We start from the raw sequence: 72,089 nt of genomic DNA on the forward strand, positions 1-72,089 counted from the left end.
AGGTGCATCAATATTATTTCTCTGAGAATCTTGCTCAATTCTCTTAGGGTGGCCTTCAGGATACAAAGGTTCCTGAGTCATTCTACCAGTTCTAGTAGCCACTTTAACAGCATAATCATTTTTCTTACTATTCATCTCATTGAGCAATTCCTTTTGAGCTTTAAGTACTTGTTCTACTTGAGTGGTAACCATAGAAGCATGTTTGCTAACAAGTTTAAGTTCACCTCTAATATTAGCCATATAATCACCCAAGTATTTAATCATATCAGCATCTTGTTTTAATTGTCTACCAAAATAAGCATTGAAGTCTTCTTGCTTAAACATAAAATTATCAAACTCATCCAAGCACTGACTAGCAATTTTAGTAGGAGGGATTTCAGCTCTATCATATCGATAGAGAGAATTTACCTTTATTACCTGTGTCGAGTTATCGGGGTCTGGAGGTTCTTCAATAAATAAAGGATTAAGATCATATGTTTCTTCAATAGGCGGTAAATTAAGACCATGTATTTCTTCAATAGGAGGTAAATTCTTAACATCTTCAGCTTTAATACTTTTTTCTTTCATAGATTTCTTTGCCTCTTTCATATCTTTGGGATTGAGAAATAGAACACCTCTCTTCTTCGGAGTTGGTTTAGGAATAGGATCATTAATTGGAGCAGGAGCTGGCTCAGGAGGTGCCCAATTATTTTCATTTGTCAACATATTATTCAATAAGATTTCAGCTTCATCCCGTGTTCTTTCCCTGAAAAGAGAACCAGCACAACTATCCAGGTAATCTCTGGAAGCATCGGTTAGTCCATTATAAAAGATATCAAGTATTTCATTTTTCTTAAGAGGATGATCAGGCAAAGCATTAAGTAACTTGAGAAGCCTCCCCCAAGCTTATGGGAGACTCTCTTCTTTAATTTGCACAAAGTTGTATATTTCCTTTAAAGCAGCTTGTTTCTTATGAGCAGGGAAATATTTAGCAGAGAAGTAGTAAATCATATCCTGGGGACTACGCACACAACCAGGATCAAGAGAATTAAACCATATCTTAGCATCACCCTTTAATGAGAACGGAAATATTTTAAGGATATAAAAGTAGCGAGATCTCTCATCATTAGTGAACAGGGTGGCTATATCATTTAATTTAGTAAGATGTGCCACAACAGTTTCAGATTCATAGCCATGAAAAGGATCAGATTCAACCAAAGTAATTATATCAGGATCAACAGAGAATTCATAATCCTTATCAGTAACACAGATAGGTGAAGTAGCAAAAGCAGGGTCAGGTCTCATCCTAGCATTTAGAGATTGCTTATTCCATTTAGCTAATAACCTTTTGAGTTCATATCTATCTTTGCAAGCTAAAATAGCTAAAGAAGCTTCTTGATCAAATAAATAACCCTCAGGAATAACAAGTGATTCTTCATCATCACTTTCATCATCATAATCAGATTCAATATTTTCAATCTCTCTAGCCCTAGCAAGTCGTTCCTCGAGAAAATCACCAAGTGGCATAGTAGTATCAGGCATAGAAGTAGTTTCATCATAAGTATCATGTATAGCAGAAGTAGCATCATCAATAACATGCGACATATCAGAACGAATAGCAGAAGCAGGTTTAGGTGTCGCAAGCTTACTCATAACAGAAGGTGAATCAAGTGCAGAGCTAGATGGCAGTTCCTTACCTCCCCTCGTAGTTGAGGGATAAATTGTTGTCTTAGCGTCTTTCAAATTCTTCATAGTGTCCAGCAGATATAAATCCCAAGTGACTCAAAGAATAGAGCTATGCTCCCCGGCAACGGCGCCAGAAATTAGTCTTGATAACCCACAAGTATAGGGGATCGCAACAGCTTTCGAGGGTAGAGTATTCAACCCAAATTTATTGATTCGACACAAGGGGAGCCAAAGAATATTCTCAAGTATTAGCAGCTGAGTTGTCAATTCAACCACACCTGGAAACTTAGTATCTGCAGCAAAGTGTTTAGTAGCAAAGTAATATGATAGTGATGGTAACGGTAACAAAAGAGTAACGAAAGCAAAGTAATGTTTTTGGTATTTTGTAGTGATTGTAACAATAGCAACGGGAAAGTAAATAAGCGTAAACCAGTATATGGAAAGCTCGTAGGCATCGGATCAATGATGGATAATTATGCCGGATGCGGTTCATCATGTAACAGTCATAACATAGGGTGACACAGAACTAGCTCCAATTCGTCAATGTAATGTAGGCATGTATTCCGAATATAGTCATACGTGCTTATGGAAAAGAACTTGCATGACATCTTTTGTCCTACCCTCCCGTGGCAGCGGGGTCCTAATGGAAACTAAGGGATATTAAGGCCTCCTTTTAATAGAGAACCGGAACAAAGCATTAGCACATAGTGAATACATGAACTCCTCAAACTACGGTCATCACCGGTAAGTATCCCGATTATTGTCACTTCGGGGTTAACGGATCATAACACATAATAGGTGACTATAGACTTGCAAGATAGGATCAAGAACTCTCATATATTGATGAAAACATAATAGGTTCAGATCTGAAATCATGGCACTCGGGCCCTAGTGACAAGCATTAAGCATAGCAAAGTCATAGCAACATCAATCTCAGAACATAGTGGATACTAGGGATCAAACCCTAACAAAACTAACTCGATTACATGATAAATCTCATCCAACCCATCACCGTCCAGCAAGCCTACGATGGAATTACTCACGCACGGTGGTGAGCATCATGAAATTGGAGATGGAGGATGATTGATGATGACGACGACGACGAATCCCCCTCTCCGGAGCCCCGAACAGACTCCAGATCAGCCCTCCCGAAAGGTTTTAGGGCTTGGCGGCGGCTCCGTATCGTAAAACGCGATGATTCTTCTCTCCTATTTTTTTCTCCCCGAAAGCAGTTATATAGAGTTGGAGTTGGAGTCGGGAGGTCTCCAGGGGGCCCACGAGGTAGGGGGGCGCGCCCTAGGGGGGGCTCCCCCACCCTCGTGGCAAGGGTGTGGGCCCTCTGATCTTCATCTTTGGCGAGGATTTTTTTATTATTTATTGTAAGATATTCCGTGGAGTTTCAGGTCATTCCAAGAACTTTTGTTTTCTGCACATAAAACAAAATCATGGCAATTCTGCTGAAAACAGCGTCAGTCCGGGTTAGTTCCATTCAAATCATACAAGTTAGAGTCCAAAACAAGGGCAAAAGTGTTTGAAAAAGTAGATACGACGGAGACCTATCATTTGCGAAAGCGAAACATCTGTGATGGACATGGAGATCAGACACGTTTCTGGGATCCACTACGTGTGCGATCGATCTCCAGTGCACACACAATCACACACGACATCCTATTGAAAACGGTTTACGTTAGACCACCTTGCGCAAACGTTTACCACATAAAAACTGTGTGTGATGGACAACCTTTGTCACACAGTTTTTTCTATGCACCATGTGTGATACATTCAATAACACAAACGATAAAATTATTAATATCGTATGCAATGGCAACGCTATCACAAACGATTTAACGGGGAAAATTGTGTGTGATGTACCTGCGAACGAAAACGTTTTCCTTGGAGCGACTGTGTGGGATGTACATACGAACGGAAATATTTAGCGGGGACTGACTGCGTGGGATGTACTTATGACCGGAAACGATTTCGCATGTATAATTGTATTTTCTAGTACTACTGTACGTATAACTGTATTTGAGCGCTCCCGGTCGCACATGACCTCATTTTTCCGAGCGTGTGTGCATTTTCCGAGCGTGTGTGCCAGGAGGGCATATCCCCGACGGTTTCTGGATCGTGTGGGGAGGACCACCCTTATCGCAGTCACTCACTTGGCGACGGTTCCGAACGCCGTCGTGGAAAGAGATAAAAAACCGTTTGTATAGCACCGATGCGTACCAGTGCCACAAGACACAAAAATCTAAAGAAAAAAAAATTGTCGGTAATCCGTTGAAGCAAAAAGATTTGTCGGTTCTAGCTAAACTTAATAATGGTTTCAACAAAAATCTCAGCAGAAGCAGGAATAATCTTAGTAGCAGCAACAACACACCGCAGCTCGTGTTCCCCAAGAGGCAACCGACAGTAGCACTGGGGCTCCTTGGTTCAAGCACGCCACGCGGCCGATAGCAGCACAGGATCTTGCCGGTTCCAGCATCCTGACGCTGCCTCATCACAGCTTTGGTTGACGTTGCAGCTCGTCACAGCACGGCTGCCGGAGTCAACCAACTCCCGATGCGTGTCGCAGCATGGGCGCCCCAGCACTCCCAGCACCTCCAACCACCCCGAGGTGTCTGTGGCGCTGCTAGAGAGGTCCGCAAAGGCCCATCACGCTCACTGTGTGTCACGGGGATGGCCGGAGTAGGGATGGGAGGTGGCTCGCTTGCCATGACAGGGGAGGAGGTAGGCCGAGCGCAGCAAAAAAATCGATGGCAGCCATGGAGAATTAGTGGGCTAGTTTGTGGATGTGGGGAATTGTTGAGAGAGAGAGAGATGATTCGAGAGGAGATGAAGAGATAAGGTGGGGAGAGAACCCGTGTGGAGGCCATGCACACGTGTCGTGTTTTATGGCTTCTTTCTACTCCCTCTGTTCCAAAATAGATGACTCAACTTTGTACTAACTTTAGTACAAAATTAGTACAAAGTTAGATCATCTATTTTGGAACGGAGGGAGTATAGGACATGAATTGGTGGCGACCGGCGCAACGTTCGGCCGGCTGGGTGATTACAAGCATTACCCACTCGATAAACACTTTGAAGTGTGTGTTAACGATGGCATCGATTGTCTAATGTTAGGTCCACACAAGCTTGTCTTATTTGTCTGTCTGTTGTAATTGAGTATGTACCGTCTGCATCTTCCTTCTGCCCCATCACCATCACCGGCAGGTGATCGTGCAAGAAGCCGGGAAGGGAGGATATTTGGTCGACAAGACTCCGTAGGCCGTTGCATGTGTTTCTTGAAGTTGGTCGTCCATGGATACAGTTAATAACTTGTTGTGGCATTGATCAGCTAATGAAGTCGCACATATCCTAACTAAGGAGAGTTGTACTAAGTCATTGTGTAAAACCCTGGCTTCATGTATCTCCTGAGTATGTTAGCTTGGAGATCGTTTCGGATAGGGCTCTGAACTTTGAATAAAGCAACCACATCCCCTTAAAAAAACTTGTTGTCGCATCTTGTATCGCTAGTCAGCACCTTGAACCCGTCGTGCATAGAGATGAAGTCGCGATCAAATTTGTACATGAAGTGCCCATCAAAAGCGGTTCTGTCGAGCCTGTCACCGGTTTTTTCTATAAAAAAATGTGTTGAATGTGTGCATGCATGCAAATGTCGTTTGTTGTAAAGCTGCAATCCTGTTCGTTAGTTAGGGCATCATCGACGCAACCAGCAAATTTCCTCCCGTGTACATCGAGGCTGTCATCCAATGCTGCCCCCATTACATTTTAAACAAACTTTTTTCATAAAACAGATGAAATTCATGCAAACACAACGAATTTCATACTAAACTGGACGAAAACGTTTACATTTTGAACATATTTTAAATAAAAAGATAAAATTATGTTTACGTACGGTCACGCGGAGCTCCACTCCCCGACATGGATACACTACACTAGTCTACGGCCAGCCGCGGCAGATACCTTTTGTCTTCCCCATGTTCGGCAGCCCGCTTACCGAACTGCCGGGAGCCTCGAAGGTATATTCTTCCCTGTATCTTCCTTATGTCTGACTGAACCGCTCATCGGAGTGGCAAAGAGGGTGCTTCAGGTGGAGGGAAAGGGCGCGCCTCCACGTCCGTGGAGCCCAGGCGGGGGTCGACAATAGTCTAAGATAAAGAACTGGCCAAGTCACGGGTTGTACAAGCCGGCGACGCGCCGACGGTGGCATTCCTGGGACCCAAGCAGTGTCAGCCTCCCGTGTTCTATTTCCCTCGATGTTGCTGGCGAACGCGGACACACTGGATTCCACCTCGTCGATGTCCGCGCGGCCGGCGTTTTCCCTGCTGGCAGGGCACAGCTACGCGCGCGTTGACGGCGGATGGCGCGGCCACGGGCACAGGAGGCGCGGTACGACGCTGCGTCGTCCACGGTAGCGACGATACCCGTGCCGCTGTGCTCCACCTTGTGCCGGCCTGGAGCGGCGAGTTGCTGAGGCATGCGCCAGCTTGGGCGACGACTTGTTCCGTCGGGCTAGGCGAGGGAGGTGGAGCAGCAAGCTGCCTTGCTCATATCCGGCGGGCTTGGCGGGCCACCCGACCGGCTTTTATGCCGAAGAACTACTCTTCCTGCTCATCGGATGTCGTATCCCGCACCTCCCTTGATTGCGTCTGAAATCCATCCTTAAAAGCACGAGTTGGATCGGCGTAAAGTACAAGACGAATGTGGTATTATCTCTATTAGGACGGTTATGAGGCGCTGCTCATTTTTTTCTTTATTCAATACCTATTCTTTTTCATCGAAAGAGGTGAAGAAAATGGTGGAAGGAGGAGATGGGGAGCGACGGAGGGGTACGATTCTTGCCCGGTGTCTGCCCTCCTTTAAATAGCGGGAAGACGGGAGAAGCTTGCCCGACGTTGTGTTTAATGTCGGTCCGCTCATGAACGAACGTGTAGTGGAATAGATTTCTCGGCTTCCACGTGGGTTTAATAAAGGCGTTTGAATGCGCGAGGAGGCGTATTCAGCCGGGCATGCAGCGGGCGACATCGTCGACCGACACGCTGCTTCAGTGGCGAAGACAATGAGAGGTCACAGCCGCCCCGAGCCGTCTTCAATGTGCAGCGTTACACTCCACAACGGCATGAATGTGGATAGCTAGGGCCGAGCGGGAACACGCGCAGACGAGGAAAGATGAGCTATGGGTGTGCCAGGGTAGTCAAAAGCAGACGTGGGTATTGTCCGAACGCCCGTAAAGCCCCTTACGTTTGTCTTCTATTTGCAGAAGAAATTACACCCAAACCGTCCTGCAGATCAATATAGAGCCATGCTCGATGACTTTTGTGGTTCGAACAGTACAATCTGAATGCGGACGGTTTGAGGATCGGGAGGTGCCTAAACATTGCTGAAGTACATCCAGACCGTCATCCAGACCGTCATGCAGATTGAGCCGTGCTGCATATGTATTCCTCACTCACTGCTGAAGTACTACCTCCATCTTGATGCATAGGACAGGCGCATAGTTCTAGGTTGTGAATTTGATTAACTAAAAATGTGTTGTATGTTATCAAAAGTATATCATTGGATACATATGAGAATGTGTGTGTATAGAGTGAGACTATTCTACTAACATTAATTAAGACCTTATTCTATTAACAAAAAGCTTATTCTACTAACACCCCCCACCTGAACCGACAACTCCAACAAAAAATTCCCATCCACCAACGTCCCACCTTCTTCCCATGCCCCAATCTCCTTGAACCTTATTCTATCTTTATGAAGCCATCATCGCCTCGTCTTCATGAACAAGACATAAATCCTAAATAACTCAACAACAAAAGAACATTTAAAAACGAATCAAGAGCCTTCCAACTGGCTAAGTCTAAAATCCATCACGCCTTCACGGCCCTAAGTCCATAGAAGACGAGACAGGTCGACAGAAGGTGGGGGAGCCCTAGTATTCCCTACGTATATACAAGCTTAAAGAGTAAGGACATCTCCAACAGCGACCCTCAAACCCACCTGCATACGGCCATATCATGCTATCTGAACCGTGGAAGCCATCCAACGCATGCATGTATCCGTCTGCAGGACAGTCCGGATGTGTTTTCTTCCGCAAACAGAAGACAAATGTGAGGGTGGGTGGGGGGGGGGCTTTGTGAGCGTCCGGACAACACCCACGCTCGCTTCTGACCACCCTGGCCCACCCGACCCCCCCACCCGCCCCTCACGTGCTTTCCGTCCCATGCATCGAGCCGCTTACTGCGCCGCATTCATGCCGGCCCAGAGCATGCAACGGCCGACATTGATGCCCGCGATTTGACCGGACGGGAGGGCGGCGCAGACGAACGCGGCATCTCACTGACAGCATTGAAGCGGTGCGCCTGCTGAGAGAGGACGTCTGCTGCTCGCCTGGCTGAACAGCCCCCTTGCGGCATTCAAACGGCCACAGACTGCCCGCCTTCCTCCATTAAAACCCACGAGTGCGCCGAAAAACCTACTCCGTTCACACGTCCGTTCGCGAGCCGCCCATCATTAAATACAACGCCAATTGGCTCAGGCCATCCTCCCACTATTTAAACGATGCCAGACGTCGGGCAAAAATCACACCGTCTCCTGCTTGCACACCATTTTCTCCACAAACTCCACAACGCCAATTGGCTCAGGTCATCCTCCTCCTATTTAAACGATGCCAAACGTCGGGCAAAAATCACATCGTCTCCTGCGTGCACACCATTTTCTCCACAAACTCCATGGCATCCGCAAGCAGGAAGCCAAGTTCTCCGGTATATAAGCTGGCTGGGTGGCCCGTCGAGCCCGCCAGATACAAGCCAGACAACTCTCTGGTCCGCCTCCGTCTACGGTCCAGACGGCTGCAGGCCAGCTCGCGGAGGCAGAAGCTCCAAGCCGGCGAGTGGTTCAGCAACTCACCACTCCAAGCCAGCTCGCCAATTAGTGGCGTGTTGCTCCAGGCCGGTACGTGGTGGACCACGACGACACAAGCATCGTGACTGCCGTGGACGACGCCGTGTTGCCCCGCTCCTCTCGTGCTGCTGCTGCTGCTGCTGCTCGCGCCATTCGCCGTCAACATGTCCTTGACCATGCCCTGCCGGTGGAGGTCAGCTGTGCGGCGTCCAGCACGTCCGCGCCCGCCGAGATCATCGAGGAGAAGTAGAACACGAGAGGCCGCCCGCTGCTTGGGTCCGATGAAGGCCATCGCCGAGGCAACACCCGCATACAGTCGGTGTCTTGCCCTGTTCAACGCAGACCATTGTCGACCCTGCCTCGGCTTCATGGATGCGGAACCCCCAATCGCCTCCAACCCAAGCATGAGCGACGCATCCGGACATAGGGCAGATACAAGGAAAGAATATAGAGCTCACGACAATCTGACGAGCGAGTTGCCAGACATGGGAAAGACAAAGGGATCCGCCGCGGCCGGCCTTAGACTAATGTATTATATCCATATCGTGGGAATGAAGCTCCACACGGCCAGACGTGCAAAGAGTTTTAGATATTTTAGTTAAAAAATTTCCAAAATGTAATGAATTTCGTCCCGTTTATATAAAATCCGCTGTGTTTACATGAATTTTAATCCAATTTATTAAAAAAGTGTTTTGTTTACATGAATTTTAATCCAATTTATTAAAAAAGTGTTTGAAATATATGCGGGCAGCATTAGATAGCGGTCTGGAGATACCATAAGGGCCTCTTCAGAGTCTACCATAAGGGCCTCTTCAGAGTCCCTCCGCTCCACCACTCCACTCCCGGAGCAGGTGGAGCTGCAATTCAAAATCGTGGAGTGAGCAAATAGGTACTCCACAGATCCTTAATTCTGGGGAGCCGGTGGATTGCCAAACAACTCCCAAGTTTCAGATAGCAATCCCTCAAAAAAGTCAGTTAGCAACAATGGTCGAACCAAACTATAAATTGGACGCTTAAAATATTAGAAATTGGAGCATTTTTCTCTTGAAACATGATTTGGCCTCACAAAGGACATCGGTAGCTACTCCAAATTAGCTCATAAACTGGATAAATACAGTTGTGCAAATCGCTTTGTTATTCTCCGTGTAATGCAAATTAGTTCATTATGTTATATTGGCAACATATACTGCAGTTGCACCAGGTACCACAAACTGGCGACGAACCTCCCAGGGAGCAGAGCGGAAGATAAGTACCAAAAAGAAAGAAGAGGAAAACTGGCCAGTAATTGTAATATTATTGGCTTATTTGATAAATAGTGAAATGTATGCTTGGTCACTATTGGAAAAAATACCATGCTATAATGTACTGCAACTTTGCAGAATGTAATTAAAACACTTTGAGGGCAAATATGTGTACCTGAAAAGACAACTAAAGAAAGCAAATCTATGTGGAAAAAAAATTCCTGTTGAGAGTCAGGCATCTTAAGACAGGTTCATCACTGATCCCAGTATTTTAGACCCATCACAAATCTCATTTCAAGTTCTCTTGGTCATTTGGGTTACTGAGTAGTCACCGTAAATCCTGCGGATAGTAGACATGTGGGTTTATGTAACCTTGTGGAGGCTGGACACGAGACGGGGTGAGATGTAAGGATTGGCTATATCTGACTTGCTGCCTTTGAGCACCAAACATTGGGAAAACAGGCATCGATCCAGCAAAATTCTCCCTTGGCAAAATTTGCATCGGGGGTGGATGGCAGTAAAATGGCCTGGGCCCAAAATTGTTTGGGACGGAGATTGATGTTGGATAGGTTCCAGTGGGAGGATGCATACTGACTTGTGGCTCACTTCTGCATTCAGGAGGATCATCATTAATCATGATAACCTCTTTCATCATGTAGGTAGGGTGATGCATGACTGGAGCAGGGTTCCTGTATGGTTTCTGCAGAGAATGATGATTAGATTGCACCATGAAACCACCATGCATTGGAGGCCCAACAAAGTTGCCAGCTTGAACACTTGGAAGAGGAATCTGGTGACTCCTTGCTGATGGAGTTCTGTCGATGAATGCAGAATGACTATGTTGGTAGTCTGGAGGCACAAAACTAGCAGGTGGCATGTAATTCCCTCCCAGCATGTAGTCTGGCTTTGGAGCTTGAGGACGCCCACTCTCCTGGCTGTTCATCACCATCAAGTTCTTGCCCATCAGTCTCAACATAGGACTAGGCGGCGAAGGAAGCTGAGTTTGCAATAATGGTCTGATACAATCTGTCGCATAAGACAGGGAGCTCATGGAAGATTCAGTTAAAACTTTGCCAGTTAATAGCTGACCATGTGAATCTAAGTAAGGGTTTGAATTTGTGTCTGTTCTTTGGTATGTGCTGAAAGATGATGATGTCCGTAAACCCATGTGCAATTGTGGAACTTGTTTTCTAGCAAAAGTGTCAGATCTGGCTGTTGAACTTTCATGGTCTAAGTGAGGCTCCCTGGAGATGCTCTCACGACAAGAGCAGCAATACAACTTCTCCTTAGCCAACTGTTCACCTTCTCTAGCTGGAGGCATCGACTTCGTCTCCTGATTTGAGCTCCCAGACATGCTCTTTTCAAGTGTCCTAACCTTTACGGTCGATTGGCCTGGTCCTGACTCTTCATTTCTTGAACCATTCAAAGCAACTGGAGAAGACATAGTTGAGGCAACCGAAATAGGAGAGTCTGATGAGTCCCGACCAAATGCCAAAAAAACATGATCTTGGTTAGAGTCTTCTCTGTTCGACGTTATTGACGAGTTATCCCGAGGAGTTGCAAGACCCATTTCCCTGTTATTAGTTAAGCAGGTGCTAGATTCCTTAGTTGAAGCTGGGTCTACCTGACATTCCTCCATCTCATTATTGGTAACAATGTTTGACACATGAGTATGATGTGTGGATTGCTTAGTGGAGCATTGATCCTGCATTGATGAACTTCCTTTGGGCACAGTTTTGCTATTTTCAAGACTCAAAGAACCACTACTTATTGCACTGCAACAGTCCTCATGAGTATTTCTGGAGACCGAGGTACATTGCATTTGAGTTGCATGTTCTTCACCTTCAGAATCCATATGCATACTTGTTGTTTGTTGTGTCACATCATGCTGATGATCCCCTTGCCCCAATGCCAGCATGTCAGTTCCATAAGAGATATCATTATCTGTGGTATCTTCTTGGGTATGCTTTACAACCTTATCGGATGTGCCATTATTAGTAACGCTGAAGGTATTGTTTACATGTCTGTGATCAAGTTCATGCTCTTGACCAAAATCATTGACTAGCCCACTAATAGAAGGTGAAAAGTCACGCTTGCGAGTCCTCGATACAGATCTGTGTTTTCTTAACACCTTAGAAGTAGACACTGTCCTCTTTGAGTCATCATTACTCAGACCTCTAATGGAAACAGAAAGACAAGGTTCAGAGCATTTTGTTGAGGTGGAATTCCTCACTGTATCATACTTATCAGACCTAGAAGCTTCTCTTCTTCCAATTTCCTTAATTTTTCTCTTCGCAAGAGTAGCAGCTGATCTAGGTACTTTTGGGAAGGCACTGCTGGATGAAGGATTTTCTGATGACCATCTGGGAATTGATCTGAACAATCTTGAAGAAACCCTTTCCTGATCATCATTTTCATTGACTTCCAAAGTGGTGGCTGTCTCTTCTGTTGACCGTGAAGAAAATGCCTCAGTATAACTTTCTGTAATTTGAGGATCATCAAAGCCACCAATCATGCGGCTCCTAGCCAATTTCTTTGTTCCGGGTTTCATGCTATCTGACGATATATTATTTGACTTTCTGCTCAAATTGTTAGTGATACCCGAACGCTTGGAGCACACCCATTGCCTTATAGTTCCCGAACGACCACAACTGCTGCTTTCAGTAGGTTTCTGTGTATGCATGATCGGCTCCTCCTCAGAGGTGTCAACATGGATATCCCCATCTGGGTATAATTCAACCTGGACATGTATCAAAGGAATAAATGAACAGAAATATTATTGAATGAAATAGACTGGAGAGGAAGCTAACATCATATGCGATTTGGTAGATAAATTCAGTAACATAAATAAAAATTCCACCAACCAACATGGCATCTGTAAAATCAAAATGATTCATGAACTAAATTAACCCACAGAGAATGCATTTTGAATACTACTGTGACTTTTCAAGCTTCTCACAGAAGCAAAGAGCTCAAATAAAATTAGCAAGCATGTCAATCAACATAATCTGAACCATAATCTAAGAGGTTTAAGTAATTATGAGTCATGTGCGTGAACTCCAAGGAACCAAAATGGTTTAGGTCCAAGGATAAGGCTATGTAAGCTAAACACAAAACCTACTTAAATTACAGTAAAATATACGCATGAAACTAACTAAATTGTATACCTGAGATTTCAAATGGTTTAGTCGGTTGCACTTCTTTCCATGTACCTTGAACTTTTTATTCCTAAATGATTTAGATTCCAAGGATGTCTTTTTCATCAATGTACTCTTTCCAGTCTGGTGCTTTTCAACTTGCTTTAAACCATCATTGCCCAAGACCAAAGGTGCACCAATAGGCTTGGATAAAATTCTGATTTTTATGCCATTTGAATCAACATAGACATCACTATCTCTTTCACTATCTTTTGCTTCAGATGGTACCACTCGTGGGCTACGGTTCTTAGTGCAAACCACCTTGTTCACAGATGGCACAGACAAATCGATAGCCCAGTTAGTCCCGTTCCTCCGATCAAGGTCATCAAGAGTGTATGGAAGGGCTGTCTTGTAAATGTCCACCATCAGTTGCATCTTCCTCTGCTTCACTTTTGGCTTCACAATAACCGTCTCTACTACTGGCTCGGCATTAGACACAGCATAAAGGCACTGATCTATGTGTGCATTCAAAGTGGTATTTGATGGAGACGAGAAGACTTTGCAAACAGGACAGGTATTTGAAGCCTTTGGATTCGAAACCGAGCTAGAGTTGTATGATAAATCTTTTCTCTGACGGATATCTGTCATAGAGCCTGACTTGACTAGCAACTTGCCCTTCTTTTCTGAAGTCTCACGTGATGAGCCAAGACTTTTCAAATAGGGTCGAGCAACCTCTGTCTGCGAACTTGCTTTGGTGCAAATATTATCTTCCTGATATGCTTGTATAGCCTCACTAGTATGGCCTAATTCATTTATATTTCCACCTTGGTCAGTAGCAGTCTTCCCACCCTCTGTAGGAGTGTATTGAGATGGACCAAGTGACTCATCTGCTGATTGACATGACTGGAGGTTGATACCAGTTGTATTCACATTTGTCAAACCAGCTTCTCTAGCCTTTACCAAATCAACAAAAGCATCGGCTTCTAGGCATGCAGCAGACTGCTCAGAGTCTACGCAAGTATAGAAAGACCTTGACCGGAGCAAATCGGGAGGCTCGAATGGAGGCAGTAGATCTTTAACTCCACGCTTCAAGCAAAGTTCCAGCGACTGCGGGTGGAAAGGCCAACTTCTCTTGATGCCTTTGCTCCTCGAATCAAAAACATAATCTCTGGTAAGATAAAAACAGACGCATTAGCATAAAAAATACTGAAAACATTTCCTTTGAATGATTTGGATGAAAAACAAATTTAAATAAATTTTGTTCAAATGATTCGGATTTAAATTGAATTTATGTTTAACATAAATTCATGCCCAAGTAAGCCAACCTGAACTAGAATACAAATTTCAAAGTGTCACCGCCACAAGGGGATTTATCTTTCTTTAACAACACAGCCACACCTTCCTCTTTAGAAAACCGTAAACACTGAAGCTCTTGGAATGAGATGGTGGGTGTTTAGACACAGCAATTCCGGAAGAAAAAAGATAAAACTATACGGAGCCTGACAGAAGAGCCAAGTCCAATAGTCCCCACCCATTGCTCACATGGACGCTATCCCTTGATGATCACAAGAATCCCACAACTGCTATCAGCTCACTCTAAAAAAAGCCGGCTGTGTTCCTTTGTGGCATGTTTGTCATTGGCACTACTTGCCCATAGCCGCATGCGAGGAGACTGCAACCTTCCGCCACACCGCACATGCAAATGGGCAACATACCAGAAAGTGGCACGCAGTCTCCAAGGTGTTTTTGCAGAACCAGCACTACTTGTCATTGGGGATGCCCAGTGGCGGAACCAGCTTGTCGAGCCGGGGCAAGGTCTGATAGTTGCACTCTCGGTGAGCAAATGGCCATAAGAACTGACGTTGAAACCCTGAAGCAGTGATTACACTAGTGGAGGCTTCTCCAGTGGAGCAGCTGCCCAAGCTGGCCGGGCTGTGGCTCCGTCACTCGGGATGTCTTTTCGCATGTCCGCCGTTGGGATATGCTCCTGCATGAACAACCAGCTGAAGAACCAGCAATTCTACAGCACCCACACTTTCCAAACAAGCTTCAAGAAGGGGTGTCTTATTACGCTCTCAAAATATGCCCGATAAATTACTTTGGCATCACATATAATAGAATCCGCTACACCGCATCCAATAGGGTAACCCGGTTCTTGCTTTTACCCCCACGCCACTAACCAGAAGCATTGACACTTCTTCTCCAGTAAACCATATATGCCACGTATATATAGTATTCAAATGGCTTAAGTAATGGTCAACTGGACTATGTCAAAAGGAAGAAAAGGGAGAGGAAAACATCAATAAGGAAATAAAATCACCATATCTATTTACAGCATAACATCACTAAGTAGGGAAAAAGATAGGAAAAAAGAAATAAAAGGAAATGTTAGCTGTAAACAGCTGTCAAATTAGATTCATGGAACAAGGAATCCCTTTTGCATGTTTCAGTTTCTTGGATCCTTTCCCCCCACACCCACAGCCAGACAGCCTCATCCCATAGCCAGTCAGACACCCACCACAACAACACAGATTAACCCCATGAAAGCAACAGTGCACACCCAATAATTAATCCGTGCGGTGCGTATGGATCAGAAAGACGCAAATCCACCATTTTAAGAAGATAATAAACCCCAAGCTGCTAAACCGTATCACAAGGTACTAAACCAATAATCAGAAAGGTCCCTCTTATTTCTCACCTTATGGAGAAGGTGGGACACGGTTGGACAAGATCCGCAGGATCTTGGTGTGCCAACTCCGGAGAGTCGGCGGCGTGGAACGTCGCTGGATCAGCACCCACACCCCGAACCACAGACTGGGAGGAGCACGAGGGGCCTGAAGGGTGGTCACTGGATAGCATCGATCTGGTGAATGTAACGAGGTAGTAAGTTCACCCGGTGGAAAGCAAGAACCTTTGCTTCCTTGACTGCCCCCAACTACCTCATCAGGCACCTGCAATTGCAAACAGAAACCAAGACCCATGTTATTTCATGTCCACCCATCAGACGAGCTCTTCTCGGGGAATCTATCGTGTCATTTTATGTGGAGGGGAGATGGAGGAGTGATTGGAGTGGAGAGGGGGAGAGAAGAAGAGGGGTGGAAGACAAGTTACTCTTAGATTAGTCGAAGACAAAACCCACATGAAATATCAGTAGAGTCTAAAGCACAAGTGGGTTGGTGGTCAAATCAAGAAGTGGATTAGTGGGAAGCTTACACAGGTCACACAGCTCTTGCAAGGATTTGCAGAAAGGCAGTATGAGGTAACAAGAGATGAACAGTTGCTAAGCACATGAGGTTAGCTTATCTGGTACTGCTTTGTTGATGGGAAAATAAATAGACAAAAAAATGGAGAAAGGGGGGAGGGAGGGGTAGTTTAACCAGGGAACATATGTGGTGAGAAATCAACACAAGGATTTTGCTGCATAATCTCGGCCTCTCTCTGGCCCAAAAGGGGATTTTTTTTTTCTTCGGCCTGGGGAAATAAAGGAGCACTAGCCTAGCTAGCGAAGCACAAAATTAGAAAGAAAGGGCATAATCCGCACCAAATCTACGAAAGGCGAGCAGGAACCAGACCAAGAACCTTCTCCGTGTGGTTAATTAAGACCATCACAAGCATCAAAGGAAAAATAGCTTAAGATCCAGCATGAACAGCCCGAGAAGAAGAAAAACATCCAAAAGGAGATCCACGCACAGCACAGCCACGCCCCACTCGTCGCAAGAGAAGAAGAAAGAGGGGAGCTAGCGTAGGGGGGGGGGAGAGGCAGGAAAAGGAGCTCACGGGTCGATCCAAGCGGAGAAATCTCAAGAACAGGCTAACAAATCACAGCAAGATAGAGGAAAGTCCTCACCTTTGCTCCTCAAGCCGCGCACGCGCGCCCGCGTCCCGGTAGATCCACCCGGCGACGGGATGCCGGGGCGAGCTGGGGGAGGAGCGTGGAGCTCACTGGCTCAGTATGGGTGGGGGATTTCGATTTGGGGGGGGGAGAGGGAGAGGGAGAGGAGAGGAGAGAGGGGGAGGGGAGAAGCGTGCGGAGTCAGACTACCACCTAATCTATCTCGCCTTCTCTCTCCTGGTTAGTAGTTCCACTCAGCGATAGTATATGCTTTTCTCTTTGACATTTCCACCCAGCAATGGTGGAGTGAGTAAAATTAGCGGTGATGTGAAACAAAAAGGAAGAGAAGGAAACACCAACCACTCGCACCCCGGAGGCATCTGGTTCTCAGCCAACCTAAGCGAGGGGTCTGCCACTAATAACTGCAGCTCCAGAGAGAGATATAGGCCGGCCCGCTAACTTTGACTGGGCTGGCTTTTTAAGTAAAGAACCACGGTTGTGCCGTCTCACGTGCCATTGTTTAATTGGCGTGTATCATCTGTTGAATGGTGACACATGTTGCAACGCAGAGCTGACATGTGGTCTTTGGGAATAAGAAATTGACACGTGGAAAATCATCATAGGCCGGGGCTGTTAACAGGTATCGGATATAAAACCCGCATCCGATAACTTAACGGCGACCCGTTACGGTGGGTGTCATGTGTCGGTTACTCTTGACGAAAACACTTCCATGACACGTCATTTATCATCACGGGTGTCACGGAAGTGGATACTTTCGTGTTGATAAATGGATTATTGTCATGAAGCACTTCCGCGATAGCACAGATATGACTATCTTCATAAAATCGAAACAGATGTACATGCAGAAAACATGACCTACTGTGACAAACGTGTATTATCACGTATGTTTTTTATTGGTAAGCGTGATTTTATAACCAAAGAATATCTTAAGAGGAGCCTCATGGACACCACAGAGAACAGGTGGCGCGCCATAGGGCCTAAGCACACCACCAGGGAGTGTGGGTCCATGGTGGATTGATTAGTCCCTTTAGTGATCTGGTAAAGAAGTAGAAATGATTCTCGCCTTTTTTCCATCGATGACACTGAGCTATCGAAAGATTTTGCGAGAGAATTAATTCCAGCTTTTGACCGATCAAAATCAAGTTGACACTAAGAACACTTATAATAAAAATAGGCATGGGTAAGAGGACTTATTCTTAAAACCATATATTTGTGACGGGACCATTATGATCTTAATTTGTGCCCTGGAAGTCATCCATCGAGATGTGCTTGCTACGTATCGAAGTGAGGGATGTGTCCAAATTAAGTCTTGACCGGCACGCGTTCTGCATTAAGAGTCAGTTATGGTACCGATGTCCCCGTTTGGGACGACGATGTTTAGTTTTGCCACGACGGTGGCGGCCACAAAGGTGGCGGATGTCACGAGTTGACATAGGGGCCACCCATGACATAGCCCAAAGGGGAGTTTGTCATAGTGGCCGGGAGAGTGTATGAAGGAAATATGCCCTGGAGGCAATAATAAAGTTGTTATTTTATATTTCCTTATATCATGATAAATGTTTATTATTCATGCTAGAATTGTATTAACCGGAAACTTGATACATGTGTGGATACATAGACAAAACACCATGTCCCTAGTAAGCCCCTACTAGACTAGCTCGTCAATCAAAGATGGTTAAGTTCCCTAACCATAGACATGTGTTGTCATTTGATGAACGGGGTCACATCATTAGAAGAATGATGTGATGGACAAGACCCATTCGTTAGCTTGGCATATTGGTCATTCAGTTTTACTGTTATTGCTTTCTTCATGTCATATACATATTCCTTTGACTATGAGATTATGCAACTCCCAGATACCGGAGGAATATCTTGTGTGCTATCAAAAGTCACAACATAACTAGGTGATTATAAAGATGCTCTACAGGTATCTCCGAAGGTGTTTGTTGGGTTGGCATATATCGATATTAGGATTTGTCGCTCGGAGTATCGGAGAGGTATCTCTGGGCCCTCTCAGTAATGCACATCATAAGAAGCCTTGCAAGCAATGTGACTAATGAGTTAGTTGCGGGATGATGTATTACGAAACGAGTAAAGAGACTTGCCGGTAACGAGATTGTACTAGGTATGAAGATACCAACGATCGAATCTCGGTCAAGTAACATACCGATGACAAATGGAATAACGTATGTTTTCATTACGGTACGACCGATAAATATCTTCATAGAATATGTGGGAACCAATATGAGCATCCAGGTTTCGATCTTGGTTATTGACCGAAGAGGTGTATCGGTCATGTCTGCATAGTTCTTGAACCCGTAGGGTCCGCACGCTTAACGTTCGATGACGATTTTGTATTATATGAGTTATGTGATTTGGTGATTGAATGTTGTTCGGAGTCCTGGATGAGATGATGGACATGACGAGGAGTCTTGAAATGGTCGAGAGGTAAAGATTGATATATAGGACGACGGTATTCGGACACCGAAAGAGTTTCGGGGTTACCGGGTGCATATCCGGTCACCGGAAGGGGTTCCGGGCATCCCCCCGGCAACTACATGGACCTTAATGGGCCAAGAGGGGGACAAACCAGCCCCCTAAGGGGCTGGTTGAAAGGATAGAGAAGAGGTGTCTAGAGGGGGGTGATTAGACCCTCAACAAAGAAAAGTAGCAGTTTTTAAATTCTTTAAGTTAAGGTGGAGTTTTAGCACAAGTTTAAACATTCACAATACATTTCAAGCAAGCATGGCAAGAGTATATGAGCAGCGAAAAGTAAAGCATGCAACTTGCAAGAAAGTAAAGGGATGGGATTGGAGTGTGCAAACACAATTGGAGACACGGAGATTTTTGGCATGGTTCCGATAGGTGGTGCTATCGTACATCCATATTGATGGAGACTTCAACCCACGAAGGGTAACGGTTGCGCGAGTCCACGGAGGGCTCCACCCACGAAGGGTCCACAAAGAAGCAACCTTGTCTATCCCACCATGGCCATCGCCCACGAAGGACTTGCCTCACTTGGGTAGATCTTCATGAAGTAGGCGATCTCCTTGCCCTTACAAACTCCTTGGTTCAACTCCACAATCTTGACGGAGGCTCCCAAGTGACACCAAACCAATATAGGAGACACCACTCTCCAAAAGGTAATAGACTGTGTGTTGATGATAAACTCCTTGCTCTTATGCTTCAAATGATAGTCTCCCCAACACTCAACTCTCTCTCTCACGGATTTGGATTTGGTGGAAAGATGATTTGAGTGGAAAGCAACTTTGGAAAGGCTAGATATCAAGATTCTTGTGGTTGGATTGGAATATCTTGATCTCAACACATGAGTAGGTGGTTCTCTCTCAGAAAATGAATGCTGGAAGTGTAGGCACGTTCTGATGGCTCTCTCATGACTGGAGGATGGGTGGAGGGGTATATATAGCCTCCACACAAAATATAGTCGTTACACACATTTCACCAAACTCGGTGGGACCGAATCAAAAAACTCGGTCAGACCGGTTTAGTTCAAAATGTGAACATTATGATTTTCATTGGGACCGATATGATCAACTCGGTGGGACCGATGTGCTAGGTTAGGGTAAAACCTCAACTCATTTTGACCGATTACACAAACTTGGTGGGACCGATTTTGGTAATAAGCAAAACATAGAGTTGGTCAAGCAAAATTGGTGGGACCGATTGCATATCTCAGTGAGTCCGAAATAATTGCAACGGGCAAAAGAGAGTTTTCAAGCCCATCTTGGTGAGACCGAGATCCCATCAGTGAGACCGAACTGATTAGGGTTTCTGGCAGTGGCTATGTCAAGTGAACTCAGTGGCACCAGATAGATCAAATCGATGGGGCCGAGTTTGACTTTTGGTTTGGGACATATATGGATATGGGAAAGTGGTTGAGGGCTTTTGGAGCATATCACTAAGCATTTTGAGCAAGCAAGTCATTAAGCAACACCTCATCCCCTTTTAATAGTATTGACTTTTCCTATGGACTCAATGTGATCTTGGATCACTAAAATGAAAATGTAGAGTCTTGAGCTTTTGCCAACGTTTGTCCTTAGCATCTTGAAGGGGTTCCACATCCTCTTGTCCATGCCACGCCTTTGTTGAACTCTCTGAAATATACTAGATAAAAGTATTAGTCCAATAAGAGATATGTTGACATTAATTACCAAAATCACCCAAGGAGCACTTGTGCTTTCAATCTCCCCCTTTTTGGTAATTGATGACAACATACATCAATGCTTTGGATAAAGATATGAAGAATAATAAGTAAATCTTTGGAAAGACATGCAACATGCATAGGCTCCCCCTACATGTATGCAATCATGTAAATATGGAGTGTAAGATCATGTGACTGCATAAGCATGACAGAGCAAGCAATCAGTTACATGTATCTTGGTTATATGCATCAGAGCGAATGATATAGATATAGGAAATGTACCTTCATGTTCACGAGTCCTTCTTGCAAACAATATGTACAGTAGCAAGAAATCATCATGCACATGGATGTGATGCATATACTTACCTGGTGGTCTTGAGCTAGCTTTGGAGAAGGTGAACTTGAGAAAACAGGGTTAGATAACACAAGAACACCTGCTAAGCAATGCAAGAACCGAAAACCACAAGAGTACCAAGATTGGGATGACATGTAGAGAGTGAGTACTAGGTACTCTATTGGATATATATAAACATGTCCCCAAAGGGTAAAGGTAGTAATGAATTCAAAGATTTCCTTCCCTTAGATGTCTTTCTCCCCCTGAATCTTATATTTGATAATGGGAGAACACATACTAACATGTCTTTCCCCTCTTGAAGACATGTATCTTCTCTCCTCTTTGAATACCAAATACCAAGAATCTGGGAAGATTAAGAAAACTTTCCTTCCCGTAGGGTCTCTCTCTCCCTTTGATGTGACTAACCTTTGATGTGATCTCTCTCTCCCCATTTGACATCAACTTCCAAGAAGGGATCTTCTGGAGTGTGAGTCGAATAGGTCTTGTCCTTGAGTCACATGAAAAAGCAACATGTAATGTAAGATGCTGGTAGAGGTCAAGAATCATCGAGTGGAGCTGGAACAAATATGCAGGATGCAAATGGCAAAGTGTTTTCTTAGTATTGAAATCGGTAACACTGAGTTATTTGCTTCGGTGGCACCGAGTTGTTTCAATGAAGCCGAGAAGAACAAATCGGTGAGGCCGAATTCAACATGGAGAGAAAACAATTGTCATCTCAGCTCACTAGGCAAATAGGATATCACAAAGATTTGCAAGGAATTAACTGAAAGATTTGCAATGAATTCGATGCAGGGAATGCAGAACATAACAGAGAAAAATAAAAGAAATCTAGATGAAGTTTTTTTAATTAAAGAAGGGAACAGACATGCAAGAGACAAATGCAAGAACACAGAGAAACACTAGAGAACTTCATCTAGAATTGGTCGGCGACAAAGTCACCTATGTTAGAGTATATTGACCGAGGAGTCAAGTGAGAACACTTGATCATAGGTCATACTCATCGTTTAAGCTCAAAATGGGGTTAGCATTTTTCGTTAAGCATTTTGATGTATTCGCATCTTGTTGAGCTGCTTTGACCCATGACATGGGGTAAAACTTCTCTAAGATGGAATAACATACCTTGGGTGGTGGTGTTGATCTTGATCATGTAGTTGAACTTGTGTGGGATGCTCAAGGTTGATGTAGCTCATCAATGAGTTGGGAGCACCACCTGTAGTTTGAGTTCATCTACCTACATGGGTTAGTCTTGCAAGGAAGAGCACTTGTGTATCCAAAATGACAATCATGAATTTGATACCAAATGAGATTTGATATAAAGAAATTGTCAAAGGATATGTTGAAAGTTTTCAAGCTTCCTTGTCTTCAACCACCATATTGTAGAGACTTGGTGATGTAGAGATTGCTCAAGATGTGAGTGATTTGCAATCTCATAGATTTAGATTTATCCAAGTACCTACAAGTGTTAGATAGCACGCAAGGGTGCAAATATATCCAAGACATATGACCATCATCATAAGAGAAATATCAAGGATTGGTCAAAGGCTCATGCCTTGCATGTATCCAAATGGAGTTTCTACTCCAAGTTTGAAGCATCAATGATGTTCAATTCACCTCTCAAATGGCAAAATACTTTCTCATTAAGCGGTTTGGTGAATATATCTGCCAATTGCTTATCGCTACTAACATGCTTAAGATCAATGTCCCCTTTAGCAACATGATGTCGAATGAAATGATGAAGAACTTCAATATGCTTAGTTCGAGAATGTTGCATGGGATTGTGAGCAATCTTAATAGCACTTTCATTATCACAAAGCAATGGAACATGTTTCACATATATGCCATAATCTTTAAGAGTTTGGGTCATCCAAAGTAATTGAGCACAACATGATCCGGCGGCAATGTACTCCACTTCAGCGGTGGATAAGGATGCCGAGTTTTGTTTCTTGGAGGACCAAGACACAAGAGATCTACCAAGAAATTGACAAGTACCCGAAGTGGACTTCCTATCAACCTTGTCACCAGCATAGTCCGAATCGAAGTAGCCAACAAGATCAAAAGAAGACCTCTTAGGATACCAAATGCCTAAATTTGGTGTATGGATTAAGTATCTCACTATCCTTTTCATACCTTAAGATGACATTCTTTGGGGGCCGCTTGATATTGTGCACACATGCACACACTTAGCATAATATCGGGGCGGGAGGCACATAGATATAACAATGAACCAATCATAGAGCGGTAAACCTTTTGGTCAACCGATTTGCCATCCTTAGTCAAGTCAAGATGTCCACTAGTAGGCATGGGTGTTCTCATACCTTTGCTTTCTTGCATGTTGAACTTCTTGAATAAGTCATTGGTATATTTGTTTGAGAAACAAAGGTACCCTCCTTAGTTTGCTTGATTTGCAGCCCAAGAAAGAACTCGAGTTCGCTCATCATAGACATCTCAAACTTCTCTGACATTAGCTTTCCAAACTTTTCACTAAAATGAGGCTTAGTTGAACCAAATATGATATCATCAACATAAATTTGGCACACAAATAGTTCACCATTAACCCTTTTAGTAAAAAGAGTAGAATCATTTTTTCCAATCTCAAAGCCTTTTTCAATAAGGAACTTGGTCAAGCATTTATACCACGCTCTAGGAGCTTGTTTAAGACCATAAAGAGCTTTGTGAAGTTTGTAAACATGGTCGGGTTTCTTAGGATTAACAAAGTCGGGAGGTTGTTTAACATAAAATTCCTCCTCAATTTCACCATTTAGAAAAGCACTTTTAATGTCCATTTGGTACAAGGTGATTAGCATAGGCAAGTAAGATGCGGATGGACTCAAGTCTAGCAACGGGGGCATATGTCTCACCATAGTCCATACCTTCGACTTGAGTGTAGCCTTGGGCGACGAGACGTGCTTTGTTGCGAAAAACTTATCCATCTTCGTCTTGCTTGTTGCAAAACACCCATTTGGTACCGATGATGTTGTGGTTGTTGTCGGGATTCTCAACCAATGTCCACACTTGGTTCCTCTCAAAGTTGTGTAGCTCTTCATGCATGGTATTTATCCAATCGGGATCATTCAATGATTCTTCAACCTTCATAGGTTCAGTGCTAGAGATGAATGAATAATGTTTGAAAAAATTTGCCAAATGAGTTTTAGAGCGAGTGATTCTCCCGGTGTGGATATCATTGAAGATTTGTTCGACGGGATGGTCTCTTGAGACTCTTGCTCGAACTCGTGAGAGCTTTTGTTTGGGTCGGGGTGAAACATCTTCTTCATCATCTTGTTCTTCTTCTTGGCCTTCTTCATTGTTGACGCTGTCATTCTCTTGTCAAGGTGGAGAAGGGGGTTGATGAGGTTCATCTTGGTGTACTTCCTCGTTTTCTTCATCTTGGTGTGTCCCACTTGTGGATGCCTGCGTGTCAACTCTTGGTTCACCTTGTCGTGAGGTAGAAGCTTCCACTTGGATGGATGAGGTACTCCCCTTCACCTCCGCTGGATGAATCTTGCCAATAGACAAGTCTTGGATTGCTTCCGAAGGGTCTTTGTCTCCTACATCAATTGGCAATTGCTCTACTTGCGGGCCATTAGATTCATCAAACTTTACATCTACCGTCTCTTCAACCTTTCGGGTGAAATTGTCATATACACGATAAGTGTGAGAGTTTGAGCCATAACCAAGTAGGAAACCCTCGTGAGATTTAGGAGAAGATTTAGAACGATGATGCTTATCAAGAATATAGCACTTTGAGCCGAATACTCGAAAGTATCCAACTTGGGGTTTGTTACCAGTGAGAAGCTCGTATGCCTTCTTGTCGAGTAGCTTGTGAACATACAAGCAGTTTGTTGCATGACAAGCTGTCTCAACCGCTTCCGCCCAAAAGTGTTTTGGCGTCGTGTACTCATCAAGCATCATTCTCGCCATCTCAATAAGAGTCCCGTTCTTCCTCTCAACAACTCCATTTTGTTGAGGCGTGTACGTAGCCGAGAACTCATGTGAAATCCCTTCTTCGTCAAGAAAGGTATCCACATTTGCGTTCTTGAACTTCGTTCCGTTGTCGCTGCGAACCTTCTTGATCTTCACTTCAAATTGATTTTGGGCCTTACTAGCGAAGTTCTTGAAGATCTTTTGGACCTGAGATTTATCATCAAGAAAGAACACCCACGTAAATCTTGAAAAATCATCGACTATGACTAGACCAAATGAGTTTCCACCGAGACTTTTATAGGCATTAGGACCAAAGAGATCCATATGAAGTAGCTCAAGCGGTCTTCTCGTGGTCATGATGTTCTTCACGGGGTGGCTTCCTCCACCTTGTTTTCCTGCTTGACAAGCACTGCACAATATATCCTTGTCAAATATAACATCTTTCACTCCAAGGATATGATCACCTTTAATAAGCTTATCAAGATTTCGCATGCCCGCATGACCTAACCTTCTATGCCACAACCAGCCTTTAGAGGATTTAGCAATTAAGCAAGTTCTAGGTTGAGCCTTTTTAATGAAGTCAACAATGTAAAGATCACCTCTAGGAATACCGTAAAGACCATTTTATGATTATCTCTATGAAACACTTGGCAATCTACTTCAGTAAATATGACATTGAAACCAAAGTCAGCAAGTCTAGATATGGAAAGTAGATTATAGCCAAGAGATTCAACGAGCATAACGTTTTGTATGGAGCTATCATGTGAGATGGCCACCTTACCAAGGCCAACCACCTTACCCTTTGAGTTATCACCAAAGGTGACATACTTTCGAGGGCCGTCGTTTTCATCTAGCTCACGAAACATATCCTTGTCTCTGGTCATGTGATCGGTACATCCACTATCAACAACCCATTCCTTTCCTCCAGCCATGTAGCCATGAAGATTAGACATAAGACCAAAGTGTCTCACAGACTCATCAAGATCAAAGCCACTATCAACATCCTTATCATAGTATCCATATTCAACATCGTCTTGTGCTTGATCAATTCCTAGAGAGAGTGATTCATTAGATAAATGATCATCACAATGTTCATCTTTATGAAATCTAATGGCTTCGGAGATGATATTGCTAATGATTCTAACATCTCCTTTGGCACGCATAAGGTTATTAAGCTCAAATAGACAATCACCAAACTTAGGATCATTGGAATTCATCTTACTCAAAGCAATAGATTTCTGAGGAATTTCATCTAAGTTTTGCAAGGAATTGTTTGGAAGTCATTCCTCAAGAAATCTCCATATAGTGTAGGCACAATCAAGAGTATGCAAGCAACCAAACAAATTTCTAGGCAAACCTCTAGTAATAAGATTGATAGTTCTAAGGTTGCGAATCATGTCAATAGACTCATCAAGGGTAGGATGCAAAAGATCAACATGGGGTGCACAAGGGCTAGTAATGTACGTGCTCAAGTGATATTCATTGAAAATCTCAAGCATCTCATTTTCCACTCATGAAAGAACTCTCCATCAAGTATAGGCACTCTACGTCTAAGACTCCCCAACGTAGACTCAACCATCTTCCTCCAATGGTGATTAAACCAAAGTAATGGAGACCAATGCTCTGATACCAATTGAAAGGATCGAGAAGAGGTGTCTAGAGGGGGGTGATTAGACCCTCAACAACGAAAGTAGCAGTTTTTAAATTGTTTAAGTTAAGGTGGAGTTTTAGCACAAGTTTAAACATACACAATACATTTCAAGCAAGCATGGCAAGAGTATATGAGCAGCGGAAAGTAAAGCATGCAACTTGCAAGAAAGTAAAGGTATGGGATTGGAGTGTGCAAACGCAATTGGAGACACGGAGATTTTTGGCGTGGTTCCGATAGGTGGTGCTATCATACATCCACGTTGATGGAGACTTCAACCCACGAAGGGTAACGGTTGCACGAGTCCACGGAGGGCTCCAACCATGAAGGGTCCATGAAGAAGCAACCTTGTCTATCCCACCATGGCCATCGCCCATGAAGGACTTGCCTCACTTGGGTAGATCTTCATGAAGTAGGCGATCTCCTTGCCCTTACAAACTCCTTGGTTTAACTCCACAATCTTGACGGAGGCTCCCAAGTGACACCTAACCAATCTATGAGACACCACTCTCCAAAAGGTAATAGATGGTGTGTTGATGATGAAATCCTTGCTCTTGTGCTTCAAATGATAGTCTCCCCAACACTCAACTCTCTCTCACAGATTTGGATTTGGTGGAAATATGATTTGAGTGGAAAGCAACTTGGGAAAGGCTAGAGATCAAGATTCTTGTGGTTGGATTGGAATATCTTGATCTCAACACAAGAGTAGGTGGTTCTCTCTCAGAAAATGAATGCTGGAAGTGTAGGCACGTTCTGATGTCTCTCTCACGAATGGAGGATGGGTGGAGGGGTATATATAGATTCCACACAAAATCTAGCCATTACACATAGTTCACCAAACTTGGTGGGACCGAATCAAAAACTCGGTCAGACCGGTTTAGTTCAAAATGTGAACGTTAGGATTTTTGGTGGGATCGATATGATCAACTCGGTGGGACCGATGTGCTAGGGTTAGGGTAAAACCTCAACTCGGTTTGACCGATTACACAAACTGTCGGGTGGTAGGTGCGACATATGCCAATGGGTGGCTTATCATTGTGGGAGCCAATAAGACGTTGCCGGTGCCTGGAAACGGGATGAGGCGAAGACATGCACGCCGGCGAATCTTACCTAGCTTCGGGGCTCTCCATGGAGATAACACCCCTACTGCTACTCTGCGGGGTCTCCGCATGATCACTAGATGAATAAGTAGCTACACGATGCTCCTTGAGCTGTTTGGCGAGAGGAGGAAGAAGGGCAAGGCTTGCTCTCTTCTCCTCCCTATGTGGAATCTAAAACTAGCAGGGATCGATCTCTCTCTTGCATGGGTGTCCCGGGGGGTTTATATAGGCCTACCCCCCGGGGGTACAATGGTAATCCGGCTGGGCGTGGGGCCCAGCCATCTGTGTCTACGCTCACCGGCTTCTGCGCCGACTGCTGGGGCCCGTCGGCTGGTGGGTCCCGCCGGCTGCCGGCTCCTGGGTCGACAGGCAGGCCCCCCTGTACAGGGCCTTGTCTGGGGCTGGTTACTGTTGCTCAATCTTGGTGACGAGGGCTTCGCCGAAGTGGGCGTGGCTACAGTGCCACCGTCCGGTGGGTGATCGCTGTAGCCTCACCACGTCTTGTCTCCTTAATGGGGCGTCTTCTTCGAGGGAGGTGGCAAGCCGGCTGGGGGGAGCCGGCTCTATCTTGGGCCGACTGGGGGAGGCCTGGCCGCCTTCGGGTGTCTCTCTTCCCGAAGGGGCCCACCGCCCGTGGGCCACGCTGGCAGCCCGTCGTGGATGACATCAGGGTCAACGTGGCAACAGTGCCGCGCCGGACGGGTCATGGCCACCCGTACGGCGCACTGTGCCAGGCATGCTCCGGGATTCGGGGGTGGCAGGCTTCACTGTAGCCACGCCCCATCACATCACCGTGATGTGGATGCAGACTTTGAGGGTACGATATTGACCGCTTTGGGGGAGCCGGCTTCCTGGAGTCGGCCTTCTCGCGGCCGGCTTCTCGGAGCCGGCCCTCCAGTGGCTTTCCTTCATGAGGGCTAGAGTCGGGCCACCTTCCGATAGCTGGCCTGGGAGACAGCCGGCAAGGGGAAGGCGGCCCCGTGTCTTGGATTCTTGAGGGCCGAATTGGCTCGTAATTTTTTCAGAAGGGCCAGGGGGAGCCGACTAGGCTACCCATGGTTATTTACTCCGACAGTAGTCCCCGAAGCTGATCGAGCTTCGAGGCTGACAAAAGGACGAGAAGCTAGGTCAGCTTCCTATCCCGAGGGGCCGGCTTTGCTTGTGCACGCCGTCTTCGGAAAGCTCCGTTTCTTGTAGGCTGGAACGCGGGTCGCCCTGCGAGCTGACCGCGCGCCTTTCCGCGGGCCACGTGGCAAGGAAGTCCTGCCAACGCACGCACGCGACGGGATGCCGCCGCAGGCCCGGGCCCGCCACTCATAGGCCTCGGCCCGAGCGCGGATCTTCTGCGGCCCACTTGGACCGCTTGCCTTCCCGCGGCGGTTTTATTATGCCATCAGGGCATAATAATCGCGGGTCGTGGGGGAGTGGGCGCAGTTGATCCCCACGTTCCCCCACGCCGCGCCTCCTCGGCTCTGCCGCGCGGGTCTATAAGTAGGAGGAGGAGGGGGAGCGGCGGAGGCTCGCGCGCTCTCCCTCACTCCGCCCCTTCTTGCCCTCCTTCTTCTTTTCTTCGCCGCAGCAACTCTTTGCCGCGCCATTCTGTCGTCGCTTCGTCTTGCGTATATATTTTTTGTTATCTTTTTCGACCGAAGCTTTTCTTAGCCTTTCTTTGCTTGCCGGACAGGGTGCTGCTTTCTCTTGAGCGAGGTCCTGGCGGCTCCATAGTCGGGCCGACTGGAGGGTCCTCAAGCTCCCGCCGCGTGGATCCCCGCGCCGACCTTAGGGAGGCCACAGAGCGGAACGCGCGGGAGGAGCGGGAGGCGGCAGAGCGAAGGACCGCCCAAGCGACGAAGGAGCAGGCTGACGCGGTGGCCAAGGACCGGGCGAAGGCGGCAGCCGCGGAGACGGAGGCGGAGGCCTCACACAATCGTCCTCCGCTGCTCATCGTTCCCCTCCGCGCCGTGGCCCCCGACATTCCCGTGCCCCCATCGGAGGAGGTCGACCAAGGCCCGCCGGTGATGAAGAGGAGGGAGGACCATGCGATCTTCGTGGAGAGGGCACCGCAGACGGCGCCGACTGGAGCAGGCCAAAGCGGCCAATTAGCTGCGGCGCCAGAGCAGCCGTCCGGGGGTGAGCCGGAGGCAGGGGCCGGCCTCGAGGCGCAGCCGGCATTGCGCCAGCACGCAGGGGGTTGCGCCTCTGCGCCGGAACCGCACCGAGCAGCGGGCACCAGCCAGACGGTGGAGGCCCTGGAGGCGGCCAGCGCCAGCATGTACGATTGGACTCCTAGCGGGGGGACGGGCGAGCTGAACGCGGCGGCCTAGGAGGTCCGGAACCGGCTTCAAGCTCAGGCCGCCTCGCTGCAAGATACACCCAGGAGTTTCTCTCGACGCGGGCCGTCATCCGGGTGAGTCTTCTGGCCTTGGTTATTTTGCTCTTTTTGATTTCTTCCGTGGGGGCGCGTCAGCGCACCCACTGGGTGTAGTCCCCGAGTTCTGAGCCGGCTGCTACGCAGGCGGCTTGGAACTTACTAGGTTCTGACAACTTAACTTATCCTGGCCTCCTGTATAATCTTCCAGGAGTATCATAACCTCCGTGCAGCCGCCTTCAACTCCCAGGCTCAGGAGATGGGCCGGAGGACCGAGGACCTGACCAGCAGCCGAAGTGCGTGTTTGTCTCATTCATCTCCTGTGGGGGCGCGTCAGCGCACCCACTGGGTGTAGTCCCCGAGATTCGGGCCGACTGCTGAGCAGCCGGGTCGGATCTTCCTTGACGACTTCCCCTTATTAATTTTTCCTTTGTCTTCATGCTTGCAGGAGCCAATGCTGACTTCAGGGAGCAGCTCAGCGGGGCCCAAGCCGCCCTTCGCGCCAAGGAGGTCGAGTACAGCGCCTTGGTCCTGGAGCGTGACCGCCTGGCCAAGAAGTTGGCCGACCAGGAGGAGAGCCACAAGGCGGCCCTGAAGAAGGCGCAGGACAACGAGGACACCCTAAAGGCCGAGTTCGAGACCGAAGCGGCGGGCTGGGCTGAAGCGAAGCAGGCGCTGAGTGAGGGCTTCAGTCGTATCGAAGATTTGATCGACGGTAAGCCGCCTTCTTCACTCCCTGCTTGCCCCTTGATCCCTGATTTGTGTTCTGACTTGTGCTGCTTTTTGTTCTCTGTGCAGACTACTTTCCCGGGTACTCCGTCTTCGCCGCCCAATCCATCGAGGCCCATCGCGAGGCACGCCGGCAGGCGGGGGCTAAAATCGCGTCGGACGCGAGCCGGACGCTTGAGGAGCAGCTCTTGGCGGTCCAAGCCCGGCTGCAGCCGGCTCACCATATGCTCCGCCGCCTCCAGCGCGTCGGGGCGCAGGTGTTGGCCGCCCTCTGGCCAAGCGAGACGATTCTCCGCACCCCGAGTCAGACTGCCGACTGGTTGGAGGTGGCGGTTGGCTGCTTCGAGGCCTGGAAGGCGTCGGCAGCCCGGCTTGGAGCTGGGCAGGCGCTGGAGTTCCTCCAAGCCTGGTATCCGGGGCTGAACCTGGACCAACTGTGCACCTGGTGGCTGGAGGCCGACGAAGAGTTGGAGGAGGTGCGGCCGGCTATCGCTCAGCGCGCTTCGACAATCGCCGTGTGTACTGACATCAGCATCTTCGCTCCTAAGATCAATGACGACGACGTTGCCCCGCCGGAGGAGTGGTTCGGGCTGGACCCGGTAGCGGGTGAAGACTCGGCAGAGGAGATCGCCTCCAGTGATGAAGGCGAAGACGACGAAGGAGAGGAAGGCGAAGACGTTGAGCCAACTGGTGAAGCAGGCAGCCAACCTCAGCCTGATCGTGCCTCCGGCAACAAGGCGCGTGCTAGCGCGCCCTCTGCGGGAGGCGGTGATCATGCCGAGGTTCGCCAGCCGGCCACTCCTCCAGCCGGCACTGCTGTCTCCACCGACCTGCCCGACTCGCCAGTCGCTCCCTTGGCTTAGCCTGCCGTCCTTGTTTTTTCCTGCTTGTTGCCTTTTGAACAACTTTATTAAACTTGCACAGTTCCACCCACTGGGGGTGTATTCGAACTATGTTGAATGCTGGCCTTTTGAAGGTCTTTTATGTAAATATTATTGTGTGTTTGGTTTCCATTCATGTATGCTTTTTATCCTTAGGCTGTTTCCTTTGCCGCCTTCCCCTTCTAGGAAGGCAAGTACTCGAGCTTTCTTAGATTGGAGCGAGGTGAATGGAAGCCGGCCGGCCGGCTACTCTGGTAGTCGGTCGGTGGTTGGAGAAAAACCGGCTTTTGTTATATTAGTCCGTTAGTCCCTAGCCGTTTTTCGTGTGGGCGCCCTTTCGTGCCTTTAACTCTTGCCAGCCGGACAGCCGGTTCTTCGAACTGCGACTTTTGGCAAGATAAGGCTTGGGAGCCGGCACACTACTTGTCTGACTGCGGGTAGGACTTCTAATATAACTCCAGGCGGCCAGTCCCCGGGCCGACTAGTCGAACCCGGTGCCGGACGGAAAAAGTGAATGTAATGACAAGGTCATAAGCATGATACTTTTCATTCATAGATAAAAGATGGCAGTCCCCGAGCTCTCCTCGGGGGGCCTATTGTCTCGTACTTAGTACAAAAGTTAGCGTGATACATACTGCATTTCAACTGTAAAACCTTCGGAGGAGGTTGGCGTTCCATGGTCATTCCGACTCCTTGCCGGAGTCGTCTCTCTTTCGTGCCTTCGGCTTCTGCGCGTCGATTAGGTAGTAGGAGTCGTTGCCTAAGGCTCTGCTGATGACGAAGGGGCCCTCCCAAGGGGCCGAGAGCTTGTGTTGGTCGGCTGTTCGCTGGATCAGCCGGAGCACAAGATTGCCCTCTTGGAAGGATCTTGGCTTGACCTTCCGGTTGTGGTAGCGGCGCAGGCCCTGCTGATAGATGGCGGACCGACTGAGGGCTAACAGTCGGCCTTCTTCCAGTAGGTCGACGCCGTCTTCTCGTGCTTCCTTGGCCTCGGCTTCCGTGTACATGGTTACCCGAGGCGAGTCGAACTCGATGTCAATTGGGATGACCGCCTCGGCACCATACACGAGGAAGAAAGGAGTGAAGCCAGTTGACTTGTTTGGTGTAGTGCGCAGACTCCAGAGGACGGCCGACAGCTCATCGAGCCAACAGCCGACTGAATGCTCCAGTGGTACAATCAGTCGGGGCTTGATGCCGGAAAGGATGAGGCCGTTGGCTCGCTCGACCTGGCCATTTGACTGCGGGTGGGCAACAGACGCTAGGTCCAATCGGATGCCTTGCGTCGCGCAGAAACGTGCCAAGGCTCCCTTGGCAAAATTCGTGCCATTGTCGGTGATGATGCTGTGTGGCACGCCGTACCGAGTTGATTGCTGGACCACCAAGTCCGAGTCGCCATAACATAGGATCCGGCGAATGCCGAGCTCTTTGGCCAGCCGGAGCCCGTGTATGAGCGCCTCGTACTCGGCCATGTTGTTGGAGGCGGCAAAGTGAATTTGCAGCGTGTATCTGAGCTTGTCTCCTTTGGGAGAGGTGAGGATGACGCCGGCTCCCAAGCCAGTGCGCATGTTGGACCCATCGAATTGCATGCGCCAATGAGTGGAGTCGGGAGCCGGCGGTAGGTACTGGGTCTCGGCCCAGTCGACGAGGAAGTCGGCCAATGCTTGGGACTTGATGGCAGTGCGAGGCTGGTAGAAGATCGTATAGGGGGCCAGCTCGATGGCCCATTTTGCCACCCAGCCGGATGCATCCCGGCTGCCTATGATTTCGGCCAGCGGGGCGGTGCATACAACCGTGATGGGATGCTCTTGGAAGTAGGGCTTCAGCTTCTTGGCGGCGAAGTACACGCCGTAGCACATCTTCTGGTAGTGCGGGTAGTTCTGCTTCGAGGTAGATAGCACCTTGCTCAAATAGTACACTGGCCTCTGGACCGGCTGGGCTCGGCCTTCTTCTGGGCGCTGGACTACGATGACGGTGCTGACCACCCGGCTGGTTGCGGCGATGTAGAGGAGCATGGGCTCTTTCTCAGTCGGCGTCGTTAGGACAGGCGGCGTGGCCAGCATCTTTTTCAGCTCGTGAAAAGCTTGGTCGGCTTGGTCATTCCACTCGAAGTGGTTGGTCTTCTTCATGAGGCGGTAGAGGGGAAGAGCTTTCTCTCTGAGCCGGCTGATTAAGCGGTTCAGGGAGGCCAAGCATCCGGTAAACTTCTGGATGTCTCGAAGTTTGGTGGGAATCACCATTCTCTCAATGGCCTTGATCTTTACTGGGTTGCATTCGATGCCGCATTCGGAGACCAGGAAGCCTAGGAGCTGGCCGGCTGGCACTCTTAACACGCATTTCTCGGGGTTAAGCTTGATTTGGAACCGGCGTAGGTTCTCAAATGTTTCCTTGAGGTCTTCCAGCAAGGTGCCGCGCTTCTCCGTCTTCACCATAATGTCGTCTACGTAGACGTGGGCATTTCTGTCGAGTTGCTTGAGGAGGCACTTCTGCATGCAACGCTGAAAAGTGGCACCGGCATTTCTCAAGCCGAATGTCATAGTCAGGTAGCAGAAGGCTCCGAATGGCGTGATGAAGGCGGTCTTCAGGCGGTCTGCCGGATCTAACTTTATCTGGTGATACCCTGAGTAAGCATCCAAGAAACTCAATAGCTCGCATCCGGTCGTGGAGTCTATCACTTGGTCAATCCTTGGCAGGGCAAAGGGATCTTTGGGGCAGGCCTTGTTGAGGCTCGTGTAGTCTATGCACATGCACCACTTGTTGTTCTTCTTTAGCACGAGGACCGGGTTGGCGAGCCACTCTGGAAAGAAAACTTCCATAATGAAGCTGGCTGCCAGAAGCCGGGCTATCTCCTCTCCCACAATCCTTTTCTTCTCCTCCGACAGTCGGCGGAGGGGTTGTTTGACTGGCTTTGCGTCTTCTCGGACATGTAGTTTGTGCTCGGCGAATTCCTTCGGAACACCCGGCATGTCCTTGGGGGACCATGCAAAGATGTCCCGATTCTCACGGAGGAAATCAGCGAGCTCGCCTTCCTATTTGCTGTTCAGGCTTGCCCCAATGACGGCGAACCTCTCTGGGTGCTCGGGGTCAAGAGGTATCTTCTTCATCTCCTTGGCCGGCTGGAAAGACCCCTGAGCATCATGCTCCTTGGGATCGGGGGACAAGGCCGACTGCTTGCCGGCTATGGCCACGACTCGGTCCAACATCTTCTTTTCTTCGGCAATCACAAGGGACTCGGCCAGCCGGCTGCTGGCTGCTGCGTACTCAGAGGACTTCTTGTAATCGCCGGCTACGGTGATGACGCCTTTGGTGCTCGGTATCTTCATCTTGAGGTATGAATAGTGGGGAACTGCCATGAACCTGGCCAAGGCAGGTCGGCCAAGCAATGCATGGTAGGGGTTCTCCAGGTCCACCACTTCAAACCAGATCGCTTTCCGGCGGAAATGCTCCTTCTCCCCAAAAAGTACATCAATCTTGATCTTGCCAATGGGGGCACAGGACAGGCCGGGTACGATGCCATGGAACACAGTCCGAGTAGGCATGAGTTGCTTCGTCTTGACATTCAGCTTCTCCATGGTGTCTCGGTACAGGATGTTGATGCTGCTCCCGCCGTCTATGAGCACGCGGGAGAAACGGGCAGCGCATCTATCCGTTGCAAGGGTGGCATCCAAAACCAACACATAGGAGCCAGGAGACGGCATCACCTCTGGGTGGTCGGTCCGGCTCCAGCTGATAGGTTTTTCTGACCAGTGCATGTGCTCGGCGGGGTTGGCAGCGACCATGCTGACTTCTTGGTTCTCTCGGCGTCTGCTGCGCCGGTCTTCGGGATGGCTTGTAAAGATGACATACACGGCATGCTCGTCGGGGAACTCATCGTGCACAGCTCCGACTGCGGGCCGAGCGGCCGGCGGCTGCGGAGCCGGGGGCAGCGGACCGGCAGGCGGAGGTGGCGCAAGCCCTTCGCCTTTGGAAATTCGGGTGAGCCAATGGCACTTCCGAGTCGTATGGTTGGACGGCTTCGCGCCGCTGTGGAACTTGCACGGGGCGTCGAGAGTCTGCTCGTAGGAGAAGGCCGGCTGCCAAGCTGGCTTGCCGCCCCTCTGCTCCTTGGGTGTGGGCCGCGCTTCAGGCTGCTCGTCTTCGACTATGGCCACCTGCCGACTGGTGGAGGGCGGCACGGGGCCCTTGCGCTTGTGGTCGTTCTGGTGTGGGCGTCGGCTGGAGTCCCCAGCCGGCGTCTTGGGCGCCGGGTTGAGTACCTTTCCGGACGCGTCTACCCGGAGTTCGGTCTTCATCGAGGAGTCGGCGGTGGCGTACTTGTCCACTATGACCAGAAGCTCGTCGAGGGTAGTCGGCTCGTCACAGAGGAGCTTGTGCTTGAGGAGGGTGCCTTCTCGGCACCCGACAGTGAAGTATTCTATGGCTTGCACCTCGTGCACCCCTTCGCAAGAGTTGCGGAGCTCGGCCCAACGCGTGAGGTAGTCGCGAGTGGACTCGGCAGGGCCTTGTATGCACAAGGAGAGCTGTCTGGGCTTGGGAGCCCGCTTGTAGGTGCTGGTGAAGTTGCGGACGAAAGCTTCTGTGAAGTCTAGCCAGCTGTTGATGCTGTATGGCTTGAGGCTGTTGAGCCAGGTCCGTGTCATGCCCTGCAGCATGAGGGGCAAGTATTTCACGACAACGCGCCTGTTGTTGTTGGCTATGCTAACCGCCATGGAGTAGTCGATCAACCAATCCTCCGGCTTCACGGAGCCGTTGTACTTGGGTGTCTCTTGGGAGCGAGAACCCTTCGGGGAAAGGCTCGTCGCGGATGCGGGGGCCGAAGCAAAGCGGGCCGACATCGTCTTCTTCTTCCAGCGCTAGGAATCGCGCCAGGCGGTCGATCCGATGGCAGGCGTCATTCTCGCCGACTCCCTCGCGGGGACCTAGCCGACCGCTGAGAGTCGGATGCGCAACAGGCGGCGGGGTGGGATATCTCTCTCCACGGGGCCGAGGTGGAGGCCGGTTGCCCCGCCACTCCACGGCCCGGGGTGGCCTTCTGCGTCTCGTTCGATGGAGATTCGGGTTCGGCTTCGGCTGGCAGCCGACTCTTTCTCACGCCGTGCGCGGGTTTTGCCCGTAGTCGGCGTCCGGGACGTCGCGCCGTGATCTCGGCGCGGGGGAGGGCTTTCCGCGCGGGCGTCGGCTTCGTGCCGCTGCGCGGCTGCATCGATCAGCTGCTGGATGCGTCGGGTCATGTGGGGGAGTTCTTCGGCCCCCAGTCCATCCAGCTCGTCTACGGCCGCCTGGGCAGCGCGCAGGTTCTCGAGTGGAGTGGCGTAGACTGAGCGGTCGACTCCTAGCGTATCGGCGATGACAGCGCCGCGCTGTCTGACAACGCTGGCCCGGCTGGGTCCGCCTGGGGGGGGCGTGCTAGAGGCGGCGCGGTCGGCCTCGCCTCGGTGGGCCTCAGCGAGGCGTCTCATGGAAACCAACTTCCGGCCCTCCGCGAGGAGGGCGAGGCGGCGAGCCTCCAGTGCTTCAGCGTCGGCATCGGCCGGGAGGGGGATGGACAAGTCGTGGACCGCCGCGTGCGAGGCGTCGTGGGCGCTCTCGTCAGAAGCGCCGCCGTGGCCGATGACCATCACCTCGGTGGTGACAGCGTCGCAGCCATCGGCGCGAGGAAGCGGGTCGTTGTAGATTGTGACGTTGGTGGGGAAAGTGTCGAGTGAGGCCGTGTCGGAGTCGACAGGCATCGGATCGGTAGAGCCAACCGACTCCAAGTCCACAGCAGGCTCGTCGGAGACGTGGAGTTGGCCGAGGAGGTTGACGAGGTGGTCGGTGCCCGCGTCGGAGGCGAGCTCGTCGGAGATGAGGGTCTTGTCAAGGAGATCGGCGAGGCTGCTCGCCGCATAGATGTTGGTGACGCTTTGCAGCGCGTCGTGGCAAGCGCCATCGGGCGTGCTGGGCTGGCTACGCTCGCGGGGAAGGAAAAGGGTTCCCATCCAGAACAGATCTCCGGACGGCAGTGCACCTGGCCCCACGGTGGGCGCCAAATGTCGGGTGGTAGGTGCGACATATGCCAACGGGTGGCTTATCATTGTGGGAGCCAGTAAGACGTCGCCGGTGCCTGGAAACGGGATGAGGCAAAGACATGCACGCCGGCGAATCTTACCCAGCTTCGGGGCTCTCCGTGGAGATAACACCCCTACTGCTGCTCTGCGGGGTCTCCGCATGATCACCAGATGAATAAGTAGCTACACGATGCTCCTTGAGCTGTTTGGCGAGAGGAGGAAGAAGGGCAAGGCTTGCTCTCTTCTCCTCCCTATGTGGAATCTAAAACTAGCAGGGATCGATCTCTCTCTTGCATGGGTGTCCCGGGGGGTTTATATAGGCCTACCCCCCGGGGGTACAATGGTAATCCGGCTGGGCGTGGGGCCCAGCCGTCTGTGTCTACGCTCGCAGGCTTCTGCGCTGACTGCTGGGGCCCGCCGGCCGGTGGGTCCCGCCGGCTGCCGGCTCCTGGGTCGACAGGCAGGCCCCCCTGTCCAGGGCCTTGTCGGGGGCTGGTTACTGTTGCTCAATCTTGGTGACGAGGGCTTCGCCGAGGTGGGCGTGGCTACAGTGCCGCCGTCCGGCGGGTGATCGTTGTAGCCTCACCGCGTCTTGTCTCCTTAATGGGGCGTCTTCTTCGACGGAGGTGGCAAGCCGGCTGGGGGGAGCCGGCTCTATCTTGGGACGACTGGGGGAGGCCTGGCCGCCTTCGGGTGTCTCTCTGCCCGAAGGGGTCCACCGCCCGTGGCCCACGCTGGCAGCCCGTCGTGGATGACATCAGGGTCAACGTGGCAACAGTGTCGCGCCGGACGGGTCATGGCCACCCGTACGGTGCACTGTGCCAGGCATGCTCCGGGATTCGGGGGTGGCAGGCTTCACTGTAGCCACGCCCCGTCACATCGCCGTGATGTGGATGCAGACTTTGAGGGTACGATCTTGACCGCTTTGGGGAGCCGGCTTCCTGGAGTCGGCCTTCTCGCGGCCGGCTTCTCGGAGCCGGCCCTCCCGTGGCTTTCCTTCATGAGGGCTGGAGTCGGGCCGCCTTCCGATAGCCGGCCTGGGAGACAGCCGGCAAGGGGAAGGCGGCCCCGTGTCTTGGATTCTTGAGGGCCGAATCGGCTCGTAATTTTTTCAGAAGGGCCAGGGGGAGCCGGCTAGGCTACCCATGGTTATTTACTCTGACACAAACTCGATGGGACTGATTTTAGTAATAAGCAAAACAAAGAGTTGGTCAAGCAAACTCAGTGAGACCGATTGCATATCTCGGTGAGACCGAAATAATTGCCACAGGCAACAAATAGTTTGCAAGCCCATCTCGGTGGGACCGAGATCCCATCGGTGAGATCGAACTGATTAGGGTTTCTGGCACTGTCTATGTCAAGTGAACTCGGTGGCGCTGGATAGATCAAATCGATGCGTCCGAGTTTGACTTTTGGTTTGGGACATATGTGGATATGAGAAAGTGGTTGATGGCTTTTGGAGCATATCACTAAGCATTTTGAGCAAGCATGTCATTAAGCCACACCTCATCCCCTTTTAATAGTATTTGCTTTTCCTATGGACTCAATGTGATCTTGGATCACTAAAATGAAATGTAGAGTCTTGAGCTTTTGCCAACGTTTTTCCTTAGCATCTTGAAGGGGTTCCACATCCTCTTGTCCATGCCACGCCTTTGTTGAACTCTCTGAAATATACTAGATAAAAGTATTAGTCCAATGATACGTCTCCAATGTATCTACTTTTCCAAACACTTTTGCCCTTGTTTTGGACTCTAACTTGCATGATTTGAATGGAACTAACGTGGACTAATGCTGTTTTCAGCAGAATTACCGTGGTGTTATTTTTGTGCAGAAATAGAAGTTCTCAGAATGACCTGAAAATCCACGGAGACGCGTTTTGGAATTAAAAAAATACTGGCGAAAGAATCAGCATCAGGGGGCCCACACCCTGTCCAGGAGGGTGCAGGGCGCGCCCCTGCCTCGTGGGCCCCCTGAGACTCCATCGACCTCAACTCCAACTCTATATATTCAGTTCGGGGAGAAAAAAATCAGAGATAAGGATTCATCGTGTTTTACGATACGGAGCCGCCGCCAAGCCCTAATCTTCATCGGGAGGGCTGATCTGGAGTCTGTTTAGGGCTTCGGAGAGGGGAATCCGTCGCCATCGTCATCATCAACCTTCCTCCATCACCAATTTCATGATGCTCTCCACCGTGCGTGAGTAATCCCATCGTAGGCTTGCTGGACGGTGATGGTTGGATGAGATTTACCATGTAATCGAGTTAGTTTTGTTAGGGTTTGATCCCTAGTATCCATTATGTTCTAAGATTGATGTTGCTATGACTTTGCCATGCTTAATGCTTGTCACTAGGGCCTGAGTGCCATGATTCCAGATCTGAACCTATTATGTTTTCACGAATATATGTGAGTTCTTGATCCTATCTTGCAAGTCAATAGTCACCTACTATGTGTTATGATCCGGCAACCCCGAAGTGACAATAATCAGGACCACTTCCGGTGATGACCATAGTTTGAGGAGTTCATGCATTCACTAAGTGTTAATGCTTTGGTCCGGTACTCTATTAAAAGGAGGCCTTAATATCCCTTAGTTTCCAATAGGACCCCTCTACCATGGGAGGGTAGGACAAAATATGTCATGCAAGTTATTTTCCATAAGCACGTATGACTATATTCGGAATACACGCCTACATTACAGTGATGAACCGGAGCTAGTTCTGTGTCACCCTATGTTATAACTGTTGCATGAGGAATCGCATCCGACATAATTATCCATCATTGATCCATTGCGTATGAGCTTTTCACATATTGATCTTTGCTTAGTTACTTTTCCGTTGCCACTGTTACGATTGCTACAAAAACTGCTGCTGTTACTTTTGCCACTGTTACCATTACTTCCATACGAATTTGCTACTAAATACTTTGCTACAGATATTAAGTCTTTCAGGTGTGGTTGAATTGACAACTCAACTGCTAATACTTGAGAATATTCTTTGGCTCCCCTTGTGTCGAATCAATAAACTTGGGTTGAATACTTTACCCTCGAAACTGTTGTGATCCCCTATACTTGTGGGTTATCAAGACTATTTTCTGGTGCCGTTGCCAGGGAGCATAGCTCTATTCTTTGAGTCACTTGGGATTTATATCTGTTGATCACTATGAGGAACTTGAAAGATGAAAGAATCAAGATTTTCCCCTCAACTACGAGGGGAGGTAAGGAACTGCCATCTAGCTTTGCACTTGATTCTCCTTCTATTTTGAGTAAACTTGCGACACCTACTCCTGCTATTGATTCTGATATGTCGCATGTTATTAATGATGCCACTTCTGCTATGCATGATGCTTATGATGAAACTACTTCTATGCTTGATAATACTATGCCATTAGGTGAATTTCTTGATGAACAACTTGCTAGGGTTAGAGAGAATGAAATGATTGAAACAGATAATATTGATGAAAGTGATGATGAAGATTCTCCCCCTAGATATGAATTTCCTGATGTGCCTGAGGGTTATGTTATGGATGAAGAAACTGCTAGAGACCTTATTGCTTGCAAAGATAGATATGATCTTAGGAAACTGTTAGCTAAGCTAGAAGAAAAGTCTTTGAATGCTAGAATGAAATATGACCCTGCTTTTGCTACTTCACCTATTTGTATTTCTGATAAGGATTATGATTTCTCTGTCGATCCTGAGTTAATTACTTTGGTTGAATCTGATCCTTTTTATGGCTATGAATCTGAAACTGTTGTGGCACATCTTACTAAATTGAATGATATAGCCACCCTATTCACTCATGAGGAAAAAATTCGTTACTACTATATCCTTAAGTTATTTTCATTCTCATTAAAGGGTGATGCTAAAACATGGTTTAATTCTCTTGTTCCTGGTTGGGTGCGTAGTCCCCAGGATATGATTTATTACTTCTCTGCTAAATATTTCCCCGCTCATAAGAAACAAGCTGCCTTAAGGGAAATATATAATTTTGTGCAAATTGAAGAAGAGAGTCTCCCACAAGCTTGGGGGGGGGGGGGCTTCTCCGATTACTTAATGCTTTTCCTAATCATCCTCTCAAGAAAAATGAAATACTTGATATCTTTTATAATGGACTAACCGATGCTTCCAGAGACCACCTGGATTGTTGTGCCGGTTGTATTTTCAGGGAAAGAACTGTTGAGCAAGCTGAATTGCTATTGAATAATATATTGAGTAATGATAATGATTGGACACTTCCTGAACCAACTCCTAAGACAACTCCGAAGAAAAGGGGTATTCTATTTCTCAGTCCTGAAGATATGCAAGAGACAAATAAATCTATGAAAGAAAAGTGTATTAAAGATGAAGATGTTAAGAATTTACCACCTATTGAAGAAATACATGGTCTTAATAATGTGACACAGGTAGTAAAGGTAAATTCTCTCTATAGATTTTATGAAGGTGATATTCCTCATAATAAGTCTGCTAGCCAATGCTTGGATGAGTTTGATAATTTTATTGTTAAACAAGATAACTTCAGTGCTTATGTTGGTAGACAATTGAAACGTAATGCTCATATGGTTGAACACTGGAGTGATTATATGTCTAGAGTTAAAGGCGACCTTAAACTTATTATTAAACATGCTTCTATGGTTACCACTCATGTAGAACAAGTGCTTAAAGAACATGATGATTTGCTCAATGAATTAAATAATAAGAAAAATGATAATGTTGTTAGAGTTGTGACTAGAGGGGGTAAAATGACTCAGGAACCTCTGTATCCTGAGGGCCACCCTAAGAGAGTTGAGCAAGATTCTCGGAGAACTAATGTTGATGCACCTAGTCCTTCTAAGAAGAAAAAAAGAAAAACGATATGACTTTGCATGCTTCTAGTGAACCTGTTGTTGACACACCTGAGAATCCCAATGATATTTCTATTTCTGATGCAGAAACACAATCTGGTAATGAACATGAACCTAGTGATAATGTTAATGATGATGTTCATGATGATGCTCAACCTAGCAATAACAATGATGTAGAGATTGAACCTGCTGTTGATCTTGATAACCCACAATCAAAGAATCAACGTTATGATAAGAGAGACTTCGTTGCTAGGAAGCATGGTAAAGAAAGAGAACCATGGGTTCAGAAACCCATGCCTTTTCCTCCTAAACCATCCAAGAAAAAGGATGATGAGGATTTTGAGCGCTTTGCTGAAATGATTAGACCTATCTTTTTGCGTATGTGTTTGACTGATATGCTTAAAATGAATCCTTATGCTAAGTATATGAAAGATATTGTTACAAATAAAAGAAAGATATCGGAAGCTGAAATTTCCACCATGCTTGCCAATTATACTTTTAAAGGTGGAATACCTAAGAAACTAGGAGATCCAGGAGTACCAACTATACCATGCTCCATTAAAAGAAACTATGTTAAAACTGCTTTATGTGATCTTGGAGCCGCTGTTAGTGTTATGCCTCTCTCTTTATACTGTAGACTTGATTTGAATAAGTTGACACCTACTGAAATATCTTTGCAAATGGTCAATAAATCAACTGCTATACATGTCGGTATCTGTGAGGATGTGCCTGTTGTGGTTGCAAACGTTACTATTTTAACGGACTTTGTTATTCTTGATATTCCCAAGGACGATAGTATGTCGATTATCCTTGGTAGGCCCTTTTTGAATACTATAGGGGCTGTTATTGATTGCAACAAAGGCAATGTCACTTTTCATGTTAATGGTAACACTACAAAAAAGACACATCTGTGACATTTTGGGCCGAACGGAAAAAAATTCTGTCATACATATGACACTTCTATGACGATAATTGTGACAAAACCCGGTTCATCATAGATGTGGTGGGCTCCTACTTCTATGACAAAAAATCATGACAGAAAATGGGCTTTTCGTCCTGGGCGGGCCGGAGACGCAGCTGCATGACATTCTTTGGGCCGTCCATGACGGAAAAAACTGTGGTAGAAGCGAGGGCGAGGAAAATTTCGGGTAGTTACCGGTTACGGTGGGAGGTCGGGGGCCGAGCGATGCGCGTTTCTCTCGTACACGTACGCGCGTGTGTGCGAGGCGTTGGCTCTAACTGAACCCGAGCGAGGCGTTGGGCTCTAACTGAACCCGAGCGATTGCACTGCAGGCTACGCGTTACTGAACCCGAGCGATCGATCGATGGCTGTTAACTGAACTCGATCGAGCGATTCCTTCAATACTGTTGCTAACTGAAGCCGATCGATGCTGCCTCTGGATGAACAGTGAGCGTTGTGGGGGTGGGGGTGGTGAACAGTTCCTGGTGGGGGTGGATGAACAGGACCCCGTGGTGTTGCCTCTGGATGAACAGGACCCCGATCGATCGAGCCGGTTGGGGCTGGATGAACAGGACCTCGTGGAGGGATGGATGAATAGGACCACCCCGTGGAGGGCAGGATGAACAGTAGATGGTGGAGGGCAGGATGAACAGTAGCCCGTGGAGGGGTGGTTGAACAGGAGCCCGTGGAGAGGGCTAGTTGAATAGTAGCCGGTGGAGTAGCGCGCGGTGGAGGCTGGATGAACAGGAGCCCATGGATGAACAGTCGCAGGTGGAGGCTGGAGGAGGTCGACGGTGGATGAATAGTAGCTCGTGGAGGCTGGAGGGGGTCGACGGTGGAGATGAACAGTATCCCGTGGAGTCCCGTTTTGCGGTACGCCACACCCCTCCCAATGAACATGACCCCCGTTTCGACCGTAGCGCTCCAACACAAGTCTGTTTCGTCCGTTTTGCGGCACGCCACACCCCTCCCGATCAACAGGACCCTCGTTTTGACCGTAGGAGGTCCGTTTCCTCTGTTTTGCGGTATGCCAGACCCTTCCCGATGAACATGATCCCGTTTCGAACGTGGCCGGTCGAACACAAGGCCGTTTCCTCTGTTTTGCGATACGCCAGGCCTCGTTTCCATCGCCCATTCCGTCGAAGCCCTCCCGATGAACACGACCACGCATTCCGTTCCGACCCAGCCGGTTGGCTCCCACGCGTTCCGTTGCCTCCCCATGAACACGACGCATTCTGTTGCCTCCCCATGAACATGATGCATTCCGTTGCCTCCCCATGAACACGACAACGACGTTGTTTCTCCGTTCTGACCCAGCCATGTACATGAGCCCTGGCCGTACGTATGCGTGAGTAGGCGTTCGAGACCCCGCCCGTATGTACACATACGTGGCCGTATTTTCTTTCTTGCACCCCGACCACTGTACGTACGTGTACATGCTACGTGTGTGCCTCTACTATGACATGCGCGCGCCTCTACATCGACCAGTATGTACGTACACGTTCGCGACCAGAATGACAACGCTACGTACGCTTCGACCAGGTGGGTCCCGACTGTCAGGCACTTCCTTGCCTACGAAGATGTAGCTGGTGGGTCCCAGCAGTCAGGGGGTGAATTGTTTTTTTTGCCCGGACGCACTTCCTTGCGTGCGAAGATGTAGCTGGTGGGTCCCAGCAGTCAGGGGGTGAATTGTTTTTTTGCCCGGACGCACTTCCTTGCGTGCGAAGATGTAGCTGGTGGGTCCCAGCAGTTAGGGGGAAACATTTTTTCGTGAAATACAATGGCCCGTCCGGTGGGTCCCAGCTGTCAGGTGGAGGAATCATTATTTTTCGCGTAATAAGGAGGCACTTTCTTGCTGCGTCCGTGGACCCAGCTGTCAGCCTCTCCACGTACAGTCCACGTCCGATGGAAGTCGTTCCTTGACCACGTTGACCACGCCGCGCCGAGAGCACCAGGGCGGCGGACGACGACGAGGCCTAGGAAGGGGACGACACGGAGGCAGGGAAGACTCGACAGTTGTTTCCCACGCGGAGGGGAGTACGACTGTACGAGGGTTTACTGGTTCGTCTGCCGTCGCCGGAGAATAACAATAGGTGTGGGTGAGTAGAGGGATGGCTAGGCCAGCGATGGGAGTACGGTCGGGCGGTGAGGCCTGTGCGGCAGCACAGCCGGCCGCGAGGAGGAGGGAGCAGGCAGTCCCGTCGGCGCTTGTTTGAGCGACTGGAGCAGGAAGAGCAAAGATTGAAGAAGCACGACGGCCATTGGATGGACATCCTACAGTCAGTACTTGTGCATCAACCTTTTTTAGGAAAACCTCAAATCTGTGGAAAACAGCATACAACCCATCTACTATTATTTCTAATAATTTACAGCCCATTTGCTAATTCTTAAGGTTTTTTTGGAGCCCATATTATTTTTGTTAGCATTACAACCCATATTATGGCAACGGTTAAAAAATTATACAAAATTTTGCATATTTCGGTGCGGTCCGAAATGTTTTTAATTCTAAAATTTCGACTCACATTCAAACTGATTTTATAAATAAATGTATATCAATATAAAATCCAACAAATTCTCCACGCATAAAAATTAATGTAATTTAAAATCTTGAAATGAAAAAAAGATATTTGAAACTAATTGCCGGTTTGATGTGTTTTAAAAATGTACAACCCATTTCTCATTACTGATGGGCCATTTTCTCGGCCAGCCGAATGAAAGCTCTCCTCGGCTTGAAAGATTTGCAGCCCAACAGGCCTGACAAAGCAGCTTACTTGGCAAATCACAAAAAAACTGGGCTGTGGCCGTGGACCCAGCTGTCAGCCTCTCCACGTACAGTACTCTTCCGATGAAAGTCGTTCCTTGACCACGTTGACCACGCCGCACGGAGAGCACCATGGCGGTGGACGACGGCGGGGCCTAGGAAGGGGACGACACAGCAGTGGAAGCCCGCGCGGAGAGGACTACGAGGGTTCACTGGTTCAACTGCGGTGTGAGGCTGCCGCCGCCGCAGGGCCTGGCCAGCGGTGGGAATAGTAGGGGTGGTGAGCCTCTGCGGCAGCACAGCCGGCCACGGGAGGCAGGAGCATGTGGCACGACCGGTGCTGCTTTGGGTGGCTGGAGCAAGAAGACCAGAGGTTGAAGAAGCACTACGGCCGTTGGATGGACATCGTACGGTCACTAGATCTAGAATCGTTCATATTAACTAAGTTGACAAAGCCCTTCATCCCCGTCAACTTAGTAGGCCCACAAGTCAGCCTCCCAGCAAGGTGGGTCCCAGCTAGGCAGGGGAGTATTCATTTTTTTGTGCGTAATAAGGAGGCACTTCCGGTGGGTCCGAGCTGACAGCGGGGGGAACGTTTTTTTTGTGAAATACGGTGGCCCGTCCGGTGGGTCCCAGCAGTCGGGGGGAAATGATTTTTTCGCAAAATATTGGTGGCTCGTGCGGTGGGTCCCTGCTGTCAGGTGAAGGAATCATTATTTTTTGCGTAATAAGGAGGCACTTCCTTGCTGCCGCCATGGACCCAGCTGTCAGCCTCTCCACGTACAGTCCATGTCCGATGGAAGTCGTTCCTTGACCATGTTGACCATGCCGCGCCGAGAGCACCAGGGCGGTGGATGACGGTGAGGCCTAGGAAGGGGCGACGCGGAGCCGGCGAAGACGCGGCAGTGGATGCCCACACGGAGAGGAGTATGAGGGTTCACTCGTTCGACTGCGGTGTGAGGCTGCCGTCGCCGCAGGGCCTGGCCAGCGGTGGGAATAGTAGGGGGCGGTGAGGCCTCCACGGCAGCACAGCCGGCCATGGGAGGCAGGAGCAGGCGGCACGACCGACGCTGCTTTGGGCGGCTGGAGCAAGAAGACCAGAGGTTAAAGAAGCACTATGGCCATTGGATGGATATCGTACGGTCACTGCAGCTAGAATCATTTATATTGACTAAGTTGGCAAAGCCCTTGGTACATCAACTTAGTAGGCCCACAGGTCAGCTTCTGAAATGGTGCGCCCCAGATGTCAGGGGAGGAATCATTTTTTGGGCGGGTGAAGCTAGAATATCGAAGATTGAAAAAGAAGCACGACATCCGTTGGATGGACATCTAACGGCCACTGCTGCTAGAACCGTGTGTTGACTATAAGTTGACAAAGCCTTGCATACGCGTCAACTCTGTTTTTTTAGGGGACGCGTCAACTTAGTAAGGCCAGAAGTGTGTGGCAGAGAACTTATAGCCCATTTGAGATTTGTAAGAATGTGTAGCCCATTTTTGAATTCTAATGGAATTTACTACAACCCATTTACAGTTTGTTAAAAGTACAGCCCATTTCAACCAACCGTTTAAAACAGAATTCAATAAAATTTCCCACATTTTGATGGGATCTGAAATATTTTTGTCCCGAAATTTCTACTCAGATTAAATACAATTTCAATATAAATTTATATTACGTAAAAATCCAACGAAACATTGCGCTCGCAACAATTAATGAAATTAAAATTTTCAATATCCAAAAATAATATTTTATAAAGTAATCACGTGTTTGGTGCATTTTTTTATAGTTACTACCTAGTTTTTATAATTATATCCCATTTATTATTTCTTAAAGCCCATTTCCTTGTTAAGCCCAGCGGGGCGGAGAATAACAACTTGACCTTGGCTGGGTATTCCTAAAAAAAGTATAGCTGGGCTAGCAATTTTCAGCTTGAAAAAAATTAATATCTGGGCTGGATATCTGGCTTGGGCTAGACGGGCCACAACCCGCCCAGTTAATACCTGCAGCGATGTTTTCGTTGTTGTTCAGAGGAGAAAAATTAATATCTAGGCTAAACATCAAAAAACTCTGCAGTGCTCACACCTCAAAAACACAAATACTGCTCGAGCTGCTTGGTCCCAACTGTCGGCTGCTTCTTGTGCAATTCTCTCGTTTATTGACTACTACATAGGCTGGCAATGGTGTGGGACCGTGATGTCAGGAAACCAGGGGAAGCAAAATAAATTACTCCAGCGAGCGCTTCCACCTCTGCCTTGTTGTCTCCCGTGGAAACCCCTTTCCTCCTTTTTTTTGCTCGGGCAAGGACCAATGCATGCAACACGTCCATGCGTTTATTAGGCAAGAAATAAAAGCGCTTTGCATGCTATGAATTACGATGGTTTGCATGGGTAGCTAATAAGGCATCCTCTTAACTGCTGTGATTAAATGTTGTGTTTAGAAGAGAGAAATATTCTTCTTTTCCACCAATCTGCTTGCACCTAGGTCGTGATGCACCTTCTAATATGACTTATTCACCTATATATATATATATATATATATATATAAAATAAGGAGGCACTTGCGTACGTGAGGCTATGGACCTGGTGGGTCCCCGTTGTCATCCTCTCCAAGTAAAGTCATCTCCTCGCCCGCGCGCGCTTTCCGCGCGAAACAGTCAGCGCCGCCCGCCCCGCTTCCTGGTGCAGGCGATTGCTCCACCTTCAAACAACACAAGTGTCGTCCGTCCGTCCATCTGCCGCCCACATTAATGATGCGCAGTTGCCGAGGCGGCTACTCCGGCGCCACACGTCCGTCCCTCCGCCCGCCCACCATTGCTATATAAACTGTTGCGCCGGCCATAGCCGCAGTCATCCGCATCCGTTCCCTTTCTCCTTTCCACACCACTACTGCCCACCATGGCTTCCTCGCGCTCCAGCGCTCTTCGGGACGGGCGGACGACGGACCACAAGGAGATGGCAGCCATTGCTGCCGACCGGCTGGCCGGCAGGCAGCTGGAGGACGACGACGTCCCAATGGAGAACATGGTAGTCGACGATCCGGCGCCAACCCCCTCTTCCGTGCCATCCTCGCCGGTGCATTGCACCATGACCATCAGCGAGGCCCGTGCCCAATATATGGATAGTGTGAGGAAGATGCGTCAGGAGCAGTTCCGGGAGGCGCAGACGGACGCTGCCTACAACCACCATCTCCTCCAGGAGCACCTGCAGGCGGAGGAGCAGATCGCCGCGGAACTCACCAGAAAGAATCCTAGAACAACATTGTACTCGTGCATCACATCAAAAAAATGGAGATTTTGTCAGTCCTTCTGAGCTGAAGTTAGTTTGGTCTTGTGGGGAGTAATGTAACCATCCTTCAACTGCTGCTTCTGATGATAAGATAGACAGGGCTTCTTCATCCTGGCATAATCGGAACTAGTCACTTCACGTACTCCATATTCTTCTTCAGAGGAAGATGATCCTGTTGTGCAAAGACAAGAGGACTACTAAATGCTAGCATCACTGTTTGCTCGAAAAAAAGGAAAGGAAATATTTAAAACGGCACAGATGAAGCACTTCTCAAGGACAATACCACTTTTTCATGACAGTATCTAAACAGTAGCACAACACCAATAGAGAGCGACAGATCGACCTACTCCTACAGAGAGATGTTGTGTAGTGTACGATTTTAGCCGCGAGAGTCGGTGCATCCTCTCATTTCTGGGCGTGTCCAGTAGGGACATGCAGACAACTGCCACGCCCGCTCCTGGCCAGCCTGGCCCACCCAAAGCCCCTCCATCTCCCGCGCGCGCTTCCCGCCTGAAACGGTCAGCGCCGCTCCAAAGAATCGGTGCCGCATTCATGCCCGGGCAGAGCGGACGCGACCTCTCACTGGCGCAAGAGTGATGGTTGCTTCGTCCATCCAACTTACTGCTGGGTCTATGTGATTTGACGGCTCATTGGTCTTTATTACTGAGGTGGTAGGACTGCTGGATGTCCCATGCTTTCGGCGAAAGGAGGTATACTACTACTAGATTACAATTTTCTCCATTCTTACAGCAGAGGCGTGCAAGAGCAGTGAAAACACGCAGGCTCAGTGATTACATGGCCCACCTCACACTATCACCGTGCGACACCTAACTCTTTAAATAGTACTCTCTCCATTCCTAAATATTACTAGATGAGTCCCTGCGCGTTGGCGCGGAACAGCGGTATATCTCTCTGCGCAAAATTATCGATTTCATAGAACAAAAAAAACTCTATAACCACATGACAAATGTGGTAGCCAAACTAAATAAACTCCCATCATCATTTAGATCATCCCACGTAAGGAAAAAAGATCAGCCAACTCCTGCTACATAATGGGATTATATTTTTCTTTTTGACATGTTAATGGGACTTAAAAGCTCACTTACATGCATGCTACCGGTGCATGCTTGCATGCATACATGTTGATGTGATTTAAAACCCAGTCACATGCATGTGGCATGGTATTTCTACATGCTTGCATGTGGCTTAGTGCGGAGCCTCTCAACGTCAAGATCAGACGGCTATTATGGACTGATTTACTTCATCTAACGGCTACATCAATTTTGATGACGTGGCTCAAGGAGAGGATAGAGAATTCCTAGTAGTGGGGGCTAGCTATTACTAGTAGATATAAGTCTTTGTAGAGATTCCACTACATACGGAACAAAATGAATGAATCTACACTTAAAATGCATCTATATACATCTGCATGTGGTTCATGGTGAAATCTCTACAAAGACTTATATTTAGGAACGGAGGAAGTACTAGTATAGTACGTATTGTAATTAATCAGCGAGATAAATTTGTACAATGCTATGAAGCTTCCAGCTTCTGTTACATGTATCTTGCGTCCAAGGTTGCCCGTTGCAACATTTCATCAAATACAAAGGAGACTAACATGCATGCTATTGCATCTCAATGATTGACAGATCATAGCAAATATGTACTCCCTCCGTTCCAAAATAAGTTTCTCAACTTTGTGCAAACTTTAGTACAAAGTTGTACTACTACTAAAGTTGACACTTATTTTGGAACAGAGGCAGCTAAAGAAAAAAACGATCCATGCAGTCCCTAGCCCTTGAACCGTGAACCATGACCGGGCTTCAATTTGCTGGCAACGTTCGAGCTTCCTAATAAATGAAGCTTGCAACCTTTTGACCATCGGATCATTTTGTGCAGTTTCACCAAAATCGAGATGAGCATCCCTGTGGCAAAGAAATTGAACAAGCGTGATTAGAATAAGATTAGTGGGACTAGTTGATGAGACATAAACTCATCACAAATACAGTACGTAGAAGCCAATAGAGGTATGTGCGGGGGAAAGAAGTAGAGAAATATCCACAGGGAGTGATGTGGGAAGCTGGAGTAGTGGTGCAAACCGGTTATAAAGGGAGTTGTACCTGAGGGACGTAGCTCAAACTTTAGGAGGGCGGCGGGAGGCGGCAACTGCCCACGTCGCGGCAGTGAGCAAGGGACGAAGGCAACCTCATCGGCTTTGTGAGAGAGAACGATGGGGACCCCTGATCGGGACGTGCCGACAGTGGGTTTTCACTGTCGGCGACGGCCACCGCATCTACACTAAGCATCCACCCCTTCCCCAAGCGGACGTGATCCGCCAGGATGTTAGAGATGTGGCCACAGTCGTTTTGTGCGAGAGAGTGTGAAGAGAGCAACCCCAGCAAGCAACCGTGTAGGCTGGCCCGTCCTGACTATGTATATAGTGGAGCAGTTTCCTTTTCTCTCCATATGAACCTATCATATTGCGTACGTGCCACTGAAGAAAAAAAACTTTATTTATAAATGACGCGGCACCTACTGCTCGTTCTCCTATAACCTTGTGCTTGGCATCTCCAAAATATTAACCTTGCGATTGGCTCTTCGCCTCTTCGAGAAGTCGAGCAATAATGGTAGTGCAATATATATCGTTCGAGCTATATGAGACTGAATGAATTGCTGCACGTCCACCACGTGGGAGAGGATCGAGGGGCGAGGGAGAGTGCTACATACAGAGCAAAATGAGTGAATCTACACTCTAAAATACGTCTATATACATCAGTGTTTGGAGTATGTACTAGTAGTTCATATTGAAATCTACTAAAGGACATATATATTCCAAACAATATGATATAATCTCTATAACCAAGGTAGTAGGGACGAGGAGTAAACGGAGGGAGTAGTAAATTTTTCTCCTCGTCCTACGAGCCACCGCGCGCATGGGCGAGGGAGTGGGCGTAAGGCGTAGTAAGCAAGCTTCACCTCATCGTGTGAGCCACCGCTCTCGTGGGCGGGGGAGACGGCGTACTAAGCAAGCTTCTCCTCGTTCTGTGAGTTGGCGGGACACATCAAAAGTACTCCAATGTATAGAGCCTTGCCTCTAAGGTAGGCCCCACATGGTTTGCCTCTTTTTTAACATAACACGTCAAGTCGCAATTTGTTTGTTCACCTGTGGTAGACGATCCTCCCTCCACCAAGTGGACAACCAGTACACGTGCCAAATTACCACGTGGGATGGCTTTTTCGTACAGAAATGAGCTCCACTGTGTACCCGCGCGGGTGTGGTTGGGAAAGATATGGGAGTACGTGCGACGTGCATGCACCTCTTCTCTTCGTGCACATCCCCACCTACGTGGGTGTGTGTGAGAGATACAAACCGCATTCGTGAGTGTTTTTCGTTTTGGGGTGGGGTGGGGTGGGGGTTGATTTCGTGAATTATTTGTGGGAATATGTGTCGATGACCTATCAAACAAAATTTTGCATGCAATGTGTGTGAAATGGAGGCCTATCCATATCATACATAGAGGGTCGGGCAATCCACGAGAAGAGAGGGAGGGGTCATAGCTATTGATATAGTCGAAGAGCGGATCAAGTGGGTGGGTGCGAGATCAATGAAGAGAGCCATCGAAATTGTGTGTGTGTGCAAGTCAAAGATATAGGGCGACTGGCCTACCGGAACGTTAGAGGGCACACATCAAGTTTGTGTGTGGTAGGGAGACATGACTAGAGCGCTCGATGTATCGGTGTGTGTGGGGGGAGGGGGTGGTGGGAGGGGTAGGCAGAGGCCTAACTATAGAGGTAGAACAACTCGTATATGTGTTGAGAAGGAGAGACCCAGCTATGTCTTGAGGGAGATCGGTCGACATCTATACATAACTGAAGGATGGGAAATATGATGGGAGAGAGAGAGAGTGGAGAGAGAGAGGGAGGGAGAGGGAGGGAGAGGGGTAGAGTGCTGGATGGGTGATGGAGTTGCTTCTCGAAGATGGTGGGAGAGGCCTACTAGACAAACAGAGGGTGGAACTGCAATGTTATCAATAAGAGTGGGGATGTGTTTCTGTGTGTGCCTGTGCGTGATAGATCTGTCGGGACGCATCCATGGATGATGAAGGGGAACCATGTGTTTGGTAAGCAAACCTAACTAGATCGGTAGATCAATTGTTGTTTGTCGGAGGAAGGGAGAGACACAACTAATGAGGTAGATCGATTGACGTGTGGGTAAAAATGAGTTATAAGGACCTAGCTAGCTATATGTATAGCGAGAGATCGGTCGGTGTACGTCCATTTGTTAGAGGCAAATAAGGCCCAGCGAGATGGATAGATAGAGAGAATGGAGCTATGAGGTGGTGCGAGAGGCCCAACTACTAGCTAGATAGGGGGAGGAGTGTGCGGTTGTGAGAGAGATGAAAAGAGGGGCGAGAGTTTACACGTGTGTCTGACCGTATGAGAGACACAAGGCAAGGACACATAAAGGAGGAGATTGAAGGTGTGTTTGTATGTTGTAGGCAGGCATCGCTGGAGAGGTTTATCGATCGGTGTGTGTCGGAAAGGAGTTGTGGAAACTCTGGGAGAACGACCTAAAGAAAAAAATGAATGTGCCCGGTGGATAGAATGCTGAGGGAGGGGGGGGGGGCGAGGAGGGCGTGTGCATGCACGAGAGAAAGTTAGTGGTAGCTACAAAGGTTAGAGGATTGTGTGGGTGTAAGAGACTAACAAAGATCATAATTTGATATGAAAGCGGATTCATATATTTGAATAGGAGATCAGTGTTTTAAACATTGCATGCATGAATATAGCGGTGATACACGTGCTGTGCACATGTTTACCATAATGTGATAATGCATGGCGTTTGCAACTCACAGCTAAATGCCGAACAATCTAAACCATACTATACATCAAACAATCTCACATTTTATTTGAATTTGTGATAATGTGTGGCGTTTGCAGCTTACAACTAAATATCGAACAATCTAAACAATACTATATATTGAACATTCTCACATTTTATTTGAATTTGTGGTAATGTGTGGTGTTTGCAACTCACATCTAAATACTTGTAGGAATAGGGGGCGGGGCACCATACATAATGTGATAAACACATTATACATATGAGACATGGTTTAGATTATGAAGATCTAGCTAGAGCTAGAAATGTGATGTGATTTGAAATCAAAATAAAGTGGATTCAAAAAATCTAGTTCGAGTTCATATAGTACACATAGTTCATATGTAACTCGAGACTAATCATGTGGTGTGCTGTGAAGATAATACACAAATGATGGTTTAACTTGACAATAATGATGATTGCAGATCTTATTAAAACAGAGAAACGAATTTAAATGCTTTGACTTCACAACAATCATTACTGTAGATCTTATTCAAATAGAGAAACGAATTCAAATTTAGTTCATATTGAAGCGGTGGTATATACGTTTGGAATGCACTAAAATGTTCATTTGAGTAGTAGGTTGCATGCATAATACACGTAGCGAAATATTTTAATTGAACATAACATGAATACAAAGTTTTGAATGACATTTGTAGGGCGCATTGATTTGGTACAGTACATGTTAGGCTTGTCCGGAAATTTCAACCCACGCCTTGTTAGCCCGAAATATTTAAGATATATCTTTGTCTCGTTGTGCTCCGACAACTCCCTCCATCTCAACCCGCGCCTTGCTATTCCGAAATTACAACGTGCACGAAAACTCCCACCTCCTGTGAAATCCTGACACGCGAAATGCTCGTGGTACCCCTGAACCGAAAGAACCGCCTCAAATCGATGGTGGTACTTTCGTAACTTACCCCACATTTCGGACAAGCGCGTCTCTAAGCCATGGTTCCCCACTGCCATCCCATCCGCCCACCCATTCGTACACCGAGGCCGCGAAAACCCGCGACGAAACCCCACACCCCGCTCCATCCGCCACCCAGCCGGACCCTCTTCCCCGACGATGTCGTCCACAACAACACCTTGATGTCCCTCATCCACCGTACCGCAGGAGGATCCGTCGTCGATCTCATCATCCCGCCGGTTCAGCCACCCCGTCCTCCACCTCCAAGGAGCTGCCCCGATGTTCCCCTCGTCTTTCACGCCACCTCCATTCCCACACCGCCGTCTTCACTTGCACCACTGGAAGAGCATCATCATCACCATTTCCTTGGATGAAGCTGCAGCCTAATCAGCGCCACCAAAGAGGTTGTACACTAATCGCCGCATTTTCTTCTTGATTCGATCTCACGGTGCTGCCGGCGCTTGGTCCTGAGCCGACACGGCGCGGCTCCATCCACGGCGGCGTCGCCGGCCACTTCCTCCACGGCGTCGCTCCCTCGGCGATGACATCCACATCAGTAGGACCTGCTGTTGCTTTAGCTCTCGCTCGCGCTGCTGCTCTGCTCTTGCTCTCGGTCCCCTGCCTGGTCTGCTCTTGCTCGCGTTGCTGCCCTCGCTCTTGCTCTTGCTTGCGATGCTGCTCCGATTTAGCTACACTTCACTCCGATGCCGCCGGGGTGAAGGAAGAACTAGCCGCAGTGAGGAGGGGGGCTTGCTAGAGAGGTACCCCACTATCTATCTTAGGGTTCAGGATGGGGGCGGTGGTCGTCGGTGGTGGCTCAGCGTTGGCGGGGCGGTGGCGTGGGGATCGCCGGAGAAAAAGCTCGGCACCGGGGGGGCTAGAGGGATGGCTGGGGCGGCGGTGGACCGGCGGTGGGGAGTGTTTTTGGGGCGGGCGGGGCGGCGCACCGCCGGCCGCGGGCGGCGGTGGGCTGCTGTTTGGCCGGCTCAGGGGGGTGGAGGTTGAAGATGAACCGCAGGCCCTTGATTTCATATCCAACGGCTGCAAAATCGACTGACCAGAGATGAAAAAGTCAGTTGACCGACCTATAGCCTCACCTTGCTAGTGCGTTCAGTTTCGACAGGAAAATTCAGTTTCGACAGTTAAGTTTAGTTTTGACAGTTAAGTTCAGTTTCGACAGTTAAGTTCAAAGATGAGCGGCTGATGTATTTTACATCTAGCACTTTGTGTTTATGTATTTTACGTCATGTATTGGAGATGCTATTAGAATTCCACTCAGGTTAACGTTGCTCGTTGTCTCTCTTGTCCCGCTTCAGCCTCGGCGTCGTACAACTCACCGGAGCTGCTCCAACGACGAAACCCTCCATCATAGCGGAGCAGTACCTCGGGCTCCATCTCCAGACGCCTAGGATCTTCTTCCCCTCCTCCGACAGCCAAGTCAGGAGGAGCATCCTCACCGGCCAACCCAATCACACTGAGATCGACATGGCTTCGCCAAAGAGGTTGTACACTTGTTGCATCTCTTTTTTACTCTACATGTTATATATATTGTCCACTGAGCACACGGATTTGTTCCTTTAGTGTCTCCTTGAAAGAAAAAACGTAGGAATTTTAATTTTCACTTGTCCTCCTTTTCAAATTCCTATTCATGAAGCACAAGACTAAGAGATAGTAGCATAATAGCATTATAACCGTACATTTTCTTGTGGTTTGACTTAATCTCACCATGCTTCTTTGCGTCCTGTGATCTTCCAATTGTTGTGAATCAAACACCCAGATTGGCAGAAATCATGTGTTTTTAAATTCTCTGTTTTGCACGTGCATTCCTATCCTATTCCTGTCTATTTCCTATCCCTGCATTGTTGGAATCCTCCAATTCAAACGAGCCCTTACAGAATTACTTCTCTTACAGATAGTTGTCAAAGAAAACCTTGCGTGGTTTGTCCCGCTCCTGCTGCGCCGTCGTCCACCCCAGCTCAGCTGCTCCAACGACAGAAGGGTCCAGCACAGCAGGGATCCGGCCTCCAGACTGTCTTTCGCCGCCTCAGATCTTCTTCCCCGCCACTCGCAGCCATGAAAACTGCACTACCATCATCAACCGAGCAGATGACCTCGAGGACTACGCGGGTCCGCAAGAGAGGTCGCACTCTTTCGTGTCTGCTTACATTATGCATCGCTTAATATTACATGCTACTTTATCATCCTGTTCACCGATTAGACTCTGAGTCAGCTCCAAACTAATGGTCAAACTTGAGTTTTTAAATGGTTGTGGGGTACATATCGGGGTCGCTATCAATAGTATCTATCTACTATCTGGTTAATCTCCGGTGTCTACTATGAGTTTCATGTTGGGTGGGAAACAAACAGTAAAGAAGCCATTATCTGTATTTTTGAACTGAAGCCATTATCTGCCTACTATTATTGGTTTTGGTCCTATCCATAGGTTGCTACCATCACTCTAGATTTCTACATGCACTCCTTACATAATCTCACTATGTTTTATTCCTATGCATGACAGTTATTGTAAACAATGGAACTGAACATGTAGAGCAAAAGAGACGAGCCTTGCGTGGCAATAAAATTTCATGCAGACATCGCTCCATGGTAGGCGCAAAGGCAGCCCCCCTCCATGCATTTCGGATTGTAATCGAGAGGAAGATATCTGTTCTGAGGGGGATTCAGAAGGAGAAGACAACTCCTATTTACCCCATGAGGTCTTCGCTCTAACTTGGCATGTTGATGTTGGTTATATCATGCATATGGTGTCTTGCATTGCTTACTTTATACATCAAATATGTCATCTGCTTAGTTTAGACATCCTTTGTGCGAATGCCATCTATTTAGTTTATTCATCATTTATGTGAATTATGCAACGCCATCTTGTTTAGCCAGGCATCATATATGTGAATTTTGCAATGCCATCCTGCTTAGCCAGTCATCTTATATGTAAATTATATCAGGCCATCCTTTTTTCGTTACATATTACATTTGTCAACAATGTTATTACATTCAACTGCTCTTCATGTGCATTAGCCATTTGACACGGTGATGGCAAATTCTGGAGTGAAAACAAGGTCTTCAGAGCAGACTATGCTATCTGATGAAGCACATATCTCGCTGGTTACAGATAGCTCCTCAGAGGAGGATTCGGAGACAGATGACCAGTCCTATTCCCCCCCCCCCCGAGGTGTATGCTCTAACTTGGCAGGGTTATGTTGCTCATATCGTGCGTATGGTGTCTCGCATTGCTATGCCATTTGATTAGTTTAGACATGCTTTGTGTGAATGCCACCTGTTCAGTGTCTAATTACCATATATGTGAATTATGCATTGCCATCTTGTTGCAAGACATTATATATGTGAATTATACAATGCTATCTTGTTGCAAAGGCATTATATATGTGAATTATGCAATGCCATGCTATTTAGCCAATCATCATGTATGTGAATTATATCATGCTATCATTTTTTTGTATTACGCATTCCATTTGTCGACAACGTTTGTATATTCAACTACTCTTCCTGTGCATCAGCCATTTGAAGCGGTGATGGAAGTATCTGGAGTGAAAACAAGGTATTCAGAGCAGACAATGCTACCTGCTGAAGCAGACATCTTGCTAGTTACAGAGAGCTCCTCAGAGGAGGATTCAGAGACTGATGACCAGTCCTATTTCCCCCCTGAGGTCTATGCTCAAACTTGGCAGGGTTATATTACCCATGTCATGCATGTTGTCTTGCATTGCTTAGTTTTTACATCATATATGGATTGCCATCTGCTTACTTGCTTACTATATAAATCATATATTTGAATTATATCATGCCATCATGTTTACATAGTACATACACATCATCTATCTGAATTATGGCATGGCAACCCATTTAATAAAGACATCATATAATTATATCATCTCATCCTGTTTAGTGTTTACAGTCATCATATTTTGAATTATGACATTCTATCCGTGAATGTATGTGAATTATGGCATGCCAACCTATTTAATAAACACATTATATAGTTATGTCATGTCATCCTGTTTACATAGTCTCATTTTTTGAACTATGTCCTTCCATCTTTTTTAGTTAGCCATCATAATGTGAAATTGTGTCATGCTATCCTGTTTAGTTAGCCATCATATATGTGAAATTGTGTCATGATATCCTGTTTGGTTAGACAACATAAATATGAATTATTTCATGCCCTCTTTTCCCACTATCCATTGCACCTGTCTATCATACAATGTCTATACTTTCAATTACTTTTCTTGTTTATCGGCCATTTGAATTGGAGAGCGTGATGGCAGTATCTAAGGGAGTAACAACACGGTCTTTAGAAAAGATAGTGCTACCAGTTGATGCAGATAGAACCACGGTTGTACTTGCCCAAGGACCAGATCCACCACACATAACCCAGACTCTCACAGATTGTACCCCTACCCAGTTGGATAGAGAACCAACTACACCCCTTCTAACCCCAACCCCGACAGATAGTAACCCAGTTCCAGTTGACACAACACCGTCTCCACCATAGAGCACCCAAACACGAGCAGTTAGTAAGGGAACTGCAGTGCCCAAAGCACGAGGACCACCACTTCGAATCCCAACTCAACGCTTAAAGGAGAAGAAGATTTGTTCTCAGGTCAGGTTCTGTAGCTATGGTTCATACTCCTTTGCTCTTGCATGACTATATTTACTCATACCAACTATTTTCAAATTTGAAGGATGGAATTGAAACTCCAATGGCGCAACAAGTATGTTTTAAACCCGTTTCTTTAACTGGTTTGCTGTTGTAACCTGCTCTATGTTGATTTCAGTTTCAATTGAATAAACAGTTATGTTCTCATGTCATGCACATTACAAGTGTTGTTATTGCTCTATAGTTACCCACACTTATATTCTGTCTATTCTGCTTTGTCTTGAACAAATATTATTTGAACTGTGTCTCTATCTTGATTTGGCAACAAAAACTAGAATGATATAGACCATAAAGTGACCATGGTACATAGATATATGTTTGTTCCATGCTGTTATCCTGTCCACTTTACTATTGAACTCATTTACCAAAATGAGTTCATATACAACATGGTAAACAGGTGATGTGTCTGCTTGTTTCTCTTTTAGAATGTGGACAAAATATTGGAGAACAGTACCGCGTTATCCAATGGTAAAGGAAGTAATGCAGATAAGGTTCAAGATAGTGAGACATCCCTGTTGGTCTCCAACAAAGCTGATAAAAACTATCTTGACGACAGTGAGGGAACCCAAAAGTCCTGTCTTGATGTAGTGTTCGAGTTACTGGCCACTACTGCTGGCACAAGCTCTTCGAACTCGTTGCCTAAATCAGTTCGTCTTCTTGAGTCTCAACTTCAAGTTGAAAGACATCGATCATATGTGCTGCGACAAGAAGCTGAAGGACTGAGGAAGTCCCTGCAGAATTCAGATGCATATTTTCTGGTGCAACAGAAAGCGCTGGAGGATTTAAGCGCCAAACAAGAGAAAGTTAATAAGCTTGCTAAGCATCTTGCCAGCATTATGGGTACCCAAGATATTGTTTCTTGAGATCTTCTGAAGTGGTTTCAGTTCTGGATTTTTTTGCTGCGGCCTTTATTTGCGCTGGTCGCCAACTTTGACAACTAGTGTATATGATATGCTGCTTTGTTCCCTATATTTGCACTGGTGGCGAACTTTGATGCCCAGTGGATGTAATATGTGTAATAGCCGTGATAGCCTAGCGTTAGTTGCTTGCTTATTTATTTCCTTGTTGTCTTGTTTATTTGTTTGCTTGTAGTCATTGCAGTTCTTTTTCCGCGGTTAGCTAGTGGCTGCAATAACCTATTTTTTAAAACTAGGCCACAATAACCATGGGCTAATATTTACTGTAGTGACACTGGGCCTCCTACTGGCCATAGAAACAGTGGGCCTTCTACGGGCCGTAGAAACAATGGGCCTTCTACGGGCCGTAGAAACAATGGGCCTTCTACGGGCCATAGAAACAATGGGCCTTCTGCGGGCCGTATTATCAATGGGCCTTATACGGGTCGTATAATCGATTGGCCAAACATGGGCTAAACAGACCACATTATGGCCGTAAACGGGCTAGAGTTGGAATCGTCCATTCATGGGCCGACCATAACGGGCCATCGTTAATAGGCCGTATTTGATGACGCTATGAAATCGGCCCAACGTATTAACAGACCACAAACAGGCCGACTGTAACCACAGGCTGAATTTGGCCCACAAGCAGAAAATGACAGTAACGGGCCATAAGTAAACGAATGCTGGAAATGAGCCCAAGAATAAATGGGCTCTGAGAAGGCCGAAAGATAACATGGGCTAGAAATGGCCCAACGGAATAACGGGCCATTAATGGGTATAAAGTGATACACTGTTCATTACGGGCCAGTTTCACACGGGCCGTTAATGGGTGTAAAGTGATACACTGTTCATTACGGGCCAGTTTCACCACGGGCCATTAGTAGGCCAAGAGTTACATAGGGCCTCATATGGGCCGAAAGACGTCATGGGCCATACATGGGCCAGAAGTAAAAACGGGCTGGAATCATATTGGATGGCCCAGATGACGCTACTAGGCCTAATTCGGATAGGGCGTAACAGGCCTTGGGTTAGCAGGCTGTAAATGGGCTATATTCAAACATGCCGTTAACACGCTTTCCATGGGCCGGCCCGCCAGCTTTTGACCAAGTCAAACGGGCCGGCCTTTTCACATGAATGGGCCTCTGTTGGGTCGTGCCACGTGTCGACGTATCATAGGCGCCTTCCGTCCAATGAGTGGTTGACATCTGTCCCAACGATGAGCCGACACGTGTTTCCTCCATCCAATGATGATTTTACACGTGGAAAATCCCCATTGGTCGAGGCTGTTAATGGGTTATCGGATCCAAAACCCGACCCGATAGCTTAACGGCGTTCCATTACGGTGGATGCCACGTATCGGTCACCCTTGACGAAAGCACTTCTGTGACGCGCGATTTATCGTCATGGAAGTGGACACTTTCGTGATGATAATTTTGGTAATGTCATGGAACACTTCTACGATAGCACAGGTATGACTATCTTGATTCTGTCATAAATTTGTCATGGATGTACATGCATGACAGAAAACGTGACCTACTGTGACAAACACGTATCATCACGGAAGTGTATTTTTTTGTAGTGTAATGAGCATACGGTACACTTTTCGAGGAAACAACCTCAAGTCCATAGTATCAATTCTATTGGAAAAATTTCAACGATTACTATTGGAGGTTTTGAATTCCCTCTTCCTACTGTCAAGAAGAAATATGATATTCTTATTGTTGGGGACATGCACATCCCCGTTGAGGTAACCTAGTGTTATTCAAAAATTCTCTGGTTTCATGTTATTCGGAAAGAGTTTGTTAACAAGACTTGATCAACCTTGTTAGTGGATTCCTTTTGATGAGCATGAGATGGATGAAGTTAGAAAGCACAACTCTCTGTACCCTCCTTTTACTTTCTGTTATTTAGATTAAATAAAGCAAAAATAATATTTTGCTGTCTGTTTTCTGAATTATCATTGCAATAAAAATACCCCGAAAATAAAAGTTCTCCAAATGTCCTGAAAATGAAATATGTTTTTTTGTAGAATATTTAAGAATTACTGGCACTAAGAACACACCAGGGCCCCCCACCATTTGGCCACGAGGGTGCAGGGCGCGCCCACCCCCCTGGGGCGCACCCCCTGCCTAGTGGACCCACTTGGACCCCCTCCACTTATTCCAGCACCCACTCACTTCGTCTTCCTCCAGAAAAAAAATCCTCCCATAGCTCAAACCCGTGTTCTAGCTCATCTTGCTGCCATTTTCGATCTCCTTGCTCAAAGCTCCATTCACAAAACTGTTTGGGGAGATTGTTCTTCGGTATGTGACTCCTCCAATGGTCTAATTAGTTTTTCTTCTAGTGCTTTATTTATTGCAAATTTTTGATGCTAAGGTGACCCTGTTCTCGAGCTTGCATGTTATGTTTATATGGTCCAAAATAGTTTTAATGCATGATATAGCCTCTAGGCACTTGTGGGAGTAGTTGTTATCAATTTTGTTGAGTTTGGTTCACTTTTATTTTGAGTCACTAAAATTTTCAGAAACTTTTCAGAGAAAGAAAATGTTGAAGAGATTGTTGAGGGGCTCTTTGAGCCGAAGCTCGAAGGATAAGCAGAATGAGGAGAATAAAAAGCCCAAATACAATCTTCCTCACACTGCGGAGGTTCGGGCGTGCGAATGGCCTTGTGATGCATTCTTGAGAGCCGCTGGAATTCATGATGACTTTTATTACTTGGCTGAGAATGCAGGCCTCATCGACTTCCTCCATGACCAGCGCGAATAGCATCTCCTACTCACTAATATTTTCGTGCAAAATTTTTATTTCCATGCTAAGAAATCACCACCTTCAGTGGAGTTTCACTTATATGATGAGGTTAAGGAGATGTCACTCCATGATTTTTGTCGAGTCTGCAAGATACCCTTTGAGGGCAGCATCGAGGAACCACATCATAGTGATGTGGATGGGTTTATTGATAGAATTGATGTAGGAGAAACTAGGAAAGTTTCCAATGCAAGAATTACTAGTATACATTTTCCTGTTCTACATTACTTTGCCATATTTGCTAGTAGATGCTTAATTGGTCGCGGGAATAGTGGAAATCTTAGTGCTCCTGATATTGTCATTTTGCGCCATGCTTTGTTTCGTGATACAACTTTCAGCTTAGGTGCTATTGTTGGTAAACGATTAAGTCTAAACCGTACAAAGGGCCCCATCTTCAGAGGCATCTTTGCTTCACGCCTTGCTGAACACTTTGAGATACCTATTAGGCATTATGAGAAAGAGGAAAAGTTGCTGCCCCCTATTTTTCTAGATTATAAGAGTATGATAGCGCATGATTTTATTGTTAAAAATAAGAAGAAGATGCTCAAGTATAATTTGATATTTGATAAAACTCACAGTGAGATTATTACCTTGCCTGCACCCTCTTTGTTTAACATACTTTCAGGCACGTACCTCATCTTACCCGAGGCCATTTATGCATACTGGAGGCTGACACAAGTCCTAGAGCCTAAGCCTGAGCCAACACTTGACCCTTATCGACAGTCAGTTTATCAGTGGGATCCGGAGAAGATCGCCAACCAGTGGCACCCTGAGGACCCTCCTCAGTACACCAGAAAGAATAGCTTCGACCCGTGGGCATAGACCAACTTAGGCCAAAAGCCTAAGCTTGGGGGAGTACGTATTTCTCATCGATATTACATTCATGTTCACACACTCATGCCAGTTGTCGGTGCTCATACTTTTTCATTGTACCATCCATGCTAGTTTATTTTCTTTTCTAAGCCTTCTTCTTGTGTGTTTGAAAAACCTTAAGAAAAACCAAAAAAAAGTTGTAGATTTTAGTTAGTTTACTTTTCGTGCCTGTAGTAGTAGTAATTAAAAGAAAACCCAAAAAGATTTTCTCGTTCTTCTTTTGCTTGTTGGGAGCTTTCCCATGTAAATAGTTTTATTTCTTTTCTTATTCTTTGGGGGTCGAGAGGAGAAGACCATGATGAAAATGTCGAGTGGCTCTCATATGCATTATTGTTGATTTAACCAAGAGCCCATATTACCTTGTCTTCTCCCTTGTATTAAATTCTTGCAGATTCCAGCTTAGTCCAATGCATGTGCACTATTATTATTATCCACACCGTTCGGTCATGCGATTGAAAGGCAATAATGATGATATATGATGGACTGGGTGAGATGAGAGAAGCTGGTATGAACTCGACCTATCTTGTTTTTGTAAATATGATTAGTTCATCGTTCCCAATTCAGCCTATTATGAATGAAACATGTTTGCAATGACAATTAGAGATTATAGTTGCCCATGCCATGCTTAACTAGCTAGGAGTTTATAATAGTTTACCTTGCGTGCCAACATGCTATTAAAATGGTTGTGATGTGGTATGATAGGGTGGTATCCTCCTTTGAATGATTCGAGTGGCTTGACTTGGCACATGTTCACGCATGTAGTTGAAACAAAATCAACATAGCCTCCATGATATTTATGTTCATGGTGATTTATATCCTACTCATGCTTGCACTCATTGTTGATTAATCTTAATGCATGTTCATGACTGTTGTCGCTCTCTAGTTGATCACTTCCCAGTCTCTTTGTAGCCTTCACTTGTACTAAGCGGGAATACTTCTTATGCATTCGATTCCATAAACCCCAAAGTTATTCCACATGAGTCCACCATACCTTCCTATAAGCGGTATCTACCTGTCGTTCCAAGAAAATTTGTATGTGCCAAACTCTAAACCTTCAAATGAAATTCTGTTTTGTATGCTCGAATAGCTCATGTATCAACTAGGGCTGTCTATATCTTCCATGCTAGGTGGGTTATTCTCACGATGAGTGGACTCCGCTCATCACTCATGAGAAAATGGCTGGTAATCGGGATGCCCAGTCGCATGCTCAAATCAAAATAATTGCAAACAAAACTCCCCTAGGATTGTTGTTAGTTGGAGGCACCCGTTGTTTCGGACAAGCCATGGATTGATATTTGTTGTTAGTGGGGGAGTATAAACTTTACCATTCTGTTTGGAAACCGCCTATAATGTGTGTAGCATGGAAGATATCGAGATCTCTTGGTTGTTATGTTGACAATGAAAGTATACCACTCAAAATATTATTTATCTCTGTTTCAAAACTCGAGCTCTGGCACCTCTGCAAATCCCCACTTCCCTCTACGAAGGGACTATCTATTTACTTTTATGTTGAGTCATTATCCTCTTATTAAAAAGCACCAGTTGGAGAGCACCGTTGTCATTCGCATGCATTGCTATTAATTTACACTGAGTATGACTATGACTAGATCTCTTTTACCATGAATTACAATGTCTAGTGAGTCCTTGATCTTCAGGGGTGCTCTGCATTTATGTTTTGCGTTCTCAGAAAGGGCTAGCGAGATACCATCTTGATATATCATGTTATGATTGTTTTGAGAAAGTGTTGTCATCCGAGATTTATTATTATTGCTCGCTAGTTGATTATGCCATTGACATGAGTAAACATGAGACCTAAATGTTATTGTGAATATGGTTTGTTCATAATCTTTGCTGTAAACTTGAATGCTGGCTTTACATATTTGCAACAACAAGATCAAACAGAGTTTGTAAAAGTTTTTCTTTATCACTTTCAGTTTGTCAACTGAATTGCTTGAGGACAAGCAAAGGTTTAAGCTCGGGGGAGTTGATACGTCTCCAACGTATCTACTTTTCCAAACAATTTTGCCCTTGTTTTGGACTCTAACTTGCATGATTTGAATGGAACTAACCCGGACTGACGATGTTTTCAGCAGAATTGCCATGGTGTTATTTTTGTGTAGAAATAAAAGTTCTCGGAATGACCTGAAAATCCACGGAGACGCGTTTTGGAATTAATAAAAAATACTGGCGAAAGAATTAGCATCAGGAGGCCAACACCCTGTCCACGAGGGTGCAGGGCGCGCCCCCTGGGGGGCGCGCCCTGCCTCATGGCCCCCCTGAGACTCCACCGACCTCAACTCCAACTCTATATATTCATGTTCGGGGAGAAAAAAATCAGAGAGAAGGATTCATCGCGTTTTACGATACGGAGCCACCTCCAGGCCCTAATCTTCATCGGGAGGGCTGATCTGGAGTCCGTTCGGGGCTCCGGAGAGGGGAATCCGTCGCCATCGTCATCATCAACCTTCCTCCATCACCAATTTCATGATGCTCTCCGCCGTGCGTGAGTAATCCCATCATAGGCTTGCTGGACGGTGATTTGTTGGATGAGATTTACCATGTAATCGAGTTAGTTTTGTTAGGGTTTGATCCCTAGTATCTATTATGTTCTAAGATTGATGTTGCTATGACTTTGCTATGCTTAATGCTTGTCACTAGGGCCCGAGTGCCATGATTTCAGATCTGAACCTATTATGTTTTCATGAATATATGCGAGTTCTTGATCCTATCTTGCAAGTCAATAGTCACCTACTATGTGTTATGATGCGGCAACCCTGAAGTGACAATAATCAGGACCACTTTCGGTGATGACCGTAGTTTGAGGAGTTCATGTATTCACTAAGTGTTAATGCTTTGGTCCGGTACTCTATTAAAAGGAGGCCTTAATATCCCTTAGTTTCCAATAGGACCCCGCTGCCACGGGAGGGTAGGACAAAAGATGCCATGCAAGTTCTTTTCCATAAGCACGTATGACTATATTCAGAATACATGCCTGCATTACATTGATGAACTAGAGCTAGTTCTGTGTCACCCTATGTTATAACTGTTGCATGAGGAATCACATCTGACATAATTATCCATCATTGATCTATTGCCTACGAGCTTTTCACATATTGTTCTTTGCTTAGTTACTTTTCCGTTACCACTGTTACGATTGCTACAAAAACTACTACTGTTACTTTTGCCACCATTACCGTTACTTCCATACTACTTTGCTACTAAATACTTTGCTGCAGATATTAAGTCTTTCAGGTGTGGTTGAATTGACAACTCAACTGCTAATACTTGAGAATATTCTTTGGCTCCCCTTATGTCGAATCAATAAATTTGGGTTGAATACTTTACCCTCGAAAACTATTGCGATCCCCTATACTTGTGGGTTATCATCCAACAAGAGATATGTTGACATTAATTACCAAAATCACCCAGGGAGCACTTGTGCTTTCACTGGTGCGCCCCATGTAGGCTGAAATAAGGAGTAAGTGTAGCGACCCAATCGCAATGGACCATAGTCTCCATGCTTAAGTGTCATCCCTGGATCGGTATTGCTGACACACACAGTACTCGAGGATTTATTACAGAGTTCAATCACACACTTATTACATAAAGTGTCTTAAAAAGAGTACCTATTACAATAATATGGCTGAAGGCCATCTAAATAAGATAACTGTGGAAGCTTTGAAGATAAATGAGTTCATCCAACTCCACGGCAAAACAAAGTGCATGACAACGACCTAGCGCACCTTACTCTTCGTCTAAAAATTCCGCAACATGATACATTGCAGCCGTGCAGGTCAGCACATGGAATATGTTGGCAAGACAACACCATAGAGCAATGAACAAATAACAGCTATCACTACATGCATATTTGGCTGGTGGAGGCTCTACGGTTATCATTTGCATAAAGCTAATTTTTCCCTACAACAAAGGATTATATTTTATTTAACTACAAAGTTTGATGAAATTATTGAGAAGGTACCCCAACTCTATCCCAAATTAACATTAAATACCCCACAAATTAATTAAGTAAAGTGATGAGATCAAACAATAATTCAAGTACCGGATACTCAAGATGTCCATAACCGGGGACACGGCTAACCATGATTAGTTTATACGCTATGCAAAGGTTTACGCACTTTTCCCTACAAGACTCGATCTCCTCCGTTGTATTTCTCGCACTGCATGATGTTTGAGAAACGGATGACCGAGAAACAGTCTTTCCGAAGAGGTCACCTTAACCGATAGATAGGCAGGTACGCCCACAATTCCCCTACATCTGCTAGCCCATCATGGAAAGGTTTCCCACAACTTACTTAACTATGCCAGAGCCCATAATGGCTTGTGGCTTCATACGGAAGTTTCTAGCATGAATCATCTTATGATCGCTTTGAGCCTGGGTGGCATTCCATAGGATGATCACACGGTTACCCCGGGATCTCCTAGGACAACACTGGATTCCCCAGGTGCCCGCAACCAATCCACCTAGATGTGTATTAAAGTATCCACCTTAAGTTTCCCTTAGTTATAAATAACTCTCACAACTTTCATGAATCTCACATACCAATCCACGTCTACAAGCATAGCAAAGTAGTGCAATCATAACGAAGTAGTACCCGGGGTTTATTAAAAGACAATAGGTTCCTACCTCATCAACTACTTCCCACACCCACATATTATCAAATCCTACTCATTGAATGTTTGAGGGTTGAAACTAATGCATAAAAACACTAGGTAATAAAGGGATATGATCAAAGTGTTACTTGCCTTGCTGACGATCAGAAAACCCTAGAGATTCGTAGTAGCAAGCCTCTCACTCCGGAAACTCTATCATGAACAAAGAATAGCATAAATAAGCACTCAAGCATAAGATGCAAAGGTAAAACCAAAAGAAAAGATCTAAATAGAAAGTTCAAGTGAAGAGCTTCGATATGCAAAAAGAATCACTCAAATCGGAGTTACAAAACTCAAACTACGATCAAAAGAAGTTCGAATCCAAATCTACTTGAAACCAAATTTTAAATTTTAAAAATCATGTTCAAGTTGTTTATCTGGACAAAGGGGAACAAGACGGAGATTTTGGCATTGGTTTCACTGGATTTGAATAAACGAGCAAAAAGTAGTGAGGGTTTGAAGACCAGGGACTAATATGTGATGAAAATAATTATGGATAGGTCCCTAACCGAAAATTAAACTAAAAAATCTAATGAATGGACATTCGCTAACAGAAACTAATGAACAAACTTGTTCGTTAAAAGAACTAATCGGGTGCACTTTCACTAAATAACATAACCTAAATAATAAACCGATCTAAAAAATAAAACCGAACTTTAAAAAAAACGGATGAGTTTTATCGGTTTAGGGAACCGGCGGCGGCGGCGCGGCTACTCCGGCGAGGCGGCGTGCGGCAGCGTCGGCAGTGGCAGGGCAGCGGCGCTGCGCCGCGGCTAGCGGTGGGAGGCGGCGGCGACTTGGGAGAGAGGGGGAGGCGGTCACTATTTAAAGGGGCCCTGGGGGGTCCTGCTTGGGCGAGGGGGCAACGGCGAGCGGACCTAGATCGGACTCCTAGCCGGAGTCCGGCTCGGCCACGGCGGCGCGCTGCGGGGAAGGCGAGCGGACCCAGATCGGACTCCTAGCCGGAGTTCAGTCCGAAAGGAATTTTTTTAATAAAAATAAATAAAAATACTAAAATCCCAAAAACAATTTTCACGGTCCTCTCCTAATATTTAGGACCACATGAACATTTTTCTGGGCTAAAATGCAATTTTTGCTAATTTAACCGAATACAATCTCAAAAAAAAATCAAATAAATATATATTTTATTCAAAATTAAATTTCCATTATTTCCTTTGTTTTGAAGAAGTCATATTATCTTCTCTCATTATTTTATTTATTTTGAAATAATTTGAAAAAATAATTTCAAATAAAAATCACCTTGATCCAATTTACCATTTTTTGAAAATTAAAAAAATGGAATTTTATGAAAATCTCCAACTCTCTCACATGGTCCTTGAGTTGCTTAAGGTCTCTTGGATCAAAGTGGCCAAATAAACCAAATTAAAAATACTCAAAATATGGATGCATATGGTGTCCTAATGATTAACATCCAAATTGAAAATTGGGATTTTACAAACCTACCCCCCTTAAGATGAATCTCGCCCTCGAGATTCAGGTTGGCTAGCAAATAGGTGTGGGTGGTCTTTCCGTAGGTCTTCTTGTTGCTCCTAGGTGGCTTCTTCCTCGGTATGGTGGCTCCACTGAACTTTGCAAAACTTGGCGACCTTGCAGCGTGTAACTCGGCTGGCAAACTCAAGAATCTTGACGGGTTTCTCCTCGTAGGTTAGGTTACTCTCCAAGTGAATTGCTTCCAGGGGCACTGTATCTCTCAGAGGAATATCGGCCATCTCTCCATGGCACTTCTTCAAATGGGAAACGTGAAACACACCGTGAACTCCTGACAAACCTTCGGGTAACTCCAACTTCTAGGCCACTTCTCCCATATGTCCCAAAACTCGGTATGCATGGTCCTAGCTTTCCTTTGACTCCAAATTGTTTAACTCCTCGAAGTGGTGACACTCGGAGATATGCTCTGTCTTCGACTTCATAGGCTACCTCCTTGCGTTTTGTGTCGGCATAACTCTTCTGCCCGGACTGAGCTACCTTCAGTCTATCACGAATCAACTTAACCTTCTCTTCAGACCCTCTGATTAAATCTCGTCCGAACAATTGTCGGTCTCCAACTTCATCCCACATCAATGGTGTCCTGCACCTCCTTCCATACAAAGCTTCGAAAGGGGCCATTGATGTCTACTACACAACCTTCTTCTTGTAGACGTTGTTGGGCCTCCAAGTGCAGAGGTTTGTAGGACAGTAGCAAATTTCCCTCAAGTGGATGACCTAAGGTTTATCAATCCGTAGGAGGCATAAGATGAAGATGGTATCTCTCAAGCAACCCTGCAACCAAATAACAAAGAGTCTCTTGTGTCCCCAACACACCCAATACAATGGTAAATTGTATAGGTGCACTAGTTCGACAAAGAGATGGTGATACAAGTGGTATATGGATGGTAGATAATAGTTTTTGTAATCTGCAAATATAAAAACAGCAAGGTAACAAGCGATAAAAGTGAGCGTAAACGGTATTGCAATGATAGGAAACAAGGCCTAGGGTTCATACTTTCACTAGTG

General features: G+C 46.9%; 1 protein-coding gene across 1 annotated transcript; it reads right to left on the minus strand.

Annotated features, from left to right (window-relative positions):
* Positions 1 to 9,904: 9,904 nt before the first annotated feature.
* Positions 9,905 to 17,004, minus strand: LOC123189495 (uncharacterized). The gene is made up of 4 exons (XM_044601925.1): positions 16,794 to 17,004; positions 15,645 to 15,897; positions 12,977 to 14,114; positions 9,905 to 12,549 (listed from the first exon to the last, which is right to left on the minus strand). Exons 2-4 carry the CDS (start codon positions 15,803 to 15,805, stop codon positions 10,138 to 10,140), a joined length of 3,711 nt encoding a protein of 1,236 aa, XP_044457860.1. The 5' UTR covers positions 15,806 to 15,897; positions 16,794 to 17,004; the 3' UTR covers positions 9,905 to 10,137.
* Positions 17,005 to 72,089: the final 55,085 nt, after the last annotated feature.

This window comes from Triticum aestivum, chromosome 2A, assembly GCF_018294505.1.
Source record: "Triticum aestivum cultivar Chinese Spring chromosome 2A, IWGSC CS RefSeq v2.1, whole genome shotgun sequence".
In the NCBI taxonomy this organism is placed as follows: Eukaryota; Viridiplantae; Streptophyta; class Magnoliopsida; order Poales; family Poaceae; genus Triticum; species Triticum aestivum.

Bases quoted from the DNA above. Each gene is read 5' to 3' on its own strand.
- LOC123189495 (XM_044601925.1), bottom strand. From the start codon at position 15,805: ATGCTATCCAGTGACCACCCTTCAGGCCCCTCGTGCTCCTCCCAGTCT. The intron at 14,115-15,644 runs GTGAGAAATAAG...TTATCTTACCAG, and splicing joins TGTCCCACCTTCTCCATAAG to AGATTATGTTTTTGATTCGA. The intron at 12,550-12,976 runs GTATACAATTTA...ATACATGTCCAG, and splicing joins TAAACCATTTGAAATCTCAG to GTTGAATTATACCCAGATGG.